General features: G+C 38.3%; 2 protein-coding genes across 2 annotated transcripts; one reads left to right on the top strand and one right to left on the bottom strand.

The window, feature by feature from the left end:
* Positions 1-21,436: 21,436 nt before the first annotated feature.
* EXOSC3 (exosome component 3) lies at positions 21,437-27,948 on the bottom strand. Its single transcript, XM_053700638.1, has 4 exons — positions 27,606-27,948; positions 25,835-25,984; positions 23,519-23,670; positions 21,437-21,849 (listed from the first exon to the last, which is right to left on the bottom strand). Exons 1-4 carry the CDS (start codon positions 27,906-27,908, stop codon positions 21,648-21,650), a joined length of 807 nt encoding a protein of 268 aa, XP_053556613.1. The 5' UTR covers positions 27,909-27,948; the 3' UTR covers positions 21,437-21,647.
* Positions 27,949-28,168: 220 nt separating this feature from the next.
* Positions 28,169-63,769, top strand: TRMT10B (tRNA methyltransferase 10B). Its single transcript, XM_053700637.1, has 9 exons — positions 28,169-28,280; positions 36,351-36,553; positions 39,590-39,698; positions 39,963-40,087; positions 48,163-48,315; positions 48,396-48,474; positions 48,950-49,017; positions 50,260-50,383; positions 61,814-63,769. Exons 2-9 carry the CDS (start codon positions 36,362-36,364, stop codon positions 61,927-61,929), a joined length of 966 nt encoding a protein of 321 aa, XP_053556612.1. The 5' UTR covers positions 28,169-28,280; positions 36,351-36,361; the 3' UTR covers positions 61,930-63,769.
* The last annotated feature ends 8,320 nt before the right edge of the window (positions 63,770-72,089 follow it).

The following is a 72,089-nucleotide window of genomic DNA, read 5'->3' as shown; positions in this document are numbered from 1 at the left end:
ACCCCAGGTGCTTCCTATATTAGTTAAGTTATTTAATTCTTATTTTTCCGAGAATACGAGATGTTCCACATCCTTCACAGCTGCAAATATCTCACTGATCCTTAAAAAGGGGAAAGACCCTGAATTACCAAGTTCCTATAGACCTATTTCGGTTTTAAATACCGACTACAAGTTGCTTGCGTCTATCATAGCCCTACGATTGAAACCTTATATGGGCGATTTAATTCATGAGAATCAGTCTGGCTTTATGCATGGTCGTAAGTCGACAAGGAATATAAGGAAATTATTAATCCTGATTGAATCTTTTTGGAATATATATAAAACTAAGGAATCTTATGGAAGCATTGACAAGGCTATTTTGACAGTTGACGCAGAAAAGGCTTTCGACAGGGTCAGTTGGGATCATTTGTTTTCTACATTGGACGAATTTGGGTTTTCGGGTCCTTTTAACAATTATATACGTTTAATCTACAGTACCCCCTCCTCTGCGGTAATTATTAATAATACCTCTACTCAGCGATTCAATTTATTCAGAGGGACTAGACAGGGCTGCCCACTTTCCCCCTTCTTGTTTAATCTCAGTATAGAACCACTGGCTATTCTAATACGGCAAGAACTAGAGGGTATTTCATTAGCGCGCGAGAAGTTGATTCTTCTTCTCTACGCAGATGATCTCCTCCTATTCCTATCTAATCTTGCAGTGTCATTACCTATCCTACAGAGTATCACCCAAGAGTTCGGGGAAATCTCAGGGTTTAAGATTAATACATCTAAATCTGAGCTTATGTGGATAGATAAAAATCCCGCACTGCAGCTGAATCACCCTTTTAGGGAAGTCCCGCAGATTACATATTTGGGTTTACGACTATCTAGGAACCCGGAGGAATGGTATGGACTAAATTATAGGTCAGTATTGGACTCCTGTAAGAGTAAACTAGATGAATGGACTAGGCTTCCTATTTCACTAACAGCCCGGGTGACGCTGATTAAAACAATCATCTTTCCAAAGCTCCTCTATATTATGCAAAACATTCCATGGTTCCTACATAAGAGAGACATTACTATATATAATAAGGCCTGTTCCAAATTTTTATGGAATGGCAAAAGACCGCGGATTGCTGTAGGTAGGCTTATGAACTCTAAGACATCAGCAGGTTTGGCACTCCCCGATATTCAGACATATAACCTGGTCATAATAGCTAGATTCGCATTTGATTGGTTGACTGGGAAGGAGCAAATCACGTCATTTATGTGGGAATCACAGCTCGTGGCCCCATTTAAATTGAAAGCTCTGTTACACTGTCCACTCACCTCACTTCCTTCTAATATATTTTACTTAGACACCCTGAAAAACGTCATTATTGCCTGGCAAAGACTATGCGCAGAAATGGGCAACTCACCCTATGTTTCACAATATCTACCTATAGCGGGGAACCCAGAATTTAGTCCTGGCCTCTTGAACCGGATATTCATAGACTGGGAATCTAAAGGCCTCCAAACCTTATGTCAGATGCGGGACACGGGAGGGCATACATTATTATTCCAAGAAATTGTATCTCGGTTTGATATAGGGCCACGGGAGTTCTATGCCTACCTCCAAGTTAGACACTTTCTCCAAGAGATAATCACGAAATATGGGAATGATTGGTCCCTGGGTGAGCTGCAGTCTAGGATTTCAATGTACGCCGCAGGAATATATGCAATTTCCCCTTTATATTTACTATTAAAGCAGAAATCATCAAAAGCGCAAGTAGACGAGATGGTTGGTAGATGGGCTAACCTATTCTCGGATTTAGATGAGCAGAGTATTATAGAGAGCTTTAAAATAACGCAACAGCCCTGGGTCCCGACATCTTGGAGAGAGTCCCAGATAAAAATCGGGTTACAGAGATATCTTACGCCCGCGGTGTTAGCTAAATGGTATAAAATAAAAGCTCTTTGCCCTAGATGTTCAAATACTGGTGCTGATCTCTTCCATTGTTTATGGAGTTGCCCTAAGGTATTGCAATATTGGGGGAAAATCATATTTTGGATGACAGTTGTTTTGAAGGTGGATTATAAAATATCCCCAATCGAGATCTTTTTTCTGGTAAAATATCGGCATACAATTAAGAATCATAACTTGATAAATACTATCATACTAACTGCACGGAGTCTTATTTTTAAGACATGGAAAGCAGCTGCTTTACCTACAATGGCACAATTTAAAAGGGCTTTGACTGATCAGTTCATAATAGAACAAATTAACTTACCCTACCCACAAGAAAAACATCTAGTAGTATTCTTCAAGAAATGGGAGATATTTTTAAGATCACTACCCTTATTGCATCAAAAAAAATTAATTAAACCTTTTAGTAATTCGGAATATTTACAGGTGAACATCTTGGCAGGTCACTTCCCTGGCGAATGGGCAATGGACACTGAGTGAGTGCTTGGGGGTGGGGTGGGGATGGGGGTGGGGGGTAGAGAGGAGCGTCTCCCGTTTCCCCCTTTTTTTTTTTTTTTTTTTTTGTTTTTGTTTTTGTTTTTTGTTGTTTTGTGTGTTGGGTTGGGGGACTTGACTTTCTGGCTATATTGTATATTTGGTCACCGTGCATATAATGTGGGGATAGAAGACGAGATAATCACTGAGTCGAAGAAAGCATAACTAGTTTACCCAGGGCTAGTTGGTTATACTACACAATTTCAGCCAACTCTTAATGTTCACTTTAATAGAGGGTAATAAGAACTGTTTTTTAATTAGCCACGGACACTATTGGCTCTTTGGTTAGGTTTTTAGTTGTTGTTGATATCTAATGATGTATGGATTTGTGTATAATCACTGTTTTTTACTACTTTTAGGTTAAGAAAGAAGGTAATTTGTTTAGTGTAAATGTTTTCTCATATTTTAATACACGGACATATATGTTTCTATATAGTGGGGTTTTTTTACACAGCACTTTATTCATTTTTCCCCCGCTAAGGACTTATGATGAATATGTTTTTCTTTGGTTCACAAAATGTATAGCCTATGGTGTACGATATTAACTTGATTATTGTATGTATGTTTTTGTTTTTTGCTTTTTTCTTTTGTCACCGTATTTGGACAAAGTATTTGTTTGTAATTATGCGGAAACTCAATAAAAAGAGAATATAAAAAAAAAAAAAAAAAAAATAAGGATATCCTAAGAATTATTTAATTTTCATCTATTAAAGGGACATGAAGCTCTAAATGTGTAATTGTATACTTTTTGAAAATATGTACTACTGTTATCTGAACACATGATTTTAACTTTTGTAAAAATGCCAATTTATGCATAAAAAAACAGCCGGATAATACCAGTAATGCATTGTTTTACATAAACCAAAATCCATTTTTTTTTTAAGAACTAAAACAATAGACTGAACCAATGTAGCTCATAAAATGTTTAAACAAAACAATAAAATCACGTTTAAAAATCATTCTATGTAAAATTTAGTTGGCATGTCCCTTAAATGTCGTGATCAATTTAAAAAATGGAATCTCTATTTTTAAAATCTAAACATATGCAAAAGTGTGTGTATTTTTTAAAAATGTATACAAATAAGATTAAGCAATACACAAGGGAAGAATATAAATTGGACATTCAAAGAATCTTACATTAAAATTAAGACATCCAGAATAGATGGTATATCTTAAATTCCAAACAAAATCAGAGTAGTCTTACAATGTAATCCTATTTTTTTGTTTTATTTATTCTTATTTGCAAAAAGTTTTAAAATCCATTTTGCAGATACATATAAATATTGAACAATGTGGATTTAGTATGTAATGTTCTGTCCATGTTTCTAAGACAAATGTCAATTAAAATGAGACATACCATACTGTGACAAGCCCTGCCTTGAGGATCCAGCACCAATATCCAGATCTGTAATATATTAAATGAGGATTGGATATCATTAATACAAATCATGCCATGTTTAAAATCTTTACATTATTAGCAAATCAATTAAAAACTATTAATCCTTTGGTAGTCCCATGAGTTAATTGTTTCCTCAATTAAATTCATGATAAATATATCCTGTACTCTTATTTTCAATCAGTTGTGTTGTTTACTGTAGCTTAAATTATTTTTTTGTGTTATTTCATTCTCATCAATTGATGGTCATATGTTATAATTTTTTTGGATTCTGCTTTTTTATTTTTTTATTATGTATAATATTGAAAATAAGAATACTGTATTCTTCACATATATAAAAATTCACATTTCATTTTGACCAACATGTATAAAGCAATGCCACTTACAGCAAACCCATGTTAACATGTATGCGCAATTCCATTTTCGCGATCATTGCGCAATGATTCCAAGCGGAATTACGCATCCGTCATTTGACCAACATGTATAAAGCAATGCCACTTACAGCAAACCCATGTTAACGTGTATGCGCAATTCCATTTTCGCGATCATTGCACAATGATTTCAAGCGGAATTACGCATCCGTCATTTGACCAACATGTATAAAGCAATGCCACTTACAGCAAACCCATGTTAACGTGTATGCGCAATTCCATTTTCGCGATCATTGCGCAATGATTCCAAGCGGAATTACGCATCCGTCATTTGACCAACATGTATAAAGCAATGCCACTTACAGCAAACCCATGTTAACTTGTATGCGCAATTCCATTTTCGCTCTGTGACGCATATTCTGTAGAGCGCAAGAAACATCATTCCTATTTCATGTGTCACTAATCTAAAATCAGATATCTAAACATCATATGTAGTGTATGTTGTGAGATCTGTATAGGTTTAGTATCTGACTATATACACATTTTTTAAAAATAAATCAAATCTTAAGATATTATATGAAGTTGGATAGTTACCTGGTTCAGATTCTCCATCATCTCCTCCCAGGCCATCGGACGGAGAAGCAGCTGCCCTGGCCCCCGCGTCAGGACTTTCAGATCCCGCAGCTGGGAGGGAAGAAGAGGAGGCCGAGGATGGCGAGGATCTAAATCTTTTGGGGACCCGGAGATTGAGGAGCTCGCATAAAGTCACCTCATAAGGGAGTAGGTATAGTTTCCGCGGGGCCTTTCTTTGGCCCCCTCTTTTACGGGCTTGTACCCAGTCCCTTATGAGGTTGACTTTTTTTGTTAAGCGCAACCTCATATCTCTGAATCTCCTCATGATTTGATCCTGGCTCCTCTGGACGTCACACACCAATTTAACCGCATTGGTGATAGACTCCCAGAGGGCCTTCTTAACAGGCACATCTGTCAACCTCCTCTTGTTCCCAAACAGCTGGGGATAAAAGTCCTTGACCGTGTGGACCAGTGCAGCGCTCTCCTGCTTGGTGAACCTGGGAGGTTTCATGCCTGCTGGGTTGTATAATAATTATAATAATAATAATATATATTGGCTGCAGGCATTAGAGAACTGACAAAGATGGCAACGTGTAATGGACTTTTATATGGTGAAGTAAACATGAGATGCACCATGGGACAAGTTATCTGTACATCTGATTGGATAAAAGTTTGAAATATTGTTAGAATGTCTGTGAGACCATCCTGACTCAAGTTGTGTTTGTGTGATGAACTCTGATTGGCCGTTCCTTAATGTTTCATATCTTAGTAACTTCCGTTACTTAATTTTTCATGTAGACTTATTTGTAACTCATGGGCCTGTCATGCGGATATGTGTGACGCAGATTTAATATCCGTGATCCGTTAAATATTACTGATTAAATTCTCTTTAAAATCTAATACTGTCACATTTTTAAATGTTGTATAAATTTTTCGGTTTAATAACGGTCTGTTTCTTTAATAAAAATACACATTTAATATTGTATGTCTTTATTGTTGATAAAATCCATTTCTTGACTTATTGTGAAGTATTGATATTGCTCTATTAAATGTATTTCATAATGCACATTGATTGTGTGCTATTGCGTGACATTAGACTCTAATGTTTAAAGATGCTAATCTGGTGTTTCAAGATCCGTTTCCCACGCAATATTTCTGAATGTTAAAATTCAGGTTATAATGTCAGTAACTTGGATAATCTGTTTATAAATGTTAAACTACAGGTTTGTTTGTTATTAGTAAATAAACCTCGAGCTTGTATTTGTCTGAACTGCTCATATATGTTATTGTGCAATGGCGTCTTTATTTTTAAATAGACATTACAAACAAACAATTGTATCAAATGATCTGTAGAGATAGAAAATTGTTTAGACTTTAAAATGTAAATCAATTTATCTTTGTATTTAGATATCCTCAACAGAAGAAATTTAAATGCACATGGTTGAGCCAATCACATAAGGCATCTCTGTGCATCCACCAATCTTCATCTACTGAGCCTATCTCGATATGCTTTTCAAGCAAAGTATGTCAAGATAAGAAGAGAAGTAAATACACTCTTTAAATCTCTTAAAGGGACACTGTCCAAACAAATTTAGCGTTCGTGATTCAGATTGAGCATGAAATGTTAAGCAATTTTATAATTTAATCCGATTCTCAAATGTTAAGAATTATCTTGTTATCTTTCTTTGCAAATCAATAATGATATTTTAGATTACGGACAATTGTTGCAAAAAACCTGGGTTGTCCTTGATGATTGTTGGATAAATTAATCCAACCAAAAAAACCAAGTTCTGTCCAGAGTACTGAAGCAAATAAATTATCTATTTAATGCCTTATTTTTAAAGTAATGATAGCAACATCACGAGGAACATTCATAATATGATACAATTTTTAAAGTTGCTTAAAATAGAATACTCATTCAGAATGTATAAATCATTAATTTTTTAACTGTCTCCCTTTAAGTATATTTTGAGTTCATGTCCCTTTAAAGAGACATTTCACAATAATGCTTGAAAAATCAGAAACCTAGGCACCTTCCTTTTGCTAAATTAGTATAACATATGAGTAAAGCATATTTAGATTAACTTCTGGATTGTTTTACACACTGACTGAAATATATATTGTAAAGGATGTATTTCGGAGTCTTCAGCTTAGAGGGACATTAAGCTATATGTTATGTATGCATTTTGGATAAGATTATAATATTTGAACAACTTAATATGTTTTGGTATTCAATCATTAGATTGTAATTATATATATTCTTGGATTAAATACATATCTACATAGGCTATTTTGATGCTGATTGTTGGTTGCACATAGATGCCTTATGTAATTGACTAAGATATGTGCATTGATGTATCTTTTTCGAAGTATATTTAAAGACTGAATGTAATTCTATAGTACTTTCTAAATATGTTTAAATTCTTTTATGAAATTTTTAAAAATCAATACACAATATACTTTGTGAATGTCCCTTTAAGGACAAAAACATTTGGAATGTCAATTTAACATTGTCAAAATAAACTAAAGGGGAATGAAAATTATATATAGATATGTGATGTCTAACCCAAGAGGTAAGATTTTAAAAACTACATAATATTAATAACTATAGTTAAATGACTCCACTAGAAAATTAAATCTATTAACCTGGCATCCAATAACTAGCTTGTGAAAAATATGAAGTTAAATAACCTACCATTTATAAATGTAAAAATTTAAAGATTTTAGAAAATAATGTTTTGAGATACCTAAGGAAGATACAAGATCTTATAAAATTAATTTTACATTCAACAACACTGTCACTTTAATGTAATTGAACCACTTCCCCTTCTTAAAAGTGAAACAAAATAATTTATGTCAAATTTTGACTACATATCCGAAATTATTTTAACATCTAAGAATTTCAAAAGAAAAGCATCGATGGATCTCACTCCCCAATTAATTTAAAAAAGATAGTTTAATTTAATATTCTCTGAATCAGTGGATTTTCAAAAATTAATGCATTATTTGATCTTATGCATGTGCTTGTCAAATAGCCAACTACCAGTCATGGGAGTCAAATTGTTTTTTATTGACAGATTATATGGATATTTATTATAATCTGTTCCAAAGAGTGTATTTAATAATAAAATGTTTATTATTACCATTTAAAAAATTAAAAGTTTCTGAAACAAAAACCAAAAAATATTCCTGGAAGTCATCAGATGACAATCTGAAATTAAAAAACAAAATTTTAACAAAGTTAATACACACGTTGTCAAATATTCATAAAATACATTTACAATCATCTTGTGTCTATGCTCTAACTTTGTTCAACATTTTATCAAGATATTTATTAATTAAATTTAAAAATAAATAAAATAAACATACACCATTATATTGTGTAAAAAATATTAAAATATCTGAATATCTAATTATACATAATAATGTATATCACATTTCAATAATATATATGTATGCTGAACATAAATGTAATATTTCATGTCCATTCAAATACCTCTATATCAACTATAATATGTATTCCTTTTTCTGATTGTGATCCCTAAATATCTAATTATGAAATAAGTATGACTAATGTATGTAAGCTACTAATATTCAACATTCTTCCTGTGATTCTTAACTAGCATGCATTGGTACACCAACCTGGATAATGCATGGTCTTTGAAAGTCAATTCAGGGGTAAACAGTTGATCTTCAATAGGTGTCTTATTCATCAGTTCATAAAATAGAGGACTGAAATACCATCTAAAAAAGTAAAATCATCTAAGTGTCTGATTGTGATCCCTAAATATCTAATTCTGAACTAAATATGACTAATGTATGTAAGCTACTAATATTCAACATTCTTCCTGTGATTCTTAACTAGCATGCATTGGTACACCAACCTGGATAATGCATGGTCTTTGAAAGTCAATTCAGGGGTAAACAGTTGATCTTCAATAGGTGTCTTATTCATCAGTTCATAAAATAGAGGACTGAAATACCATCTAAAAAAGTAAAATCATCTAAGTGTCTGATTGTGATCCCTAAATATCTAATTATGAACTAAATATGACTAATGTATGTAAGCTACTAATATTCAACATTCTTCCTGTGATTCTTAACTAGCATGCATTGGTACACCAACCTGGATAATGCATGGTCTTTGAAAGTCAATTCAGGGGTAAACAGTTGATCTTCAATAGGTGTCTTATTCATCATTTCAAAAATAGAGGACTGTGAAATACCATCTAAAAATTAGAAAATAATCTAAGTGTCTCCAATAGGATGCCTCCACAGCCTTATTCTATCAAATAGTTTGCACTTACCATGTGAACATGTCTTTGTATGTTTTTCAAGGTCAGCAGATTGGAAAGATAATGGCAGACATGATCCCATTGGTATACTTCAATTTCAATCTTGGCTTTTTCCACTGTCAGTCTGGGCAATCTTCACTGTCAGGCTTCTAATTCTTCCCTTTCAGTCTTTAGATTAAGTCAGCTCCCTAATGGCAGAAAAAGTTTAATAAAAATTACTACAAGTGTGTGAATCAGTTCTGTACCCCTCTACCGCCCCCCATTTCAGAATAAATTTCTGTCACTAGCTTACTAAGCGTGTGTAGCATCTTGTGTTATGTTCTATCAAGTGTGAAGATGAGTCATATTGAGCACAACGAACCTCTAATGTGTGACATTGAACCATAGTCATGCTAGAGGATCCCTTTCTGAGTATGTACATTTTAAGTAATGTGTAAACTAAATACTAGTTTAGAAAATGTATGCCATATGATGTATTTGTGTACAATTCATGCCAGCAACAGCCACATTTATACTTACCAGCTGATGTCCTCTTTAAAAACCAGGTGGCAAAGATTCGCTACAGGACCCAATGCCCAGAGCATCACCTATATTAATAAATGAAACACATTTTTAGCATTTGATGAACAATCCTAACCTGTTTGCACAATTCTCTACTTGTCATTTCCCTAGAGTTCACATCTATTGACAATACTCCAGTCTAACTTCTATTATTTACCGTCTAAAGTGGCGGTTGATGATGTCTGCTCTGACATTGAGCCCCTCGTCCCGGAATGGCCCCTCTAGAACAGGATCATCCTCCTCATCTCTGAGGAGGTTTCGTTGCGCCTGGACGCCCTGCAGCATCCCAGCCCGCTGTGCAATATTATGCAGGACACTACAGGCTACAACGATCTTAGCCACCTTCTTTGGGTTGTACTGGAGGGCTCCTCCTGACCGGTCAAGGCACCTGAACCTCATCTTCAGGAGCCCGAACATTCGTTCAACCACCGCCCTGGTTCTCTTATGAGCCCTATTGTAGCGCTCCTCAGACACATCAGTCGGGCTACGCAAGGGGGGTAATAAGCCAAGGCCGGCTCATGTACCCAGAATCACCTATAAATTATGAACAGAACATAATTCAAACTGAATCCTCAAAATATAATTTTGATTCCAATAAAAGTTTTTGTACACGATAATCCACTAACAAATGTTTATTTTTGAAAAGAATAATCTAGTTCAATCTTATTCTCTATCTTCCCATTTCAGCTAAGACATGCTACATATGCGTATTTCTCCTAAACCAAACCTTGTGTAAAATGCAAACTAAATGGTTACATTGCATTCTCTATCTGAGCATTTAAGGTAAGACATGCTACATTATCTACATTGAACTAAAAGTAGACATTAGCGGAAAGAGACAATGACATGGTTAAATTGCATTTGCTAATATCTTCCCATTTCAGCGAAGACATGCTACATATGCGTATTTCTCCTAAACCAAACCTTGTGTAAAATGCAAACTAAATGGTTACATTGCATTCTCTATCTGAGCATTTAAGGTAAGACATGCTACATATCTGCATTGAACTAAAAGTAGACATTAGCGGAAAGAGACAATGACATGGTTAAATTGCATTTGCTAATATCTTCCCATTTCAGCGAAGACATGCCACATATGTGTATTTCTCCTAAACCAAACCTTGTGTAAAATGCAAACTAAATGGTTACATTGCATTCTCTATCTGAGCATTTAAGGTAAGACATGCTACATATCTGCATTGAACTAAAAGTAGACATTAGCGGAAAGAGACAATGACATGGTTAAATTGCATTTGCTAATATCTTCCCATTTCAGCAAAGACATGCTACATATGCGTATTTCTGCTAAACCAAACCTTGTGTAAAATGCAAACTAAATGGTTACATTGCATTCTCTATCTGAGCATTTAAGGTAAGACATGCTACATATCTGCATTGAACTAAAAGTAGACATTAGCGGAAAGAGACAATGACATGGTTAAATTGCATTTGCTAATATCTTCCCATTTCAGCTAAGACATGCTACATATGCGTATTTCTCCTAAACCAAACCTTGTGTAAAATGCAAACTAAATGGTTACATTGCATTCTCTATCTGAGCATTTAAGGTAAGACATGCTACATATCTGCATTGAACTAAAAGTAGACATTATCGGAAAGAGACAATGACATGGTTAAATTGCATTTGCTAATATCTTCCCATTTCAGCTAAGACATGCTACATATGCGTATTTCTCCTAAACCAAACCTTGTGTAAAATGCAAACTAAATGGTTACATTGCATTCTCTATCTGAGCATTTAAGTTAAGACATGCTACATATCTGCATTGAACTAAAAGTAGACATTAGCGGGAAAATAAAATTAATGGTTAAATTGCATCCTATAGCTGAACATTACGCTAACATTTTAAAACTACAGTGGCAATTGTCAAACTAATTAACCATGTTGTGCACAAATACTCACCAACGAGATAACCAGGGGGCATTTGTCTTTCCTCAAACGGTCTCCACAGGGACGACAGAGAGAGGATGCGGGCATCATGACTAGCCCCTCCAAAATTCGCACACACATGCATAATCCTCATCCGTGCGTCACAAACATACTGCACGTTGAGGCTATGAAAATGTTTGCGATTTCTGAAGGGCAAGTCATCAATTGGAGCACGCAGCGCAATGTGGGTACAATCTATGGCTCCCAAGACATTGGGCAATTGAGCAATAGCAAAGAATTCCCGCTTCAGGCGCCTCCAATCACCATCATTCTGTGGGAATCCTATGTATTGCTTACTGATACGTACCATGGCGTCCAGAAAGTTATCAAACACCACAGAGAATGTACCTTGAGCCAGGCCATGCATGTACAGTTCTCCGGATTGAAAACTCCCGGAGGCCAGGACGTATAGACAGCTTAGCATCTTACTCATGGTGGGAACAGCAGTCCTTATTCTTATACGTGGCTCCAAATGAGGTTTAAGAAGATCGTAAAGGCCAATGAGCTGTTCGCGATTGAGCCGATACTTATCATAAACCTCAAAGTCGCTCATGTTTTCCAAGGTGGGTCTCACCTGTAGACAGGAGGACCTCGAACCAGACGACCCCTTCGTCTCAGTCTGAGCCGCCGAGGCTGCCTGATTCGATTAACCTCTAGTTCGCCAATAGCAGCACCAGCAGTGTCTACCATGTCATCGTCATCCATCTTTCAAAACAGCGTAACAAGGTATACACTTGATCTGATGTGGATCACAAGTGATGCTTTGGCCATGTTGTTTGGGGGATTTATAGTACAATTAGTCCAATGATAGTGAGTTTGTAATGATTGCTAATTGTATTCACTTGTTTGTATGTGAGCGGCGCGAATGCTTTCACAGTGGGCGTTTTTTTGTTGTTTGCTGAAATGTTGTTTTCCAACAATGAATCTCAATGTGAAAGTGTCAAATATCACACATACAGTGCATGTTTGTAATGTTTGATCATATGCGTAATCAATATTTATTAAACGCGATCTTATAGTAACAAGCACACGTCCAGGCTAACATGAATGAAAGTGCATAGTTGTGTATAATGTGCATCGAATGTGATCGATCAATGTTGCTGCAACATTGTTTGTAAACGATAAAGTAACATCTGCCATCTGTAGTATTGTATATATAAGTGATTGCCGAGCTGTCAATATTGTATGCGTACCTTTAAAATCGCAATAAAAATTCAGAACTTCCCGTCTGCCATCTGTAGTATTGTATATATAAGTGATTGCCGAGCTGTCAATATTGTATGCGTCCCTTTCAAATCGCAATAATAATTCAGAACTTCCCGTCTGCCATCTGTAGTATTGTATATATAAGTGATTGCCGAGCTGTCAATATTGTATGCGTCCCATTCAAATCTCAATAATACTGAATAACTTCCGGCTGTCATCTGTAGTATTGTGTATATAAGTGATTTCCGAGCTGTCAATATTGTATGCGTCCCTTTAAAATCTCAATAATACTGAATAACTTCCGGCTGCCATCTATAGTATTGTGTATATAAGTGATTGCCGAGCTGTCAATATTGTATGCGTCCCTTTCAAATCGCAATAATAATTCAGAACTTCCCGTCTGCCATCTGTAGTATTATATATATAAGTGATTGCCGAGCTGTCAATATTGTATGCGTCCCTTTCAAATCGCAATAATAATTCAGAACTTCCCGTCTGCCATCTGTAGTATTATATATATAAGTGATTGCCGAGCTGTCAATATTGTACTCGTCCATTTAAAATGGCACTAATACTGAAGAACTTCCGTCTGTCATCTGTAGTATTGTATATATAAGTGATTGCCGAGCTGTCAATATTGTATGCGTCCCATTCAAATCTCAATAATACTGAATAACTTCCGGCTGTCATCTGTAGTATTGTATATATAAGTGATTGCCAAGCTGTCAATATTGTATGCGTCCCATTCAAATCTCAATAATACTGAATAACTTCCGGCTGTCATCTGTAGTATTGTATATATAAGTGATTGCCGAGCTGTCAATATAGTACGCGTCCCATTCAAATGGCACTAATACTGAATAACTATATATATTAGACCATGCATGTTCTATAATTTATAATTAAATTTGCTTGTAGCTGATATATAGTTAAAGGTGGCACTTTACTTACCCAACCTCACACTTAGATGATTTATATAGAATGCCATACATGTGGTACTATAGTACTTTTTCAACCATAGACACACATGCTTTCATTTATGCGCAAGGTAACTTTTATAACAAAATTAGACAGTCCAGAGCGTTTCTTATTTTCTTAAGGGACATGATTTAGAAAGAACACACACTTTTAAACAACTTTCCAATTTTCTTCTATTATCAAATTTGCTTCATTCTCTTGATATCCTTTGTTTAAAAGCATATCTAAATGTGCTGCTGCCGATTGGTGGCTGCCCATAGATGTCTCGTATTATTGGCTCACTCATGTGCATTGCTATTTCTTCAACAGAGGATACCTGAATAATTAAGCAAATTAGATAATAGAAGAATAATACAATTAAAAATGCCGTTTAAAATGTTTTGGGTTGCATGTCCCTATAATTATTTACTATACTATGGTCATTTTTGAAAGTTACATATTTATTTCATGAGATCCATGAGCTGTCTCCTTTTTTCTAGTGTCCCCGCTGATGAGACAACTTTCGATTGATCAGGAGATTCAAGTGGCCTCAAACAGATTTCATAGCGCTGTCAAGTATACATTTTATATTACAAAAATGTGGCTTCATTCCTAAATGTTCATATTTATTTTTATTGCAGAAATATTTGTTTTCTAATATCATTGATATTTGCCTTATATTGTGTATTTTGCACTAAGATTGCCTATAGGTTGCTATAATCATTGCCTGTAATAAGCACTTTTCTGCTCACTAAGGTAGAGCTTGTCATATTCATATGTATTATTCAATAGCAGGTTATTAGTATAGGAAAGTCAAAATTAAACGTGCATGATTCAGATAGAGCATGTTATTTAGACACTTTTGAATTCACCTCTATTTTCAAATTTACTTCATTCTCTTGGTAACCCTTGTTGGAAAAAAAATACACACATCCTACACTAGTGGGAGCTAGCTGCTGATTGGTGCCTGCACACATTTGTCTCTTGTGATTGGTTAACTAGATGTGTTCAAATAGCTGCCAGTAGTGCAATGCTGTTCCTTCAGCTAAGGATAACAAGAGAATAAAGAAACTTTGATAATAGAAGTAAACTGGAACGTTGTTTAAAATTGTATGTTCTATCTAATTCATGAAGGAACATTTTGGGGTTTCCTCTCCCTTTTTATTGGAGGACTCATTGTTTTCTCACCATCTTGTAGTTAGCAACCTTGTGTTTTACCACACTGGCTTGTAAACATTCTGTAAGTCAGCTGTTACGGAGATTTGTCATGTGTTACCTTTTGTAACTTCTAAAAACTTCAATAAAAATAATTAATGTTTAAGTCAGGGAAATCCTTTTTCAAAAAATGTAAAATCTGTAATATACTTTCCAATGATTTAAAATAGATGCAACAAATAGTATATGATGTTAAAGGGACACTGAACCCAAATTTTTTTCTTTCGTGATTCAGATAGAGCATGCAATTTTAAACAACTTTCTAATTTACTCCTATTATCAATTTTTCTTCGTTCTCTTGCTATCTTTATTTGAAAAATAAGGCATCTAAGCTTTTTTTCTTGGTTCAGTACTCTGGAGAGCACTTTTTTATTGGTGGATGAATTTATCCACCAATCAGCAAGGACAACCCAGGTTGTTCACCAAAAATGGGCCGGCATCTAAACTTACATTCTTGCATTTCAAATAAAGATACCAAAAGAATAAAGAAAATTTGATAATATGAGTAAATTAGAAAGTTGCTTTAAATCTCATGCTCTATCTGAATCGTGAAAGAAAAAATTTGGGTTCAGTGTCCCTTTAATGTTTCAAGAAATTGCTGCTATTTTAATCAGAGTTCCAACAAGTCTGCAGGTACTGTGTCTAGGAGACCTACCAGAAAACACAGAAATAAATTGAGAATATTGGTTCTACTTGCAGTCAGGTGTGCATTTATTCCCACATTTAATTATATCACCAGTGGAAATGTTACAGGTATCGCCTTAAACAAAAAAAAAAAATGAAAAAAAAGGTAAGGTCTATAAAAATGTGTGAAATTACTTAAGAACATGTTCATATTTTTAATATTTTAACATTCCCAATATACCTTCCATCTCAAATATACTGTTTGGACTTAAATGCAAGAACTGTGTGTTTGCAGAATTTAACTTTTTCAGAGTTCCACACTTCAACTGTGACCTCTATTATGTTAAATTATAAAACTATAATATTTCTACTGAAATTAGATCTGGAGCCAGTATAATTAAAAGTAAATTTAAGGCTGATTCAATATCCTTACTAGGTACACAACAGCCTTTTAATTTTAAAATTATATTCAATTAACCCCAAATTAAATATCAATATTTTATTTAACAGAGAGGATTTTCCTACTGTTTTAATAGTTCAGCAATCACTATGCCCCCCCCCCCCACCATTAGTAAGGCTCTAGGTCTTTCTATAACTATAATTATTTTATTATTATCGGTTATTTGTAGAGCGCCAACAGATTCTGCAGCGCTATAAACAAAGGTGGAGTACAACAAAACAATTATAGGGATCAAATGGGTAGAGGGCCCTACCAAGAGTTGCACTGTTGTAGTCAGCTCTTAAGAAGGTGATCTACAAACAGCTGGACTCTTAGGCTTACATGCTAAGGGGGTTCAGGGGATAGCAATGGAGGAGAGGAACTGGTATAAAGAAAGGTTAGTGTAGGTTGTAGTTGCTGCTTTTAACATATTTAACAAGGCCATAAAAGTTGGACAATTACATGTTCTAATTCTTTCTACCCTACACTTTTGTGTGTTTAACCACGACAATTAGGTTAAACACACAGTAGAAGTGCACTACTAGTCCCAACCAGAGAACAAACAGATACCTATCCATCATGCAAAGCCATCAGGGAGGCATCTGATTGGCCCCACATTTATTATGCAGCACGACAAAGACCCAAAACATACAGCCAATGTCATTAATAACTATCTTCAGCATATAGAAGAAGAAAGAGTCCTGGAAATGATGATGAGGCCCCCACAAAGCCCTGATCTCAACATCATAGAGTCTGTCTGGGATTACATGAAGAGACAGAAGCAAATGAGGCTGCCTAAATCCACAGAAGAACTATCGTTACTTCTCCTAGATGTTTGGAACAACCTACCTGCAGAGTTCCTTAAAAACCTGTGGTGTTTTAAAGCCACTTGATAGTAACACCAAATATTAACATTTCTATTTGTGAATGCATTCATACATTTTTCAAACCTGCCTATAACTTTTGAACAGTAGTATAATTGATAAATATATATATATCATTGTTCACTCTGGTACACAAAATAGGTGATAATCAACAATTGCTCACAGAGCTATAGGAATAAAAGTAACACATATACTCTTCTATGTACCACAAAAGAAAGTGACAATAATTATAGGATGTCGTTTTTCAATATTGCATACAGAAAAGACACTGATTATGTAGGCTCTTATCTTAATTCGCAGGAAAAGCATTTGCAATATTAAGTAATTCAAAAGACTGTATAAAATAGACAATGATCTGTAAATGAAAGTATGACAATAAAACTTAAAAAAGTCATCTTTAATATCTTCTAATAATTTAAGAGACCCAAGTCTATTTTAATTGAACCCCCAAACCAGTAAATCGGCCCCTAAACCAGTAAACTGCCCAGAGAACAAGTATAAAAACAGAGATTGCCATGTGTCCCTTAAGCAGAAACTGAAGCTCTGTATCCCAGTAAGGACTTAAATTATATGCATCAGGGAGTCCCAACTCAATATACTCGTCGTTGGAATGAGGAATCAATGATATATGTAATTCTCCTGGGTGAAGTTATGTATAGTTAGATTCCTTCATGACCTCCAACAGGCTATGCAATATCTGAGGGGAGTCAAGGAAGATAGTATAAAAGGTCCCATCAGACTGGGTTCATTGGCAGATATATGAGAGATTAAAGGGACATGAAACCCAAATTTTCTTTCATGATTCAGATAGAGAACACAATTTGTGGTTAATTGAAATAAAATTTAAAACAAAAGGATGTTGTACCTAGTAAGAATGTTGAAGCAGTCTTAAAAAAAAAGGACATGAAACATTCAGTGAGCCAATAACATGAGGCATATATTTGCAGCCACCAAACAGCAGCTCCTCATTCAACCTAGGTATCCCTTTCAACAAAGGATATCAAGAGAAATAAACAGATTAGACAATAGAAGTAGCTTGGAAAGTTGTTTAAAACCACATGCTCTGTCTGAATCATGAAGAAAAAAAAATATTGGGGTTTATGTCCCTATAAGCAGTCGCTTCAATTATCTGTTCCTGCAACAAGGGCTCATCTGCACTCATGGTGCAAGCATTCCATTCCCCATAGTGACAGCTTTACTTTTGTCTGTAAGAGAGCTATAAGTTGTTTTGTTTCTCTTGAGTGCTGCCAGGAATCAGAGTATCTACTTTCGAGGCCGACTCTCCACAGCTTTCTACAAAATGCCACTCCCCTTGCATTGGCTCAAGAGGATTGTCATCTGATTGGGAGAATGTGTCAGGAACCTGGAAACAATCTTATCAAGGACATGTTCAAACCTCTACTCTGGCTGTTTCAGATGCTGCTGTATGTATATAATCTGTTGGAGTCTCCATGTTCAAAGTTGTTTCCCAGTACAATAGGTCCAGAAAGACTATGCAACTGGGGTCCTGTAGCAACTTCGTTTAACAACTATGCATGGCAGCCAAAGATTATAGCACACACAGTGCTTCAATATGACAAGAAGACAGAAGTGCCTGCCAGATGGTTGGTTTGGAGGCCACAGCAAGATGTGCTCCAGAATATTAGAGCTTTAGAACTGTGAAATACAGAAATCAATCTAGCCTTTGATTCAAGCAAATGTGGCTGTACTTTCTGGAGTTATTTACACAAACCTGTTAAGAGTACTGACTGAATTAAATATTTCCAAAACTTTTTAAAGAATTCAGGGACCACAAGTAAATAGCAGCCTTTTTAGATGAGTCTATTGTAAATAATACAACCTAAAATGAGATTCATAACCAACTCACTAAACAAGACGTTAATGCATTTGTTTACATTTAACTATCAGATAGAGAAACATTCAAAACAGATCTATGATACTGCTAGGATTCTCAGGCAGAAATCCATCTTGGGTTGATTTCTGACATGCTCACATATTGGAATGCATAATGCTTGCTGTAAAATTGGTTGAGGAGGAACAATGGTTTGGAGCTTTTTTTGGTCAGGGTTTGGACTAGGCCCCTTAGTTCCAATGAAGCTAACATTCAAGGCCCTCAATAACACTGCTTCCCCCTTAAATATCTGACCTGTCTCCAGATGCACTCCCTCCCAGCTCTGCCCTCCTCTTGTTACCTCCTCACATTCCCATCTACAAGTCTTCACCTCTTGTCATCCCCTTGAACCCCCTTAGCAGGTAAGTCTACAAGCCCAGTTTTTCTGTAGATCACCTTCATGTAAGGTAATCTATAACAGTGCAACTCTTGGCAGGTTCCTCTACCCATTTGCTTCTTATAAATAGTAACAAACAAACCCCACACACAAGATTACTACTCAAAGACAGATGATTTTATTCATATTCAAAGCAATGTCATATGACGGTCCACCTGCACACCACTAGTTTGATGTCTTATGCCTGGTTTGTTTGCTAGTATTATTAAAAAAAATAAGTTATAGATAAGCTATATTTTAATTGAACCTCTCAAAAAATTAGGGAAAGGGATATAGTTATATATGGGAAGAGGAGGCACCCAGAAAACACCTGGGAGTTTCCACCTACTACAACAGAGAACTAGTACTAATATAAACTTCTATTCACATTTTGACACGTTAAAGGGTCATAAAACAGTATGAACATACATAGGTTTCTAAATATGCATCCAAAGCTTACGTGCAAAACTGTTTCATTTTTTTTTTACAAAAATATATTGTCCTTTTTTTCCGTAGGTAACATAGATATTGACGGCAGATAAGAGCCATAGGCCCAGCAAGTCTGCCCGATATTACCTAACAGTATAAACTTATCTAGTTTGTAGGATAGCCTTATGCTTGTCCCATGCATTTTTAAAGTCCCCACAGTGTTTGTCGCTACTACCTCTTGAGGAAGTTTATTCCATAAATCAATCACTCTTTCTGTAAATAAGTGCTTCCTCAAATTACTCCTGAATCTACTACCCTTTAGCTTGAGCTCACAGAAACAGATATTGACGGCAATAGGTAGTAGATTTCATAAGTAAATTGCATAAGTAATTATCCTCACATGCACACTTTTGTTACATGACACCACAAGGTATGGAGTAGGACACTGATAAAGGGGTGGGGGGGTAGAGCAGGCTACACTAAAGTAAGTAATTTTGCAGATTTTTGGAAATTGTATTAAAGGAATAGTCTAGTCAAAATTAAACTTTCATGATTAAGCCAGAGCATGCAATTTTAAGACAAAAGAAGGATTCCAGGCACTCCAGGGGTAAATTCTTAAATATAACTTTTATTGAGGAGGTAAAAGTGCAAACATCTCAATGCAGGTTAGCCAGGCAGTAACCCCTGATGAGTTTCGCGCTGGTGTAGCGCTTAATCATAAGTGATTACAGTGCAAAACCACCTGGTACTTAAGGCTGACCCCTCCAATCACAACAGTTGGTATGGACCACCTCTTTCCCTTCATTAAGGTAGACTAAAATGGTTTAAAAAACAAAACAAAGTAATAAAAGTAGAAATATGCCTTAAAGTGTTCAAGAATGACTAACTATATATAGTAAACATTAGCAAAATATGTCATTCAGCTAGGATAAATGTATATTATTTGAGCTTTCATTATATGCCTTTATTTAAGGATCATAAACACTCACTAGTTTAATGTTGAAAATTAATGACAAATGCTGTGAAGTTTAAAACAGCAGATAAAACTAATATTTATTAAATATTATGTGTTAGGGATGGAGGAAGAGAACGACAAGAAAGAAATAATCAAATCAGAACAAAATATAAATAAAAAATAAAAAGTAATAATAATAATAATAATATCCAACACATAAATATGAATATGAGTGTAAATTTTGGTTATTAAAGTGTTAGATTTAAGTTGTTTAATTTAATAGAATTAATTAAATAAGATATATGAAATAAGATATGTCCCATTCGAAATTCATTCCCGAGGGGAATATTGTTAATTATAAGTAACTTTCTAATTTACTCCTATTATTTTTTTTCGTTCTCTTGGTATCTTTATTTGAAAAAGCAGAACTGTAAGCATAGGAGCCAGTCCATTTTCGGATCAGCACCTGGATAGAGCTTTCTGATTGGTGTCTAAACGTAGACACCAATAAGCAAGCGCTACCTAGGTGCTGAACTAAAATGGGCTGGCTCCTAAGCTTACATTCAAGATATCAAAAGAACAGGAAAAAGTATATAATAGGAGTCAATTAGAAAGTTGCTTAAAATAGCATGCTATATCTGAATCCTGGAAGTTTAATTTTGACTAGACTATCCCTTTAAGATACTTATAAGCTCTTTAACATTTTTTTCCCCACACTGTTTTACATTGACTGACCCTTCTATAACATGCACATAATTCAAAATGTTTTATGGCACTTTAAGACTTCCAAAATGTTAGTACTAAGAAAATAATATTCAAGCAATACAATGGTAAAAGAATATGGTTTTATTAAAAGACATGGGAATGGTAAACCATTTTTTTTTAAAGAAATAACTATATACAGCAAATTTAAACAAAAAAGACATATGTACAAAATAAAGTTTAGCTGGTTTTAATGTCTCATTTGTAGAAATACATTTATTCAAACAGCTTGCAGGCATCCAAAATATTTCCATGCACTTCCTCATGGATGGAAAATTATTTATAAGTCTGCAAACTTTGCAAAGACTGGTTTTCGCTGTTGAGCGGTTAAGTGTTCACAGGCTTCTAAAAGATTTGCTATAATTAAAGTTTGTTGAATAGTTTTTGCTTTCACCCATATCCGCCCATTCATACCAATAACAATCTCCATTGGATAAATATTCATCAGCTCCTGAATAATGTCATTCTGTGGTGTAAGTAACCTGCAATATTAAAAAGAAGAGTATATTACACATTACAACAGTGGTTTCAAACTTTTTTTTTTTTATTATTCATATGAAACTGCTAATTTTCTCTGTCTGTTACCTCCAAAGGTAATGTAATATAATGATAAGTATTTATAAGAAACAGAATATAAAGTATCACAAAAACAACTTTACAGATAAAAGGTATCGTAAACACCTTTGCAATTGAAATAAATTTCTGTTGTCTTGCTATAAAATATCATATCAACTAAGTATTTTTAAAACAAATTAACACCTGGTTGACTGCAACTGCTTTAAATAGCCAAACTCCACCAAGCAGTTGGAGTAGCCAGCCTGAATTTGAGTCTGCAAACAACTGGGCTAACCACAGCTATAAATTTAGTATAAAGTACATTGTTTTACAGTATGTTATATGTGAAAGCCAGTTAAGGAGAGATATTTTGCTTCTTTAGAAGTCAGCAGGGTGCATTTGAAGTTCTGAGAACTAGTCTATCTACAATTTTCAAAGCTTAGTTACATGAAAAGGGGACAAAATAAAGTACAGGTAACAATCATCTCTGTCTGTGCCTTTGGCTTGCTTATTCTGTGTTCTGAGATACAAATAATAGTCTATATTTATTTAAAAATATTATCTTTCTGATTACAGTACTAAACTATCTTTCTGAGGGTACTATGTATACAAAAATATTGCATGTATAAGCTGTATTATGAAATGTAAATATTGCCTAAATGGTATGAGATGTTGTTTACACTTGGTACCATATCCCCTCTCCAGACTATCACATTTTAAAGATGCAAATATTCCAACACCCAAACCTTTTCCGGTCCAAAGCTGTTTGGACAAAGGGTTTTCTACCTGTATATTGCAAAGTTGTTATTCTCTGCATAACAAACATTCCATATAAAAAATAGCAAGGTGTTTACTGTCCCTATAAAAATGTATGCATGCACAAAACATTTTAATATATGTATGTTGGAGCTATTTCAAAGTATTACTAAAAATATATATGGCTGCTCTTGTGTTTAATAAACCTGGGTTTTCTATTTAGACTCGTCTTCTAATTGCTGTGAGAGGTATCCCTATTGGTCAGTGCCAAAAGGTACACAACATGCATTTTCTGTTAGTTTCAATTTAAAGAGAAATAGAAGTCAAACTATATTTCAATAGAGGTTTATATTTTGCCAAATTATCCTTTGCCTGTGTGCTTAATCCTTCAGCAGGAGTTAAAACGCAGAGGCCAACATGTACCCTTGCAACACTCAACTATTACCAGAAAAGGATACAAATGGATCAGTCATAGTCATAAAATACAATTTTAAATAACATTTCAATTTCCTTCTATTATTTAAATTTTCTTCATTCTTTATATATCCTGTGTTGAAGAAATAGCAATGCACATGGGTGAGCCAATCACACGAGGCATCTATGTGCATCTACCAATCAGCAGCTACTGAGCATATCTAGATATGCTTTTTTTAGCAAAGAATATCAAGAGAATGAAACAAATTAGAAAGTTGTTTAAAATTGCATGCTCTTTCCAAATCATGAAAGAAAAAAAAATTGGGTTTCATGTCCCTTTAATTTAAAACATTTTCTTCTCATTTACTGAAAAAGCAGCATGTGTGGTAAGCATTGGAAAATATAGCAAATGTTTAGTTTTCTTACTTTCTTACTAGCCCCAAAGAAACTTTAAACATAAATCCATCTTGTCCGATAACTCCCTTGCCATTTGCTCTCCCAGAGCTATCAATGCATGCCAGTTCTGGCTCCATGTCCTTATTTGCAACAATGAACTGACCATAAATAAGGTCACCAACCTAAAAACAAACAAATACATTGTTACTACAACAACTATGTGCGTATGCAGTAATAACTTTTACTAGAAGCATTTTTGGAAATGTAAGTATAATGCAAAAATGCTTCTACTTAAAATTGAAATGCACATTTAAATTTTGACATTTCTATCCCAATAACTTAAAAAATGCAAAAAGTAGCGTATATATAACATTAATATGTAGAGCCTTGTAGTCTTTTGAAAACAAACATTAAAAGGGACAGCAAAGTCAAAATAAAAGTTTAATGATTCAGACCGAGCATACAATTTTAAATAAACTTCACAATATACTTTTATTTCCTCATTTGCTTTGTTCTCTTGGTATCCTTTGTTAAAAAGAATACCTAGATAGAATCAAAAGCAGCAATGCATTACTGGGAATTAGCTGCCGATTGGCAACTGCATATATATGCCTCTTGTTATTGGCTCACCCAATGTATTTAGCTATCTCCCAGTAATGTACTTCCGCTTCTTCAACAACAACAAAAAATGAAAGTGAATGAAGCAAATTTTGTAAAGTTGTTTAAAATTGTATGCTCTAAAGCACTGGTTTTTAAACCTCTCCTCAGACCTCCCTAACAGGACAGATTTTGAGGCTATCTGAACTGGAGCACAGGTGAAATAATCAGCTGATTAGTAAACTTTGTTACTTTACCTGCTCGTTGGGGAGGCCTGAGGACAGGTTTGAAAACCAGTCTTCTAAATGAATCATGAAAGAAACAATTTGGGTTTCATGTCTATTTAATTTAGTTGTTTTGTCTCTAACTCTAATCACTTTTTTTTTTTTGCTAAAAGATTTTATTTTAGGAAAATATCAACGAAATTGATTATAAAAAAGGTTCCCTCAAGCACTAAAATGTTCACTGAATGAATTACTTGCACATTGCCCTACAGAAATATAGGTTTGCACACACGGTCCCTTCTATAAATGGATAATACTACTGCTTTACAGTCTGTGTAATAACATGCTGTTAAACGGATGAGAAACAGGAAAGCCATACTTTTGCTTTGCATACAAAAAAAGAAACACTCTACCAGAAACGAACAGCTCAGTGGCTTGCTCTATGGTTAGCTACCACCTAGAAGCAGCCTCTTTTAGCCCAGTTGAGTTTTTCACAAAGGAAAACTTTCCTGAAGTATATCAATCTGATCCTGAAGTGTAAGGTCAGCCCAGCCCCAAAATACCAGGCAATTCTCATTGAACAAGAAACTTGATAACCCCAGACGATCGTTTTGGCCTTCTGTGGGCCTCGTCAGTAAGGTGCAGCCATATTCTTCTAGGCACACTGGGCAAGGAGTCCACGTCGGGTTTCCTCCCCATCACCCTTAGGGAGACTTCCCCAGGGTCATAACACAAAAGCATACAAAGAGAGAAGCACTCTACCAGGAACCCAAGGGAAAAAGGGGAAACCAGACGTGGATTCCTTGCTCAGTGTGCTTAAGGGAATATGGCTACACCTCACTGATGAGGCCCTATGTAGGCCGAAACGATCGTCTGGGGTTGCTGTGTTCCTTGTTAAGAGAGGAATTCCCTGTTATTTCGCACTGGACTGACAGTAATAGGCGGGATCAGACTGATATACTACAGGAATGTTCTACTCTGTGAAAAGATTTACTGGGCAAAAAAAGAAGCTTCACCCAATCGCCAAAGAACAGGCTAACAATGTTATTGAGCTGGTTGTTCATTCCTGTAAGTGCACTTTTCTCTGTGTGTATACTTCTGCTTTGTCGTAAACCAGTGTGTTATTTGTCTGGGATTTATTAGCTTATTTTGAAACATTTGCACTGAGTGTATTTTAAACTAAAAAAAAAAAAAGTGTGCTGTCACACTTCTAAATACTTCAGAAAACTGTGAATTTTATGTCTGAAATACTTTACGTATGTACAGTGATTCCGCTAATTCTAGTACATTGCTCAGTGTGTTTAGGCATCATTCTATTTAGCATTTAACACTTGTTTCTTTGATGACGAACTGAAAATGATTTTGTGCATTGCCCTAGGTAATCCCACTGTAGTATGTACCTGTAGTGTGAAAATGATCTTTCTAGGAATAACCTTTAATTAAAAAAATTATAAATAAAAACAGCATCAAGAAATAGAAGTGTAAATATTACTGTAAGAGACTCAAAGGTCACTAGAAATCTTACCTTTACATTTGGTCTGTTTTTTTTAGTTGCACCTTCAAACGCCAGGAAAGACAATAATGCTTGGTCACTGCCCCCAACATCCACTTTAAAAATATCACCAGATTTTGTTGTCACAATTCCAATGACATGGTCCGCTTTCACTGGTACATACTATTCAAGAGAAATGCATGACATTATAGAAATCTATTGATATGTGATGGTTTAACAAAAACACACTAATTGTAACATTCTTACTTTATAATTATTTGATAAATGTAGAGCTACTACAAAAAGTGCAGTACAATGTTATGCACTCAAATAGAAAATGCATCTCTACACTTGAAAACCAAGGAAAATTTGTTTATTTTCACAAAACCCAAAAGCTTAGATCTTTGCTTGTAAAAACAATGGAAGTTTGTATTTTTTCATTTAATGAGATTTGTTGTAAAAAAAAAAAGAAATGTGTGAAACTATTTGCTTTTATGCCCTTTATATGCAATTGTTGTTGTACAGTGTAGAATCAGTGCATGAAACACTAAATACTTTTTCTGTGTGTGCCTCTGTCTTGACACTTTTTGCCCTCACTGCTTACGGTACAGTTTGCATGCAAGCAGACGGAGAATTCTTTATCCTCATTAGGTTCAGATCTGTGAGGCAGAGACAAGTTTATCTTTTAAAAAGATATGAAAGAGTGCCCCTTTAGAAAAAGTTAAATCAATGTAAAAATAAAAAACAGTATACAACTTACTTGTTTTCTTGCACAATGTGCACTTCTCAGTGTAGCCACTGCCTTTAGTGAAGTAAGAGAGCTACCATTATAGGATACTAACCACTAAATACATTTCAAGCACCTCCCTCTAATCACAGGTGCTGCCAGGTATCTGAAGAAGAGTTGCTCTGGAATTTAGTGAAAGATGGATTTCAATATGGCAGCACCTATGACTACAGAGAGGTGAACAATAACTTCCCTAGGTTTATAAAATGCATTTAGTGTTTAATGTCCCTTTAAAGGGGCAGTAAACCTACACAATAATCTTATATAATTCTGCAGAATTATATATTATCTTAGCGGCAACTTTATATAACAAAGTATTTCAGAGATATTTTATCACAAAGTAGAATTTTGCAGAATGCCGCTTCTGGCTCTACTAAGCGGGTCTGTTTTTTTCCTAAGCACATCCCGGCACGAAGTCTAGTCACAGCCGGCCCGATCGAGCCATTAAACTGAATGTAGCTCACTCCTGCTACCAGACCAGGCTACATTCAGTTTAATGGCCAGCTGTGACTAGACAGCGTGCCGCGATGCGCTTAGGAAAAAAACAGGCCCGCTTAGTAGAGCCTGGAGCGGCGTTCTGCAAAATTCTACTTTGTGATAAAATATCTCAGAAATACTTTGTTATATAATTCTGCACTATGCAGAATTATATAACATAATTGTGAAGGTTTAATGCCCCTTTAAGTTCAACTGTCACATTTTGCAGCAAACGTCCTCTATTGAGCATGGGCAACAAAATAACTGGAGCTAGTGCAGGTGTCTCCTATCAACCACTTCAATGGAAAAGCTATTCTTTAGCCTTTTAGTAGAGACCACAGGCCCCTTGTAGGGCTGTGGCAGCAAGTAATGGATCCTACACAAACTAAGTTTAAAGGGCTATAATAGTAGACAAATTATATGCTCTAATTCGTTAGAGCTTGTAATTGTAAGACTATTGATCCTTAGTAGATTATTTACACTTACTCTAACGTAGTGCTAAAAATCATATACACGTTGATTATAAGAAAAAAAACTTGCCCTCTTTTGCTGAGAGTCCACCCAGTACACAGAGGGTTCCCGATGCCTGAGCAGTCCACACTTGCTGACCAGCAGATCATCCCCCTGCCTCATAAGTCCGGGCCCGCACACTACCCGCACCTTGCCGGTAATTCCAGAGGACGTTGAGAGGGAAAGAAGGGCATCTTGTGATTGTGCTGGGAGCAGCAACACATCTCCGGGTAACACTACCCGACCCACCGCCTCCAGCACTACTACACCGGCCATGTTGCTAGCAAAAGCATGTACAAGAAATAAGGGGCGGTGCAAACATTTTTTGGTCATTCCTAATCCTAAATCTCACACGTTTAACTATCTAGTTGCAAAAGAGCCATGACTAAAGCGCATAGTGTAGGAAAACGTCGCAACCCCTTGTGTCAACTAAAAGGTTAAATGCAAGAAAGAAGATGCGGCATGTTGTTTTCTGATTACTATGCCAGTAAATGCAATGTACTGGCATCGTAACCAGAAAACAACATGGATGCCGCATCTTCTTTCTCTTCTGCCCTATAACGTCATCAAAAGTGGTCCTAAATGTGAGCCCATGCGACTATCAGCTTCTGAGAGTTTTGATATGTAGAAATACATAGCTGATCAACGAAGACCAAGACGAATGACAGAACAGAGGACACACCTGAAACAAATTTATACACAGAGGTGATTTTTTTTAACACATAAGTTTAATTAGGGACACAAAACCCATTTTTTTCCTTTCATGATTCAGATAGATCATGTAATTTTAAGCAACTTTTTAATTTACTCCTATTATGAAATGTTCTTCATTCTCTTTCTATCTTTATTTGAAAAAGCAAGAATGTTACCTTAGGAGCCGGTGTTCTAAAATAAGTCGGGACCGCATAAGAATGTGGGACCTACGTCACTTCCGGTGATGTGAAACAGCTGCTGGAGGTGTGTCTCACTGCGCATGCGCAAGAGGCCCAACCTCCTCAAAACAGCTATTTAAGCCTACGCAACGGGTTGCCCACAATGCTGTGCTTGCGCACACGGCCCTACTCCTCACTCATCAGAGACAAGGCGCAGGTGGCACACTGGCAACACGACCCTATTGGTTGTACAGTCACTGACACATGGACCAATCAGATAATGCAGTAACGCTTTTTTCCTATGTATTATCTGATCGGTCCTTAGTCCGTTTGTTTTGCCCACCTACATTCAATTTCCAAATTGGTCCATCGTGTACCGCCGACTGCTTATGGGGGTTACAGGGGGTGCTGATGAGGCTTATGTAGTTTACAGAGGGGGTGCTTATGGGGGTTACAGGGGGTGCTGATGTGGCTTATGTAGGTTGCAGAGTGGGTGCTTATGGGGGTTACAGGGGGAGCAGATGGGGCTTATGTAGGTTACAGAGTGGGTGCTTATAGGGTTACATGGGGTGCTGATGTAGGTTACACGGTCGGTGCTTATGGGGTTACATGGGGTGCTGATGAGGCTTATGTAGGTTACACGGTCGGTGCTTATGGGGTTACAGGGGGTGCTGATGGGGCTTATGTAGGTTACACGGTCGGTGCTTATGGGGTTACATGGGGTGCTGATGAGGCTTATGTAGGTTACACGGTCGGTGCTTATGGGGTTACAGGGGGTGCTGATGGGGCTTATGTAGCTTACACAGGGGGTGCTTATGGGGGTTACAGGGGGTGCTGATGAGGCTTATGTAGGTTACACAGGGGGTGCTTATGGGGTTACAGGGGGTGCTGATGAGGCTTATGTAGGTTACACAGGGGGTGCTTATAGGGTTACAGGGGGTGCTGATGAGGCTTATGTAGGTTACACAGGGGGTGCTTATGGGGTTACAGGGGGTGCTGATGAGGCTTATGTAGGTTACACAGGGGGTGCTTATGGGGTTACAGGGGGTGCTGATGAGGCTTATGTAGGTTACACAGGGGGTGCTTATGGGGGTTACAGGGGGTGCTGATGGGGCTTATGTAGGTTACACAGGGGGTGCTTATGGGGGTTACAGGGGGTGCTGATGAGGCTTATGTAGGTTACACAGGGGGTGCTTATGGGGTTACAAGGGGTGCTGATGAGGCTTATGTAGGTTACACAGGGGGGTGCTTATGAGGCTTATGTAGGTTACACAGGGGGTGCTTATGGGGTTACATGGGGTGCTGATGAGGCTTATGTAGGTTACAGAGGGGGTGCTTATGGGGGTTACAGGGGGTGCTGATGAGGCTTATGTAGGTTACAGAGTGGGTGCTTATGGGGGTTACAGGGGGTGCTGATGGGGCTTATGTAGTTTACAGAGGGGGTGCTTATGGGGTTACATGGGGTGCTGATGAGGCTTATGTAGGTTACACGGTCGGTGCTTATGGGGTTACATGGGGTGCTGATGAGGCTTATGTAGGTTACACGGTCGGTGCTTATGGGGTTACAGGGGGTGCTGATGAGGCTTATGTAGCTTACACAGGGGGTGCTTATGGGGGTTACAGGGGGTGCTGATGAGGCTTATGTAGGTTACACAGGGGGTGCTTATGGGGTTACAGGGGGTGCTGATGAGGCTTATGTAGGTTACACAGGGGGTGCTTATAGGGTTACAGGGGGTGCTGATGAGGCTTATGTAGGTTACACAGGGGGTGCTTATGGGGTTACAGGGGGTGCTGATGAGGCTTATGTAGGTTACACAGGGGGTGCTTATGGGGTTACATGGGGTGCTGATGAGGCTTATGTAGGTTACACAGGGGGTGCTGATGGGGCTTATGTAGCTTACACAGGGGGTGCTTATGGGGTTACAGGGGGTGCTGATGAGGCTTATGTAGGTTACACAGGGGGTGCTTATGGGGTTACAGGGGGTGCTGATGAGGCTTATGTAGGTTACACGGTCAGTGCTTATGGGGTTACAGGGGGTGCTGATGAGGCTTATGTAGCTTACACAGGGGGTGCTTATGGGGTTACAGGGGGTGCTGATGGGGCTTATGTAGGTTACACAGGGGGTGCTTATGGGGTTACATGGGGTGCTGATGAGGCTTATGTAGGTTACACAGGGGGTGCTTATGGGGGTTACAGGGGGAGCGGATGGGGCTTATGTAGGTTACAGAGTGGGTGCTTATAGGGTTACATGGGGTGCTGATGAGGCTTATGTAGGTTACACGGTCGGTGCTTATGGGGTTACAGGGGGTGCTGATGAGGCTTATGTAGGTTACACGGTCGGTGCTTATGGGGTTACAGGGGGTGCTGATGGGGCTTATGTAGCTTTCACAGGGGGTGCTTATGGGGTTACAGGGGGTGCTGATGGGGCTTATGTAGGTTACACAGGGGGTGCTTATGGGGGTTACATGGGGTGCTGATGAGGCTTATGTAGGTTACACAGGGGGTGCTTATGGGGGTTACATGGGGTGCTGATGAGGCTTATGTAGGTTACACAGGGGGTGCTTATGGGGTTACATGGGGTGCTGATGAGGCTTATGTAGCTTACACAGGGGGTGCTTATGGGGGTTACAGGGGGTGCTGATGAGGCTTATGTAGGTTACACAGGGGGTGCTTATGGGGTTACATGGGGTGCTGATGAGGCTTATGTAGGTTACACAGGGGGTGCTTATGGGGTTACATGGGGTGCTGATGAGGCTTATGTAGCTTACACAGGGGGTGCTTATGGGGGTTACAGGGGGTGCTGATGAGGCTTATGTAGGTTACACGGTCGGTGCTTATGGGGTTACATGGGGTGCTGATGAGGCTTATGTAGGTTACACAGGGGGTGCTGATGGGGCATATGTAGCGTACACAGGGGGTGCTTATGGGGTTACAGGGGGTGCTGATGAGGCTTATGTAGGTTACACAGGGGGTGCTTATGGGGTTACATGGGGTGCTGATGGGGCTTATGTAGGTTACACAGGGGGTGCTTATGGGGGGTTACAGGGGGTGCTGATGAGGCTTATGTAGCTTACACAGGGGGTGCTTATGGGGGTTACAGGGGGTGCTGATGAGGCTTATGTAGGTTACACAGGGGGTGCTTATGGGGTTACATGGGGTGCTGATGAGGCTTATGTAGGTTACACAGGGGGTGCTTATGGGGTTACAGGGGGTGCTGATGAGGCTTATGTAGCTTACACAGGGGGTGCTTATGGGGGTTACAGGGGGTGCTGATGAGGCTTATGTAGGTTACACAGGGGGTGCTTATGGGGTTACATGGGGTGCTGATGAGGCTTATGTAGCTTACACAGGGGGTGCTTATGGGGGTTACAGGGGGTGCTGATGAGGCTTATGTAGGTTACACAGGGGGTGCTTATGGGGTTACATGGGGTGCTGATGAGGCTTATGTAGGTTACACAGGGGGTGCTTATGGGGGTTACAGGGGGTGCTGATGAGGCTTATGTAGGTTACACGGTCGGTGCTTATGGGGTTACATGGGGTGCTGATGAGGCTTATGTAGGTTACACAGGGGGTGCTGATGGGGCTTATGTAGCTTACACAGGGGGTGCTTATGGGGTTACAGGGGGTGCTGATGAGGCTTATGTAGGTTACACAGGGGGTGCTGATGGGGCTTATGTAGCTTACACAGGGGGTGCTTATGGGGTTACAGGGGGTGCTGATGGGGCTTATGTAGGTTACACAGGGGGTGCTTATAGGGTTACAGGGGGTGCTGATGAGGCTTATGTAGCTTACACAGGGGGTGCTTATGGGGTTACAGGGGGTGCTGATGAGGCTTATGTAGGTTACACAGGGGGTGCTTATGGGGTTACATGGGGTGCTGATGAGGCTTATGTAGGTTACACAGGGGGTGCTTATGGGGTTACATGGGGTGCTGATGAGGCTTATGTAGGTTACACAGGGGGTGCTTATGGGGTTACAGGGGGTGCTGATGAGGCTTATGTAGGTTACACGGTCGGTGCTTATGAGGTTACATGGGGTGCTGATGAGGCTTATGTAGGTTACACAGGGGGTGCTGATGGGGCTTATGTAGCTTACACAGGGGGTGCTTATGGGGTTACAGGGGGTGCTGATGAGGCTTATGTAGGTTACACAGGGGGTGCTGATGGGGCTTATGTAGCTTACACAGGGGGTGCTTATGGGGTTACAGGGGGTGCTGATGGGGCTTATGTAGGTTACACAGGGGGTGCTTATAGGGTTATAGGGGGTGCTGATGAGGCTTATGTAGCTTACACAGGGGGTGCTTATGGGGTTACATGGGGTGCTGATGAGGCTTATGTAGGTTACACAGGGGGTGCTTATGGGGTTACAGGGGGTGCTGATGAGGCTTATGTATGTTACACAGGGGGTGGTTATGTGGGTTACAGGGGGAGCTGATGGGGCTTATGTAGGTTACACAGGGGGTGCTTATGGGGTTACAGGGGGTGCTGATGGGGCTTATGTAGGTTACACAGGGGGTGCTTATGGGGTTACAGGGGGTGCTGATGAGGCTTATGTAGGTTACACAGGGGGTGCTTATGGGGTTACAGGGGGTGCTGATGAGGCTTATGTAGCTTACACAGGGGGTGCTTATGGGGTTACAGAGGGTGCTGATGAGGCTTATGTAGGTTACACAGGGGGTGCTTATGGGGTTACAGGGGGTGCTGATGAGGCTTATGTAGCTTACACAGGAGGTGCTTATGGGGTTACAGGGGGTGCTGATGAGGCTTATGTAGGTTACACAGGGGGTGCTTATGGGGTTACAGGGGGTGCTGATGAGGCTTATGTAGCTTACACAGGAGGTGCTTATGGGGTTACATGGGGTGCTGATGGGGCTTATGTAGCTTACACAGGGGGTGCTTATCGGGTTACAGGGGGTGCTGATGAGGCCTATGTAGCTTACACAGGGGGTGCTTATGGGGTTACAGGGGGTGCTGATGAGGCTTATGTAGGTTACACAGGGGGTGCTTATGGGGTTACATGGGGTGCTGATGAGGCTTATGTAGGTTACACAGGGGGTGCTTATGGGGTTACAGGGGGTGCTGATGAGGCTTATGTAGGTTACACAGGGGGTGCTTATGGGGTTACATGGGGTGCTGATGAGGCTTATGTAGGTTACACAGGGGGTGCTTATGGGGTTACATGGGGTGCTGATGAGGCTTATGTAGCTTACACAGGGGGTGCTTATGGGGGTTACATGGGGTGCTGATGAGGCTTATGTAGGTTACACAGGGGGTGCTTATAGGGTTACATGGGGTGCTGATGAGGCTTATGTAGGTTACACGGTCGGTGCTTATGGGGTTACATGGGGTGCTGATGAGTCTTATGTAGCTTACACAGGGGGTGCTTATGGGGTTACATGGGGTGCTGATGAGGCTTATGTAGGTTACACGGTCGGTGCTTATGGGGTTACAGGGGGTGCTGATGAGGCTTATGTAGCTTACACAGGGGGTGCTTATGGGGTTACAGGGGGTGCTGATGAGGCTTATGTAGGTTACACAGGGGGTGCTTATGGGGTTACAGGGGGTGCTGATGAGGCTTATGTAGGTTACACAGGGGGTGCTTATGGGGGTTACAGGGGGTGCTTATGGGGGTTACAGGGGGTGCTTATGGGGGTTACAGGGGGTGCTGATGAGGCTTATGTAGGTTACACGGTCGGTGCTTATGGGGTTACAGGGGGTGCTGATGAGGCTTATGTAGCTTACAGAGGGGGTGCTTATGGGGTTACAGGGGGTGCTGATGAGGCTTATGTAGGTTACACAGGGGGTGCTTATGGGGGCTACAGGGGGTGCTGATGGGGCTTATGTAGGTTACACAGGGGGTGCTTATGGGGGGTTACAGGGGGAGCGGATAGTCTTATTTAGGTTATAGAGGGGGTGCTTATAGGGGTTAAAGGGGATGCTGATTGGACTTATGTAGGTTTTAGAGGGGGTGCTTATGGGGGTTAGAGGGGTGCTTATGGGGGTTACAGTGGAAGCTGATGTGGCTTATGTAGGTTACCCCCTGTGTAACCTACATAAGCCCCATCAGCACCCTCTGTAACCTCCATAAGCACCGCCTGTGTAGCCTACATAAGCCCCATCAGCACCCCCTGTGTAGCCTACATAAGCCCCATCAGCACCCCCTGTAACCTCCATAAGCCGTGTGCGTAAGCGCGGTATTGTGTGCGCCTGTGCAATAAAGATTACGGGCCATAGAATTCCTCAACCCATTGCGTAGGCTTAAAGGGACATGAAACCTAACATTTTTCTTTCATGATTCAGATAGAGGATACAATTTTAAACAACTTTTTAATTTACTTCTATTATCTAATTTGTTTCATTCTCTTGGTATAATTTGTTGAAGGAGCAGCAGTGCACTACTGGTTTCTAGCTGAACATATGGGTGAGCCAATGACAATCTGTAAATATATGCAGCCACCAATCAGCAGCTAGAGCCTAGGTTCTTTGCTGCTCCTCAGCTTACCTAGATAAACCTTTCAGCAAAGGATAACAAGAGAAGGAAGCAAATTAAATAATAGAAGTAAATTAGAAAGTTGTTTAAAATTGTATTCTCTATCTGAATCATGAAAGAACATTTTTGGGTTTCATGTCCCTTTAAACAGCTGTTTTGACAAGGTTGGGCCTCTTGCACATGCGCAGTGAGCGCCACACACCTCCAGCAGCTGATTCATGTCACCGGAAGTGACGTAGGTCCCGCATTCTTATGCGGTCCCGACTTATTTAAGAATTTTTATTGCAGGACCATTTTATACCTGTTTGTTAAAGTCTGTAGTTGTTTTCACTCGTGAAAGTTTACATGTCTGTCTAGGTTTGTTTTTTTTCTGCTAGGCACCCAGACTAAGTATTTTTAGACAATATTTTACAGCAATACCCTAATATGAGAAAAATCCTCCACATGGAGCATAAAACAGTTCAGTTTTTGTATCATATTTTCCATATAATACATGGCAAGCAACAACATGATAGTCACTATTTCATAAATATTTCCTATTGTATATAGGTAACCTTGTAGCATCAGTTCTCCTTCCCAAACCATCAAAATGTAACATTGTATACCTGTGTTATTCAGTAACCTAGCTGAACACACCTGGGTGAGCCAATGTCAAGAGACAAATGTGTGTAGCCACCAATCACCAGCTCGCTCCAATTAGTGCATTGCTGCTGAGGCTATTGCTATGTACATGTGCCTTTCAACAAATGAAATATAATAATATATGTGAATTTAAAAGTGTTTAAAAATGACATGCTCTATCTGAGACATTAAAGTAAGAGATAATAATAAGCTTTGTTGTGTATTACAGTTTTCTTTTTAAACACAGATGATTATTTTCTCAAAAAGATTCCTTTTTGTTTAAACATTGAGTCTGATGACAGATAAGAACTAAAAGGCCCACCACCTCTATCCATATTTATTTCTGAGGTTTAAAGTGATGGTAAACACAGATTATTTTGCAATCGTTGTGCAAAAAAAAGTGTATTGGTACCATTATTGGTCCGTAGTGTACAAGACACCCCCCCCCCTGCTCTCCCACTTTAAAGAATGTTTTTTCCAAGTGGTGACGTATTCACTGTTTATCCAATATTTGTGGGAGCCATACGGCAAGAATCCGTTTCTTTCAACTGCAGACATGTAGTGCTCAAGACGTGTGCATGCTCCTTAGGTCCCTGTGTTTCAACAAAAGATACCAAGAGAAGGAAGAAAAATTTATAATAGAAGTAAATTAAAAAGTTATTAAAAATTGCATGCTCTATCTTAATCGTGAAAAAAAAATTGTGTCCCTTTAAGTCTTTTTTTTGTTTGTTTTGTGTGTGTGTTTAAACCTATTTTTAACCATAATATGTTCATAAACAAATTGTTCTGCAGCAAATACAGCAATGTTTTCTGAAACTAATACTGTCGATGAGAAGATAAGTTATCTAGACAAAAAAGAGCTTCAAAAGAAATCTGAACATGAAGATGATGCAGAAGAAAATGAATCCTCTCTGGAATTCCTTAATCTACTTCAGATTGATTCAGATTCTGACCGTTCTCAATCATTCCAACAAGAATGTGAGAGATGGTGTTCGGTAAGTGTTTTTTTGCAAAGCAGGGGGTGTTAAATTCCTCATTGATCCTCATTCCATGTTTGCTATTTTTGTTTAACTTTATTAATTTTATTACTTTTCCAGCAAGTTACAAGAAAGAAAGAAAAACATACAGAGACAATAATTTAGTCAGCTAAGGAACACAGACATACAATAGTATGACCATGACTAGTAATGATTAGAGTTCTTACAGTTGCTGGATTCCAGGTCTCACAGTCGTATCCGTAAAAAGTAAAAAAAGTTATTTTTTTAATAATCCCCATCCAGCGAGGTTTTGGCTATCTTGACTACAATCTAGATTAGTAACTTGAACGAGTTACAGAACATCAAGCAGAAACAATACAATAAGTACACATTAAAGGGACATAAAACCTAAGAAATGGAATTAAAAGATTTAAAATAACTGCACAAAAACATTATAGTTCATCATTTATTGTTATTAACTATTTTTTAATATAATGCCCAAAATTTAATTACAAATTATCTTTATTTGCACTCCCTCCTTTTAGCTAATTATGCAAAGCCGTTCGGGAGTGCACAACGCCATACAGGGAGTGCAGAATTATTAGGCAAGTTGTATTTTTGAGGATTAATTTTATTATTGAACAACAACCATGTTCTCAATGAACCCAAAAAACTCATTAATATCAAAGCTGAATATTTTTGGAAGTAGTTTTTAGTTTGTTTTTAGTTATAGCTATTTTAGGGGGATATCTGTGTGTGCAGGTGACTATTACTGTGCATAATTATTAGGCAACTTAACAAAAAACAAATATATACCCATTTCAATTATTTATTTTTACCAGTGAAACCAATATAACATCTCAACATTCACAAATAAACATTTCTGACATTCAAAAACAAAACAAAAACAAATCAGTGACCAATATAGCCACCTTTTTTTGCAAGGACACTCAAAAGCCTGCCATCCATGGATTCTGTCAGTGTTTTGATCTGTTCACCATCAACATTGCGTGCAGCAGCAACCACAGCCTCCCAGACACTGTTCAGAGAGGTGTACTGTTTTCCCTCCTTGTAAATCTCACATTTGATGATGGACCACAGGTTCTCAATGGGGTTCAGATCAGGTGAACAAGGAGGCCATGTCATTAGATTTTCTTCTTTTATACCCTTTCTTGCCAGCCACGCTGTGGAGTACTTGGACGCGTGTGATGGAGCATTGTCCTGCATGAAAATCATGTTTTTCTTGAAGGATGCAGACTTCTTCCTGTACCACTGCTTGAAGAAGGTGTCTTCCAGAAACTGTCAGTAGGACTGGGAGTTGAGCTTGACTCCATCCTCAACCCGAAAAGGCCCCACAAGCTCATCTTTGATGATACCAGCCCAAACCAGTACTCCACCTCCACCTTGCTGGCGTCTGAGTCGGACTGGAGCTCTCTGCCCTTTACCAATCCAGCCACGGGCCCATCCATCTGGCCCATCAAGACTCACTCTCATTTCATCAGTCCATAAAACCTTAGAAAAATCAGTCTTGAGATATTTCTTGGCCCAGTCTTGACGTTTCAGCTTGTGTGTCTTGTTCAGTGTTGGTCGTCTTTCAGCCTTTCTTACCTTGGCCATGTCTCTGAGTATTGCACACCTTGTGCTTTTGGGCACTCCAGTGATGTTGCAGCTCTGAAATATGGCCAAACTGGTGGCAAGTGGCATCTTGGCAGCTGCACACTTGACTTTTCTCAGTTCATGGGCAGTTATTTTGCGCCTTGGTTTTTCCACACGCTTCTTGCGACCCTGTTGACTATTTTGAATGAAACGCTTGATTGTTCGATGATCACGCTTCAGAAGCTTTGCAATTTTAAGAGTGCTGCATCCCTCTGCAAGATATCTCACTATTTTTTACTTTTCTGAGCCTGTCAAGTCCTTCTTTTGACCCATTTTGCCAAAGGAAAGGAAGTTGCCTAATAATTATGCACACCTGATATAGGGTGTTGATGTCATTAGACCACACCCCTTCTCATTACAGAGATGCACATCACCTAATATGCTTAATTGGTAGTAGGCTTTCGAGCCTATACAGCTTGGAGTAAGACAACATGCATAAAGAGGATGATGTGGTCAAAATACTAATTTGCCTAATAATTCTGCACTCCCTGTATATTCCCAAGATTCTTTTCTCATGTCCTGCTTTTTGTAGTAAGAGTACTACACTGTTCTGTCAGCAGTAGTTATGTGATATTGTTCTGTGGCACGGGAGATAATGCAGTGTAGCACTGGAGATCTAGGATTAAACTGAATGTTGTGAATACGCTTAGTAAATCCCCCTTGACATACGAGCGTTAAATTGCTGACCTAGATTTAGCTTTCAACTAAGAATACCAAGCGAACAAAGCAAAATTGGTGATAAAAGTAAATTGGAAAGTTGTTTAAAATGACATATCCTATCTGAATCATTAAAGTTTATTTTGGATTAGACTGTCCCTTTAAATTGCATATTCTGTTAATTCCTATATCTGTATGGCTGTCAGTCTGTCTAGTCTTAGTGGTATTGCTAAAGTGCTGCACAGGTCATGGTATTTATTCATACAACTGATAAAGATTGGTTGCCAATGAATTCTGCAATGCTTTGCAAAGGTGAGTTTAGTCCTGTGTCACCATTTTTGTTTGTGACTTTATGAATGCCAACTTCTGTGTGCAATTACTGCTTAAAGGCACGTGAAAGTCAACATTTATTGCTTTAGATAGATTGTGCAATTTTGAGAGACTTTGCAGTTTACTTCTGTTATCTTCCTTTGTGTTATTCTTTGTTGAAAAGTAAATTTAGAAAAGCTAAGGAGCAGCAATGTACTGGTGGGAGCTAGCTGATGATTAGTGGCCACACACATCTGCCTCTTTTCATTGGCTCATCATATGTTTAGCTAGGTTCCTAGTAATGCATTGCTGCTGTGGAACTGACTTTGTAGGGTTTAAACACATATTTATTTACAAGGAATAGAACACTGCACTTTTATGTTCCTTATAATATAAATCAAACTGTGTCTTCTGCCATATTGTTTTCTTCAGAGAAATGTGTTAAGAAAACAGAAGCACTGGGAAAAAATTGTCACAGCAAAGAAAAGTAAGAGAAAGCAGGAAAAAGAAAGAAGAAAAGCAAAGAATTCTGAAAATACAGGTACTCAGAATAGTTCAATGTAGTCCATTTTTTGTGTGTGATGGATTGTGTTTTGCATATTGACAAAAGCTTTTAGATATCATACAGACCTTTATAACTCGCACTGTAATTTGTTTCCAAGAATATGTTTTGGTACTTTTTGGAAAAAAAAAAACAACTAAAAATATTGTATTTTTATGCCATTCTCCAAATGTTACATTTACCCCAACACATTTGAAATGATGTATGGAATAAAATAGCTACTTCTTTTCTTTGGCATCTCAGACAGTGATCAGCAACACAGTAAGCGGTTTTTGAAAGTTTTGACCAGGGAACGCCTACTGAGAGCCAAGGACTCTGGCCCACAACTTTGCATTGATTTGAGCATGACTGAACACATGACTAAGAAGGTAATTTTTCCCCCTTAGCAAAATGTTATATTTTTACATTAGGATCTAAAATCTTTGTATAAATTGTGAGTTCATTCAAATTGGGTTAATAACAAGTGCTTCCTATTGATATAGATTGGATAAACCTTCGCACAGCTTTCTTTGCAGGAGAGTGAGCTGGTGCCGCTGTCCCTTGGACAAGTAATTTATTTTTGTAAAATTTCCAATATCTGCCCTTACTCATTAAATAATTAACACAAATCTGACCTCTGCTCCTGCAGTCCCGGTGTCAGCCTCAGTACTCAGTGTGTGGTCTATAATGATAAAATTAAATGCTGTAATTCTTTAGATCATGTCATTTTATCACTAGCAAAATGGCAAAGCTATGTGTTTAAACCCCTGATTGGAACAGCCTTAGTTTCAACTCTGGACCATCATCGCTCTGTGGGTCCCCATTAATGCTTTAATTATGTGTTTAACCCATTTGCAGTGGGGTTACACAGATAGCTAGGCTGCATCACTTGTGATAAAATTGAATACTTTAACGAATTAGAGCATTTCATTTTATCACTATTGTTAGGCTTCTTGTACCAGACAGCAGGTTGGAATACCAGAGTGCCATGTTCAATACTAGATACCTGGGGGCCCTACACCTGAGCACAAGAGCCCAATTTACTTGTCCCATTGCTAAAAGAAGTTCTGCCACTTCCACACACCCCAGGCATTGTACTATGGGAAATCACACACCCCAGGCATTGTACTATGGGAAATCACACACCCCAGGCATTGTGCTATGGGAAATCACACACCCCAGGCATTGTGCTATGGGAAATCACACACCCCAGGCATTGTGCTATGGGAAATCACACACCCCAGGCATTGTGCTATGGGAAATCGCACACCCCAGGCATTGTACTATGGGAAATCGCACACCCCAGGCATTGTACTATGGGAAATCGCACACCCCAGGGATTGTACTATGGGAAATCGCACACCCCAGGGATTGTACTATTGGAAATTGCACACCCCAGGGATTGTACTATGGGAAATCACCCCCCCCCAGGGATTGTACTATGGGAAATCACCCCCCCCAGGGATTGTACTATGGGAAATCACACACCCCAGGCATTGTACTATGGGAAATCACACACCACACATTTGTTTTACTGCTTCCAGTAGTCTGTATCACTGGTCATTGAGTATTGTAATTTAAAGGGACATGAAACTGCTGGGTGCAACTACAATAAAATGGTTACTACTTGCCAGGTTGTTGTTTTGCTGCTGTACCTGCCGCTCTCTTTAAAGCAGTTCTCTTTTTTTTAACCCCTTAAATGTAGGGTAGATTCATAAGGCTATATGCACAGCTTTTTAGGCTATGCAGAGCAGGCTTGCATGAGTGAGCTTGCAGCCACATATTCTTCCTCTACACAACCTCAGAGGTGGAGAGATCAATCACTGCCCGGGAACAGGGGGCGGCATTGCACAAGAAGCCTCTTGTGCAGTGTTAACTTTCGCCATGCAATGCAACTACACTAGTGGCGATTGCAGGTGGACAGGTTCACTACTTGCAAACCTGTCCACCTGCAATAATGGTAAATTTTGCCATAAATGTGCTCCAAGTTTGTGGCCCCCAGTATGATGAGGTAGTAAAGTAAGTTAGTTACCTGCCATATTAGTCTTCAATATAATATATTATTTCAGAAGCAAGCTCTTTTATTAAGGCAGTTACATTAATACACTTAAAGGGACAAAATTAAACTTTCGTGATTCATAGAGCGTAGAATTTTAAGCAACTTTCTAATTTATTCCTATTATCATTTTTTTTCTTCGTTCTCTTGCTATCTTTATTTGAATGTAAGCTTTGGAGCCAAGCCATTTTTGGTTCAGAACCTGGGTAGCACTTGCTGATAGGTGGCTACATTTTAGACACCAATCGGCAAGCACTACCCAGGTTCTGAACCAAAAATGGGCCAGCTCCTAAGCTTAAATTCTTGCTTTTTCAAATAAAGATACCAAGAGACGGAAGAAAAATTGATAATAGTAGTACATGTGAACGTTGCTTAAAATTGCATGCTCTATCTGAATCAAGAAAGTTTATTTTTGATTAGACTATCCCTTTAAATTTCATTATAAATCATGATTCATTGTGTAATTCTAACACTAGATAGAGGTTTTCTCCAACATAGGTGTGTCCGGTCCACGGCGTCATCCTTACTTGTGGGATATTCTCTTCCCCAACAGGAAATGGCAAAGAGCCCAGCAAAGCTGGTCACATGATCCCTCCTAGGCTCCGCCTTCACCAGTCATTCTCTTTGCCGTTGTACAGGCAACATCTCCACGGAGATGGCTTAGAGTTTTTTAGTGTTTAACTGTAGTTTTTATTATTCAATCAAGAGTTTGTTATTTTAAAATAGTGCTGGTATGTACTATTTACTCTGAAACAGAAAAGAGATGAAGATTTCTGTTTGTAAGAGGAAAATGATTTTAGCAACCGTTACTAAAATCGATGGCTGTTCCACACAGGACTGTTGAGAGGAATTAACTTCAGTTGGGGGAACAGTGAGCAGACTTTTGCTGCTTGAGGTATGACACATTCTAACAAGACGATGTAATGCTGGAAGCTGTCATTTTCCCTATGGGATCCGGTAAGCCATTTTTATTACAGAAAGAAAAAAAAAAAGGGCTTCACAAGGGCTTTCTAAGACTGTAGACATTTTCTGGGCTAAATCGATTTATATTTTATACTCCATAGCCTTGAGGAATTATTTTAATCTTGGGAATTATGTAAAATAACCGGCAGGCACTGTATTGGACACCTTATTCTCTAGGGGCTTTCCCTAATCATAGGCAGAGTCTCATTTTCGCGCCTGTATTGCGCACTTGTTTTTGAGAAGCATGACATGCAGATGCATGTGTGAGGAGCTCTGATACATAGAAAAGACTTTCTGAAGGCGTCATTTGGTATCGTATTCCCCTTTGGGCTTGGTTGGGTCTCAGCAAAGCAGATACCAGGGACTGTAAAGGGGTTAAATATAAAAACGGCTCCGGTTCCGTTATTTTAAGGGTTAAAGCTTCCAAATTTGGTGTGCAATACTTTTAAGGATTTAAGACACTGTGGTGAAATTTTGGTGAATTTTGAACAATTCCTTCATACTTTTTCGCAATTGCAGTAATAAAGTGTGTTCAGTTTAAAATTTAAAGTGACAGTAACGGTTTATTTTAAAACGTTTTTTGTACTTTGTTATCAAGTTTTTGCCTGTTTAACATGTCTGAACTACCAGATAGACTGTGTTCTGAATGTGGGGAAGCCAAGGTTCCTTCTCATTTAAATAGATGTGATTTATGTGACACAAAATTTAGAGAAAATGATGCCCAAGATGATTCCTCAAGTGAGGGGAGTAAGCATGGTACTGCATCATCCCCTCCTTCGTCTACACCAGTCTTGCCCACACAGGAGGCCCCTAGTACATCTAGCGCGCCAATACTCCTTACTATGCAACAATTAACGGCTGTAATGGATAATTCTATCAAAAACATTTTAGCCAAAATGCCCACTTATCAGCGAAAGCGCGACTGCTCTGTTTTAGAAAATACTGAAGAGCATGAGGACGCTGATGATATTGGTTCTGAAGGGCCCCTACACCAGTCTGAGGGGGCCAGGGAGGTTTTGTCTGAGGGAGAAATTTCAGATTCAGGGAAAATTTCTCAACAAGCTGAACCTGATGTGATTACATTTAAATTTAAATTGGAACATCTCCGCGCTCTGCTTAAGGAGGTGTTATCCACTCTGGATGATTGTGAGAATTTGGTCATTCCAGAGAAACCTATGTAAAATGGACAAGTTCCTAGAGGTCCCGGGGCCCCCCGAAGCTTTTCCTATACCCAAGCGGGTGGCGGACATTGTTAATAAAGAATGGGAAAGGCCCGGTATACCTTTCGTCCCTCCCCCCATATTTAAAAAATTGTTTCCTATGGTCGACCCCAGAAAGGACTTATGGCAGACAGTCCCCAAGGTCGAGGGGGCGGTTTCTACTCTAAACAAACGCACCACTATACCCATAGAAGATAGTTGTGCTTTCAAAGATCCTATGGATAAAAAATTAGAAGGTTTGCTTAAAAAGATGTTTGTTCAGCAAGGTTACCTTCTACAACCAATTTCATGCATTGTTCCTGTCACTACAGCCGCGTGTTTCTGGTTCGATGAGCTAGAAAAGGCGATCAATAATAATTCTTCTTCTTATGAGGAGATTATGGACAGAATTCGTGCTCTCAAATTGGCTAATTCTTTCACCCTAGACGCCACTTTGCAATTGGCTAGGTTAGCGGCGAAAAATTCTGGTTTTGCTATTGTGGCGCGCAGAGCGCTTTGGTTAAAATCTTGGTCAGCGGATGCGTCTTCCAAGAACAAATTGCTTAACATTCCTTTCAAGGGGAAAACGCTGTTTGGCCCTGACTTGAAAGAGATTATCTCTGATATCACTGGGGGCAAGGGCCACGCCCTTCCTCAGGATAGGTCTTTCAAGGCCAAAAATAAACCTAATTTTCGTCCCTTTCGCAGAAACGGACCAGCCCCAAGTGCTACGTCCTCTAAGCAAGAGGGTAATACTTCTCAAGCCAAGCCAGCCTGGAGACCAATGCAAGGCTGGAACAAAGGAAAGCAGGCCAAGAAACCTGCCACTGCTACCAAGACAGCATGAGATGTTGGCCCCCGATCCGGGACCGGATCTGGTGGGGGGCAGACTCTCTCTCTTCGCTCAGGCTTGGGCAAGAGATGTTCTGGATCCTTGGGCGCTAGAAATAGTCTCCCAAGGTTATCTTCTGGAATTCAAGGGGCTTCCCCCAAGGGGGAGGTTCCACAGGTCTCAATTGTCTTCAGACCACATAAAAAAACAGGCATTCTTACATTGTGTAGAAGACCTGTTAAAAATGGGAGTGATTCATCCTGTTCCATTAGGAGAACAAGGGATGGGGTTCTACTCCAATCTGTTCGTAGTTCCCAAAAAAGAGGGAACATTCAGACCAATCTTAGATCTCAAGATCCTAAACAAGTTTCTCAAGGTTCCATCGTTCAAAATGGAAACCATTCGAACTATTCTTCCTTCCATCCAGGAAGGTCAATTCATGACCACGGTGGATTTAAAGGATGCGTATCTACATATTCCTATCCACAAGGAACATCATCGGTTCCTAAGGTTCGCATTCCTGGACAAGCATTACCAGTTTGTGGCACTTCCGTTCGGATTAGCCACTGCTCCAAGGATTTTCACAAAGGTACTAGGGTCCCTTCTAGCGGTGCTAAGACCAAGGGGCATTGCAGTAGTACCTTACTTGGACGACATTCTGATTCAAGCGTCGTCCCTTCCTCAAGCAAAGGCTCACACGGACATTGTCCTGACCTTTCTCAGATCTCACGGGTGGAAAGTGAACGTAGAAAAAAGTTCTCTGTCTCCGTCAACAAGGGTTCCCTTCTTGGGAACAATAATAGACTCCTTAGAAATGAGGATTTTTCTGACAGAGGCCAGAAAATCAAAACTTCTGAACTCTTGTCAAATACTTCATTCTGTTCCTCTTCCTTCCATAGCGCAGTGCATGGAAGTAATAGGTTTGATGGTAGCGGCAATGGACATAGTTCCTTTTGCGCGCATTCATCTAAGACCATTACAACTGTGCATGCTCAGTCAGTGGAATGGGGACTATACAGACTTGTCTCCGACGATACAAGTAAATCAGAGGACCAGAGATTCACTCCGTTGGTGGCTGTCCCTGGACAACCTGTCACAGGGGATGAGCTTCCGCAGACCAGAGTGGGTCATTGTCATGACCGACGCCAGTCTGGTGGGCTGGGGCGCGGTCTGGGGACCCCTGAAAGCTCAGGGTCTTTGGTCTCGGGAAGAATCTCTTCTACCGATAAATATTCTGGAACTGAGAGCGATACTCAATGCTCTCAAGGCTTGGCCTCAGCTAGCAAAGGCCAAGTTCATACGGTTTCAATCAGACAACATGACGACTGTTGTGTACATCAACCATCAGGGGGGAACAAGGAGTTCCCTGGCGATGGAAGAAGTGACCAAAATCATTCAATGGGCGGAGACTCACTCCTGCCACTTGTCTGCAATCCACATCCCAGGAGTGGAAAATTGGGAAGCGGATTTTCTGAGTCGTCAGACATTTCATCCGGGGGAGTGGGAACTCCATCCGGAAATCTTTGCCCAAATCACTCAATTGTGGGGCATTCCAGACATGGATCTGATGGCCTCTCGTCAGAACTTCAAGGTTCCTTGCTACGGGTCCAGATCCAGGGATCCCAAGGCGACTCTAGTAGATGCACTAGTAGCACCTTGGACCTTCAAACTAGCTTATGTATTCCCGCCGTTTCCTCTCATCCCCAGGCTGGTAGCCAGGATCAATCAGGAGAGAGCATCGGTGATCTTGATAGCTCCTGCGTGGCCACGCAGGACTTGGTATGCGGACCTGGTGAATATGTCATCGGCTCCACCATGGAAGCTACCTTTGAGACGAGACCTTCTTGTTCAAGGTCCGTTCGAACATCCGAATCTGGTCTCACTCCAACTGACTGCTTGGAGATTGAACGCTTGATCTTATCAAAGCGAGGGTTCTCAGATTCTGTCATTGATACTCTTGTTCAGGCCAGAAAGCCTGTAACTAGAAAAATTTACCACAAAATATGGAAAAAATATATCTGTTGGTGTGAATCTAAAGGATTCCCTTGGGACAAGGTAAAAATTCCTAAGATTCTATCCTTCCTTCAAGAAGGTTTGGAGAAAGGATTATCTGCTAGTTCCTTGAAGGGACAGATTTCTGCCTTGTCTGTGTTACTTCACAAAAAACTGGCAGCTGTGCCAGATGTTCAAGCCTTTGTTCAGGCTCTGGTTAGAATCAAGCCTGTTTACAAACCTTTGACTCCTCCTTGGAGTCTCAATTTAGTTCTTTCAGTTCTTCAGGGGGTTCCGTTTGAACCCTTACATTCCGTTGATATTAAGTTATTATCTTGGAAAGTTTTGTTTTTGGTTGCAATTTCTTCTGCTAGAAGAGTTTCAGAATTATCTGCTCTGCAGTGTTCTCCTCCTTATCTGGTGTTCCATGCAGATAAGGTGGTTTTACGTACTAAACCTGGTTTTCTTCCGAAAGTTGTTTCTAACAAAAACATTAACCAGGAGATAGTCGTGCCTTCTTTGTGTCCGAATCCAGTTTCAAAGAAGGAACGTTTGTTGCACAATTTGGATGTTGTTCGTGCTCTAAAATTCTATTTAGATGCTACAAAGGATTTTAGACAAACATCTTCCTTGTTTGTTGTTTATTCTGGTAAAAGGAGAGGTCAAAAAGCAACTTCTACCTCTCTCTCTTTTTGGATTAAAAGCATCATCAGATTGGCTTACGAGACTGCCGGACGGCAGCCTCCTGAAAGAATCACAGCTCATTCCACTAGGGCTGTGGCTTCCACATGGGCCTTCAAGAACGAGGCTTCTGTTGATCAGATATGTAAGGCAGCGACTTGGTCTTCACTGCACACTTTTACTAAATTTTACAAGTTTGATACTTTTGCTTCTTCTGAGGCTATTTTTGGGAGAAAGGTTTTGCAAACCGTGGTGCCTTCCATCTAGGTGACCTGATTTGCTCCCTCCCTTCATCCGTGTCCTAAAGCTTTGGTATTGGTTCCCACAAGTAAGGATGACGCCGTGGACCGGACACACCAATGTTGGAGAAAACAGAATTTATGTTTACCTGATAAATTACTTTCTCCAACGGTGTGTCCGGTCCACGGCCCGCCCTGGTTTTTTAATCAGGTCTGATAATTTATTTTCTTTAACTACAGTCACCACGGTATCATATGGTTTCTCCTATGCAAATATTCCTCCTTTACGTCGGTCGAATGACTGGGGAAGGCGGAGCCTAGGAGGGATCATGTGACCAGCTTTGCTGGGCTCTTTGCCATTTCCTGTTGGGGAAGAGAATATCCCACAAGTAAGGATGACGCCGTGGACCGGACACACCGTTGGAGAAAGTAATTTATCAGGTAAACATAAATTCTGTTTTTGTTTACAGGTGTTCATTTCATCTTTTTTGTTTTTTTTTAGGAATTAGGTCGTCTTGCAGCTCAAATAAGAAGACTCTATGGATCGAACAAAAAAGCTGCAAAACCGTTTTGGCTTTACCTGACAGGTTTTAAAGAAAGCAGCTTATTATATGCGGAATGTGTGCGAATGAATGACGGATTTGTCAATTATCTTGTAAGTTCACTTTTGTTTTTGTTTTTTTCAAGTTTATCATTGATTTTATTTATATGTAATATTTATGTTTCCCATTTTAGGTTGACAGAACAGAAAACAGCTTCCTTGATTTATTTCCCACAAATGCAATAGTCTATCTCACCCCTGACTCTGAGAATCGTGAGTGTTTTATCTATTAGTTTGCAACCTATTTTATATTAAAATTGTTTAAAGCAACTATTAGTGCCTTTATTAAATGAGTTCCTTTGTTAAAAAAAGTGCACTTGCGTACATGCATTATCCAGAGATCTAATCTTCAAAGCAATATTACCTCATAATGTGAAATATTTGTGTTGTGTTTAGTAGCTGCTTTGCCCATAAATAGCACCTAATAACCTACATGTTAATGTATTAAGTGCTAATAATTCTGTTTAAGTAAATGTAATCTTTGAATAATTATATTTATTTCTTTATTTGTCTGTTTTTGCATATTGTTGCCCTTTATATCCTGGGTGTATTTCTATTAATAGCTTATTTAAAGAAATATTTGTTTTCTCTCAAATGGTCAGTTGCATAGCAATTTTCATATTAATAATAATAATTAAAAGAAAGATCCTGATTGTTCACTGATTTTATTCTTTGCGTCTCTTAAAAGCTCTGGAAGATGTTGACCCTCACAAGGTTTATGTACTTGGAGGATTAGTGGATGAAAGTATTCAGAAGGTAGGAAATTTTATTTTTAAAAACCTAATATCATTTAAATCAAGATTGTATGGCCGAACATATTTTTAGTAATCGTACACAAAACTAGAGACCCTTATTGCATAGATCACGGTATAAGCAATATGGTAAAATCTAAATATTTTGCTGTTATGTAATTCTTGCTTTGCTGGGGCAAATATAGCAATCCCATCAATACAGTATTTAAACCTCTGTAAAAAAACAGTGCTCAAAGCAGCCTATGAATATGCGTAACTGGCTAAATTGATTTAAACATGACTCTCCCTCCACCTTTAGAAAGTGTCTTTTGCACAAAATGTACTCCTGAAATGATCTAACATCTATGAAAATAGTTTATAAACATTGGGGAAATGTTGTTTCCATTCTAACAGTTCTCATGTAGAATATATTGAAAGGTATTACAGTTTTTAAGTTTCAAGGTCTTAGAGATCTGAAATTATTTTGGGCTAAATCCAGTTCTTGCCAACAAGCTGAAGCTCATTGTGAATTTTTGCTGTGTATCTACAGAGACTACATCTCTTAGAGTTGGGTAATTTGACTTTTTAGTACAGTAAAGTAGATTTGAGATGTCAGCCTCGGTTTGGTATATTGTATTTATTGCTTAAAGCGATATGAAACCTACATTTTTTCTTTCATTATTCAGATAGAGCATGTTACTTTCTAATTTACTCCTTTTATCACTTTTTTTCTTTATTCTCTTGGTATCTTTATTTGAAAAGCAGCAATGTAAGCTTAGTAACTGGCCCATTTTTTATTCAGCACCTGGGTAGCGCTTGCTGATTGGTGGCTTAATGTAGCATGCTCTATCTGAATCATGAAATAAAAAATGTAGGTTTCATACACACGGTTCCATTTAATACTAGTAGGAAATATATATTTTTGAGTACTCCTTTATGTTTGGGAAAAAAATTAAACATAGTAAAGCAACTTTGCAATATTCTTTCATTCTTTATTTTGCCCTCTTTCCCCCCCCCCCCCCCTTGTAATTTAGTCTGAAAATTGAAGGAGCACATGACAATCTTTAGAAACCTAACCTTGCCTTATATTTCTCACTAATTTGCTTAGTTTATTATCTTATCTTTCTTCTGAAGCCAAACTGCACATATTTTGTCAACAGATTGACAGTGGCAAGCCCTGTCCTCTCCAGGCTCAAGTCCAGCTTGGGTTGTATTGTCCCTTTAAATTCATATGATGATCTGATAATTTTTTGTGCTGTTTCTGTAGAAATTAACATACCATAAAGCCAGAGAAAATGACTTACAGACTGCCCGACTGCCAATACAAGAATATATGATTAAGAACATTAATTTAAAGAACTTTCATTCGGAGATACTAGCAATTAATCAAGGTAACTATATTCTATGGTATATTTTCATATCCTCATACATTGTTGTGGTATAAGTAGCTTGTTATATAATAAACATTTTGTCATTAGTCATATAAATAAAGTAATTTGAGAACATCCTACTCACCTCAGAAACGTTTGCAACCTTTAATTAATAATTTAAAATGCAACCATCTAAAAAAAACAAAAAAAAACTATGAAGTTCTGATTTAAGTAGAATTCTGAATTTGGTTGTCTTGGAGAGGAGCGTGAATGTTAAATGTAGATTTCCACATTTTTACTTATATGCTCCTGTAAAAATACTTTATTTTCACTGGTTTATTTTGTCCTTTATTATTATTTTATTATATTGTATTGTATGTGTGTGTGTATATATATATATATATATATATATATATATATATCTATCACACACACTTACATATCACATATATACACACACACACTATCTGCTAGCACCCTGGCAGACGAGTTGGAGTTGAGAGTGCTCTTCTTTGCTATATATATATATATATATTAACAACAATAATAGAGAAGAGAAATGGCATAAAATAATGACATTTGTAAAGACTGGGAATACAGCACTCTTTTAAAAAACAACAAAACACTTGTAGAAATTTACTAATGAAAAGGTGGTTTATTGTGCAGCCAGCAGATCCAGACCAGGCTAGATCCAACTATACAAAAAGCATAAAGATAAAAACCAAAACAAAGTATTGTGGCAACTTAAAACTAAATCAAAATAATAGATATGAAAAGGGCCGGCCCATGTAAACCCATGCAGTATGGAGCAAAAATTATTATGGCTAAATCAAGTGCTGCAGAGGGGAAGGTTATTCACTAATGTACATCAGACCTGATGAGGTTTTAGTGAAAACTGAGACATTTAAAAGGTGAATACCTAACATTCCCAAATGCAATCCTTGTCCTGCATAATACAAACATGTAAGCATCAAACTTTAGACAAGGAAACAGTATGTTGTACAGATTTGGCCATCACATATAATTAGTAATCAAGCACATAGGACAAGAGTGTGTTCCTTTAAGAGACTTATAGTGTTATTAATTCCCCAAATTGATGCAGGTAGAACTAATACAAAGTCCCAAGGTAGAGAGCAAAATGATTCAAGGTAAGCAGTTGCCTTGGATGTGCAGATGTAAACACATAATGTTATAAGGCAGTTAGTTATGAATGAATTAACACAGCCAGTATGTTAGCATGCATATAGCAGACAAGCGTGTTAGTGCAGCAACAGGTATCGGATGATACAAAGCAAACAAGCCAAGTTGAAAAGGGAGTAGTGGGGATGCAGGAGGATACAGACTTATCAAACAGTACCCCTCTGTCGACTGCACCCTTCCACTAAAGTCGTCGTAAGAACTTATAAACTTTTAAAATCTTCCGATCACTTTCGGCACCAATCTTGAAGCGAAAACCATTCATCCGCTGTGTTCAAAGTAACATTAATTTTACCTTTGTGGCATGCTCATCTACCTTCCATTTCAGGCTCCAGAACACATAGGTGATAGCCAATGGTAAGCAGGACTTGAAACCTTTGTCGCGCTGCAAGGTTAAGCAGCAAGCTCCGACAGCCAGCATGGATGCTACGTGGGTCGGCTATGCAAAGACGCCAACACGTGTTTCACCCCACGTCATTAGGAAAACGGGGCTTCCTCAGGGCATGTGACTTAGCACGTCATAGGTGCTAATTTATAGCAAAATGAAAGTAACGCCCATATTTGGATGTGAAAGGACCAACGATACATATACAAAATATAATAAGTGAAAGAAAAATTCAATATATACACATATATACAGTAGAACATACAATATGCCACAAAACCAGATATGCTGGAAGCTTGGTTTGTAACAATCAAATACTGAACCTTCGGATGAAAGGGAAATTAAATATTTTGAATTTATAAAGGGGCCAATACGAACAAGAGAAGCTTTAGAGAAAGCTTCCCATATCCAATTTCTCGTTTAGACCACTTTGCCCAATGGTTGAGAGGTTATAGATCCACCTGCATTCTTTCTGCAGGAGGATTTTATCATTATTTCCCCCTCTCCCATTGGTAATGCCCTTGTCGATGCCTGTCACCCTCATACCATCAGGTATGCTATTATGGTGACTTTCAAAGTGTCTAGCAACACTGCTAGTTTGTATCCTGTTCTTGATGTCGTCCCTGTGTTCCAGGATTCTATCCTTCAGAATCCGTCTCGTTTTGCCAACATAAAAACAGGGACACAAGCAAGAAAGAAGGTAAACGACACCTTCTGTATTACAATTAAAAAAGTATTTTATCTTCATTCACTGAGAAGACTTTGGTCTGCAGCATAAACCTGCATGCCACACATCTTTTGCAAGGGTAGTTGCCCACCTGTTTTTGTCTTGAAACCAATTCTTTTGAGGGGAGACAAATTTACTATTCACTAATTTATCTTTTAAATTAGGAACTCGTCTTGCTGTAATCATTGGTGTCTCTCCTATCTCTTGGGCAATGTTTTCATCATTTAAGAGGACACTCCAATTCTTTTTGAGTATACCTCTTAAATGATCCCAATGACAGTTAAATTCCGGGATGATTCTAATTTTGTTGTCTTTCTCCCTTATCTTGGGGAGTAATAACTCCCTTCTTTCTGACTTCTGTGCAAAACTTCTAGCATTGGACACAACCCTTTTTGAGTAGCCTCTCGCTCTAAAGCGTTTTTCCATTAAGGATGCATGTTCATAAAATTTTGTGGTGGAAGAACAATTCCTGCGTAAACGCAGGAACTGTCCTTTCGAAATGCCTCTCTTAAGGTGCTCAGGGTGATGGCTGTGTGCCTCGAGAAGGCTATTGGTAGCAGTTTCTTTTCTGAAATTCTCAGTTATAATTGTATCTCTTTCAATTTTTATTTGGACATCAAGAAAAGATAATTCTGTCCTACTAAAATTGAGGGTCAGAACAATATTCCTATTATTTACATTGAGTTCTGAAACAAAACTCCGTAATTCATTTTCTGAACCATCCCAAATTAGTAGGACATCGTCCACATAGCGCAACCAAAGTTGTGCATGTTCATTGAAGGCTTGTTTTTGGAATACTTCTTCCATTTCCCACAGTCCCAAGTGTAGACATGCATAAGTAGGAGCACAGGTTGCCCCCACCGCTGTCCCTCTGTTCTGTTTATACAGTTTATTGTCAATTGAAAAAAAATATTGTTCTCAAGAACAAAGGTTAACAATTTGACAACAAACTCTGTGTGTTGAGAGTAAGATGGTCCTCTAGTGTCCAGGAAGTGTTTTGCTGCTTTTATTCCTACTATATGTGGAATAGAGGAGTAAAGACCTTCCACATCCAAGGATACTAAGATGGCTCCACTTGGTATTGTTATACCATCTATCTTCCTTAGGAGGTCAAGAGTATCAATTACATAGGAGGGCATAGTTTCCAAGAAAGGTTTGAGAAAACAATCCACGTAATTTCCCAGATTCTCAGTAAGGCTACCTATCCCTGAGATGATAGGGCGGCCCGGAGGGTTTGTGAGATTCTTGTGAATTTTAGGTAGACAATAAAACACCGGCATAACTGGAAAATCATTAAACAGGTATTTAAATTCAGATAGAGTGATGGTGCAAGAGGGGATGGGGTTCTCCGTGAGGCGCAAATATTGATTTTTATCCAAAAGTTGTCTTTTCACCTCTAAGACATAACATTTGGCATCCCAGAGAACCACATTACCGCCCTTATCGCCAGATTTAATCACCATATCTTCTGCAAACATTAATTCATTAAGCGCCTTCCTTTCTGCTTTAGACAGATTGTCCTTAGCAATCCCTGTAGTTATCAAGTTATTAATATCCTTTTCGACTAATTTCACAAATAGGTTAACAGAAGGAATAGAGGCAAGCTGGGGCATATATTTAGATTTGGCTCTAAGGCCTGATTGCACTCTTATTTGAGTACTTACAGGAGTAGGATCAAAAGCAGGGGTTTCCACTTGTTCCAAAAGTAACTCCTCAAGATCCGCAAGTGCTAGTCTGTCCTCTTTTCCAAGAGCCAAATCGACTATGTGTCTATTGCCTTTGCCCTTAAACATTTGGGAAAGGACAAGGCGTCTTGCAAAATAATGCAAATCTTTGATAAATACAAATTTATTAAGCCCATTTGTAGGGCAAAAGGATAGACCTTTTTTAAGGACACTCATGTGTGCTTGATTCAACTGGAATGAGGACAGATTCACCACCTGTAGATCTTTGTCAGGGGGCATCAATAGCCCCTTCTGCTGCGAAACCTCCGTGGACGACCCCTGCGTCCCCTCTCCTGGCTGTAATCCCCTTGTCTGTTCTGTCTGGAAGGATATCTCCTCCCTTCTGAAAGAGTATTCCCTCCTCCTGTGTCTCTTCCTGCCCCCTCTCCTTCTTCTATCCCAGTTCTGGCTGACTGTAAATCGTTTTTTGACAACTGTTTATCAGTTTCAACGTCAGAGCTGTCGGTTCCTGAATCATACGAACCTCTGACTGTTTGATAATTATAAATCCTATTCTTTAAATAGTCGTCGTTGTCTCTAGCTAATTTCCTGCTCTTCCTGGATTTGATGTCTGACTGAAGTCTAGCTAGTTGCTCTTGTATTTCTCTGTTTAGCTTCTCAAAGTTAGTGTTCTGTTCGAAAGTGTTCACCACTTTGAGTGCCTCCTCTACCGGTTGCTTTGTTTTCTCAAACCTCTCTTTATTTCTTTTTATCATTTTCTTCATAAGAATAATTGAGCAATCTGTAAGGCTGGAATTCCAGTCTTCCAAAAAGACATCACCTCCTTCATCTTCCCTCAAGTTGGTACCTGGGTCAAGTCTCAATCTTAGCCCTCTCGGGATAATACCATTCTTTACATAATTTTCTAAGCTTGCTGTCTCTGCTCTTAATTTAATCTGTTTAACAAGCAATTTCTTATATTCTTTGAAAGCAGTGAAAATATTTAACGGATTTATTTCACCGTTTTTATTATCAAGGGTGCCAGGCACCGACAAGGTTGCAATTAAATCTGCCTCCCAAGTTTCATCCGAAAGTTCATATGCCATTGTATACTTAGAAAAACTAAACCTGGTTTAATGGATCGACCAAATGCACAGCAACCACACTAATCAAAAGTAGTTTAAGACTTTATAAGTTAATGCTGTACCTCATCCACCAGAGTACCAGGTATAGGGACCTGGGTCGAAGTAACTGGTAATTAGTAGTAAGAAACTTAAAAATAAAAGTGAGTGGATGGAAAAAATTGCAATAAGCCAAGTGTTGAAGTGATGAGTGTACTCAAGCACTTCTCAAAATAGGAAAATATTTTCCTTATTAGTAACGATATTGGTGCAGACCCATTTAATACTATTAACAACAATAATAGAGAAGAGAAATGGCATAAAATAATGACATTTGTAAAGACTGGGAATACAGCACTCTTTTAAAAAATAACAAAACACTTGTAGAAATTTACTTATGAAAAGGTGGTTTATTGTGCAGCCAGCAGATCCAGACCAGGCTAGATCCAACTATACAAAAAGCATAAAGATAAAAACCAAAACAAAGTATTGTGGCAACTTAAAACTAAATCAAATCAAAATAATAGATATGAAAAGGGCCAGCCCATGCAAACCCATGCAGTATGGAGCAAAAATTATTATGGCTAAATCAAGTGCTGCAGAGGGGAAGGTTATTCACTAATGTACATCAGACCTGAAAAGGTTTTAGTGAAAACTGAGACATTTAAAAGGTTAATACCTAACATTCCCAAATGCAATCCTTGTCCTGCATAATACAAACATGTAAGCATCAAACTTTAGACAAGGAAACAGTATGTTGTACAGATTTGGCCATCACATATAATTAGTAATCAAGCACATAGGACAAGAGTGTGTTCCTTTAAGAGACTTATAGTGTTATTAATTCCCCAAATTGATGCAGGTAGAACTAATACAAAGTCCCAAGGTAGAGAGCAAAATGATTCAAGGTAAGCAGTTGCCTTGGATGTGCAGATGTTAATAGTATTAAATGGGTCTGCACCAATATCGTTACTAATAAGGAAAATATTTTCCTATTTTGAGAAGTGCTTGAGTACACTCATCACTTCAACACTTGGCTTTTTGCAATTTTTTCCATCCACTCACATTTATTTTTAAGTTTCTTACTACTAATTACCAGTTACTTGGACTCAGGTCCCTAGACCTGGTACTCTGGTGGATGAGGTACAGCATTAACTTATAAAGTCTTAAACTACTTTTGATTAGTGTGGTTGCTGTGCATTTGGTCGATCCATTAAACCAGGTTTAGTTTTTCTAACTATACAATGGCATATGAACTTTCGGATGAAACTTGGGAGGCAGATTTAATTGCAACCTTGTCGGTGCCTGGCACCCTTGATAATAAAAACGGTTGAATAAATCCGTTAAATATTTTCACTGCTTTCAAAGAATATAAGAAATTGCTTGTTAAACAGATTAAATTAAGAGCAGAGACAGCAAGCTTAGAAAATTATGTAAAGAATGGTATTATCCCTAGAGGGCTAAGATTGAGACTTGACCCAGGTACCAACTTGAGGGAAGATGAAGGAGGTGATGTCTTTTTGGAAGACTGGAATTCCAGCCTTACAGATTGCTCAATTATTCTTATGAAGAAAATGATAAAAAGAAATAAAAAGAGGTTTGAGAAAACAAAGCAACCGGTAGAGGAGGCACTCAAAGTGGTGAACACTTTCGAACAGAACACTAACTTTGAGAAGCTAAACAGAGAAATACAAGAGCAACTAGCTAGACTTCAGTCAGACATCAAATCCAGGAAGAGCAGGAAATTAGCTAGAGACAACGACGACTATTTAAAGAATAGGATTTATAATTATCAAACAGTCAGAGGTTTGTATGATTCAGGAACCGACAGCTCTGACGTTGAAACTGATAAACAGTTGTCAAAAAACGATTTACAGTCAGCCAGAACTGGGATAGAAGAAGGAGAGGGGGCAGGAAGAGACACAGGAGGAGGGAATACTCTTTCAGAAGGGAGGAGATATCCTTCCAGACAGAACAGACAAGGGGATTACAGCCAGGAGAGGGGACGCAGGGGTCGTCCACGGAGGTTTCGCAGCAGAAGGGGCTATTGATGCCCCCTGACAAAGATCTACAGGTGGTGAATCTGTCCTCATTCCAGTTGAATCAAGCACACATGAGTGTCCTTAAAAAAGGTCTATCCTTTTGCCCTACAAATGGGCTTAATAAATTTGTATTTATCAAAGATTTGCATTATTTTGCAAGACGCCTTGTCCTTTCCCAAATGTTTAAGGGCAAAGGCAATAGACACATAGTTGATTTGGCTCTTGGAAAAGAGGACAGACTAGCACTTGCAGATCTTAAGGAGTTACTTTTGGAACAAGTGGAAACCCCTGCTTTTGATCCTACTCCTGTAGGTACTCAAATAAGAGTGCAATCAGGCCTTAGAGCCAAATCTAAATATATACCCCAGCTTGCCTCTATTCCTTCTGTTAACCTATTTGTGAAATTAGTCGAAAAGTATATTAATAACTTGATAACTACAGGGATTGCTAAGGACAATCTGTCTAAAGCAGAAAGGAAGGCGCTTAATGAATTAATGTTTGCAGAAGATATGGTGATTAAATCTGCCGATAAGGGCGGTAATGTGGTTCTCTGGGATGCCAAATGTTATGTCTTAGAGGTGAAAAGACAACTTTTGGATAAAAATCAATATTTGAGCCTCACGGAGAACCCCATCCCCTCTTTGAAAATTGAATTGTTTAAATTTTTGAACGATGCTAAATCTAATGGCACCATCACTCTATCTGAATTTAAATACCTGTTTAATGATTTTCCAGTTATGCCGGTGTTTTATTGTCTACCTAAAATTCACAAGAATCTCACAAACCCTCCGGGCCACCCTATCATCTCAGGGATAGGTAGCCTTACTGAGAATCTGGGAAATTACGTGGATTGTTTTCTCAAACCTTTCTTGGAAACTATGCCCTCCTATGTAATTGATAATCCTGACCTCCTAAGGAAGATAGATGGTATAACAATACCAAGTGGAGCCATCTTAGTATCCTTGGATGTGGAAGGTCTTTACTCCTCTATTCCACATATAGTAGGAATAAGGGCAGCAAAACACTTCCTGGACACTAGAGGACCATCTTACTCTCAACACACAGAGTTTGTTGTCAAACTGTTAACCTTTGTTCTTGAGAACAATATTTTTTCGTTTGACAATAAACTGTATAAACAGAACAGAGGGACAGCGATGGGGGCAACCTGTGCCCCTACTTATGCATGTCTACACTTGGGACTGTGGGAAATGGAAGAAGTATTCCAAAAACAAGCCTTCAGTGAACATGCACAACTTTGGTTGCGCTATGTGGACAATGTCCTACTAATTTGGGATGGTTCAGAAAATGAATTACGGAGTTTTGTTTCAGAACTCAATGTAAATAATAGGAATATTGTTCTGACCCTCAATTTTAGTAGGACAGAATGATCTTTTCTTGATGTCCAAATAAAAATTGAAAGAGATACAATTATAACTGAGAATTTCAGAAAAGAAACTGCTACCAATAGCCTTCTCGAGGCACACAGCCATCACCCTGAGCACCTTAAGAGAGGCATTCCGAAAGGACAGTTCCTGCGTTTACGCAGGAATTGTTCTTCCACCACAAAATTTTATGAACATGCATCCTTAATGGAAAAACGCTTTAGAGCGAGAGGCTACTCGAAAAGGGTTGTGTCCAATGCTAGAAGTTTTGCACAGAAGTCAGAAAGAAGTTAGTTATTACTCCCCAAGATAAGGGAGAAAGACAACAAAATTAGAATCATCACGGAATTTAACTGTCATTGGGATCATTTAAGAGGTATACTCAAAAAGAATTGGAGTGTCCTCTTAAATGATGAAAACATTGCCCAAGAGATAGGAGAGACACCAATGATTACAGCAAGACGAGTTCCTAATTTAAAAGATAAATTAGTGAATAGTAAGTTTGTCTCCCCTCAAAAGAATTGGTTGTCAAGACAAAAACAGGTGGGCAACTACCCTTGCAAAAGATGTGTGGCATGCAGGTTTATGCTGCAGACCAAAGTCTTCTCAGTGAATGAAGATAAAATTTACAAGTTGAAATACTTCTTTAATTGTAATACAGAAGGTGTCGTTTACCTTCTTTCTTGCTCGTGTCCCTGTTTTTATGTTGGCAAAACGAGACGGATTCTGAAGGATAGAATCCTGGAACACAGGGACGACATCAAGAACAGGATACAAACTAGCAGTGTTGCTAGACACTTTGAAAGTCACCATAATAGCATACCTGATGGTATGAGGGTGACAGGCATCGACAAGGGCATTACCAATGGGAGAGGGGGAAATAATGATAAAATCCTCCTGCAGAAAGAATGCAGGTGGATCTATAACCTCTCAACCATTGGGCAAAGTGGTCTAAACGAGAAATTGGATATGGGAAGCTTTCTCTAAAGCTTCTCTTGTTCGTATTGGCCCCTTTATAAATTCAAAATATTTAATTTCCCTTTCATCCGAAGGTTCAGTATTTGATTGTTACAAACCAAGCTTCCAGCATATCTGGTTTTGTGGCATATTGTATGTTCTACTGTATATATGTGTATATATTGAATTTTTCTTTTACTTATTATATTTTGTATATGTATCGTTGGTCCTTTCACATCCAAATATGGGCGTTACTTTCATTTTGCTATAAATTAGCACCTATGACGTGCTAAGTCACATGCCCTGAGGAAGCCCCGTTTTCCTAATGACGTGGGGTGAAACACGTTTTGGCGTCTTTGCGTAGCTGACCCACGTAGCATCCATGCTGGCTATCGGAGCTGTCGAAGCTTGCTGCTGAACCTTGCAGCGCGACAAAGGTTTCAAGTCCTGCTTACCATTGGCTATCACCTATGTGTTCTGGAGCCTGAAATGGAAGGTAGATGAGCATGCCACAAAGGTAAAATTGATGTTACTTTGAACACAGCGGATGAATAGTTTTCGCTTCAAGATTGGTGCCGAAAGTGATCGGAAGATTTTAAAAGTTTATAAGTTCTTACGACGACTTTAGTGGAAGGGTGCAGTCGACAGAGGGGTACTGTTTGATAAGTCTGTATCCTCCTGCATCCCCACTACTCCCTTTTCAACTTGGCTTGTTTGCTTTGTATCATCCGATACCTGTTGCTGCACTAACACGCTTGTCTGCTATATGCATGCTAACATACTGGCTGTGTTAATTAATTCATAACTAACTGCCTTATAACATTGTGTTTACATCTGCACATCCAAGGCAACTGCTTACCTTGAATCATTTTGCTCTCTACCTTGGGACTTTGTATTAGTTCTACCTGCATCAATTTGGGGAATTAATAACACTATAAGTCTCTTAAAGGAACACACTCTTGTCCTATGTGCTTGATTACTAATTATATGTGATGGCCAAATCTGTACAACATACTGTTTCCTTGTCTAAAGTTTGATGCTTACATGTTTGTATTATGCAGGACAAGGATTGCATTTGGGAATGTTAGGTATTCACCTTTTAAATGTCTCAGTTTTCACTAAAACCTTTTCAGGTCTGATGTACATTAGTGAATAACCTTCCCCTCTGCAGCACTTGATTTAGCCATAATAATTTTTGCTCCATACTGCATGGGTTTACATGGGCCGGCCCTTTTCATATCTATTATTTTGATTTGATTTAGTTTTAAGTTGCCACAATACTTTGTTTTGGTTTTTATCTTTATGCTTTTTGTATAGTTGGATCTAGCCTGGTCTGGATCTGCTGGCTGCACAATAAACCACCTTTTCATAAGTAAATTTCTACAAGTGTTTTGTTGTTTTTTAAAAGAGTGCTGTATTCCCAGTCTTTACAAATGTCATTATTTTATGCCATTTCTCTTCTCTATTATTGTTGTTAATAGTATTAAATGGGTCTGCACCAATATCGTTACTAATAAGGAAAATATTTTCCTATTTTGAGAAGTGCTTGAGTACACTCATCACTTCAACACTTGGCTTATTGCAATTTTTTCCATCCACTCACATTTATTTTTAAATATATATATATATATAATGTATTATTATTTTATTTTTAATATCACCCCCCCTCAAATATAAATAAAGTTATTTTCTAAAAGTTTATTTTCTGCTGAAAAATAAATATGCAAATGCTTATATTTTTGTTGTGCTTTTTGTCTACATTATTATTATAATTAAATATTAAAAACCTGGAGTTTTTGTTTGTAATCTTAACTCATTAAGTTATGCAGATATTGGGATATTATTGAAGATGAAAAAAATCATCTTGTGTACATTATTTAAATGTGATATTTGTTTGATATTTGTACACATAGAGTTGATAGTATTTATGAATTTTTGCAAATCTAAATATTTTTTATTTTTTTAATCTTTTGCAGTATTTGATATATTATCCACATACCTTGAAAAGCGGAGCTGGCCTGAAGCGTTGAAAGCTGGTGTTTCACCAGGGAAAGGCTTTATTCTCTGTGATGAAGCTTATAAAGTAATATAACGTATAACACATTTCCACTTCATAACCACTGTCCTATATGAGAGTGAGTGAAAAGAAGAGACTGCTTTTACTTAATTATTGTTATTTAAAAATATTTATATAAAACCTCTATTTATAAATATTTGTCTGTCTAGAGTTTGTAATTTTATGAAAGCAGTTTGCTGCTAAATAATTGTAATACGTTTTACCTGTAATCCAATCTCTGGTGTTTTATACATTTATTTATTTGTAAATAAAATTCTGCAACAATTAATTTGTAACAATAGAATTACAATTTCTCAACAAAATTTGTACACAAATTCTGTTCACTAGTTTTTCAAAATTATTTATTACTTTGTGAAATTATATTTTAAATAAACCAACATACCAATTTAAAAAGCATAAAATATATCATTTTAATGTACAGTATATTTAACTCTAAAACTAAACAGCAATGTTTCACAACAAAAACACCAACAACTAAATAAATGATTTCATGATAAACATAATCTAATAGTATGTATTTCACGTTGTTGTGCATTTCCTTGGTAGCAATTACTTTAATACTAACTTAAAGGGAAACAAAACCCAAAATGTCAGATAAAACGTAACTATTTTTTTTACTCCTATTCCGTGCTATAAGATCTCACATACACTTATACAAGACTGAGAGTGCTGACATTTCAATATTTCTGTACTAAGTGACAGTTTCGATTCCTGTGTACAACAAATAAAAATAAAAAAACATGATAATTTATGAAACCAGTTTGCTACTAAATAATTGTAATACCTTTTACCTGTAATCTATTCTCTGGTGCTTTATATAGATATAGATATATATATATTTATAAAATGCTATTGTTACAATTAAATTGTTGTAGAAGTATAATTTCTCAACAAAATGTATACACTGTAATGCAGCTCCTATGTCTAATAAGGACTGGAATGTGAAATAGTTAAATCCTTAAGGCATAGAGTCCCCTTGCCAGTCTCACGTGGTGCATGTCTGATAGTAATAGGGGGCAATTGGCAGTTTTTTAAAAGGCCACACAAGCATAATTTGCATAGTTACCTTTGATGCATCTATGTGCTTTGCACTAGCCAACGGCAATAATAAATCATTCTTCCAATTACAGCTGTGATGGATACCTCCTCTCTATAAAGAATGCATCATTTTTCTGTTTTGATATAAAAATGTTTCCAAAAATGTAATTATTGTACAAAATTAATGATATCTTACATGAATAATTAACTGCACTGCACTGTGAGCTTAACTCATCATGCAGACATCTTTAGATGTATTCAGACAATACACTTTTTTTGGTAACAGTTGGAGAAGCGGCAAGGAGAATTTAAATGATGCTGCTCAGACCACAAGTATGTATTATACAGGTTTTAATCCTAAAATCCTAAATTCCAAAATTCCAAAAGCCAGAATTATTTTAAAAGCCAGATGTTTTCATTATTATTTTTTCAAAATGTTAAATTAAAAAAATTAAAAAAAAATTCCTGCCAGTAAGTCACAAGCTTTTCTCTCTTTGTAAAAAATTTTTGTGTGTGTGTTCTAAAATACAAATGCTAGCTTTACAGATGCAACATATACAACTATTCTGTCATCCAAATTATTCAGATATCCAAACCCTGCCAGTAAGTCACAAGCTTCTCTCTCTGTGTATTTTATTTTTGTGTGTGTTCTAAAATACAAATGCTAGCTTTACAGATGCAAAATATACAACGATTCTGTAATCCAAACCCTGCCAGTAAGTCACAATCTTCTCTGTCTGTGTATTTTATTTGTGTGTTCTAAAATACAAATGCTAGCTTTACAGATGCAAAATATACAACGATTCTGTAATCCAAACCCTGCCAGTAAGTCACAATCTTCTCTGTCTGTGTATTTTATTTGTGTGTTCTAAAATACAAATGCTAGCTTTACAGATGCAAAATATACAACTATTCTGTAATCCAAATTATTCAGATAACCAAACCCTGTCTCACCCCAAGCAGTTTGGATTAAGGATTTTGAATCTGTTTGTTATTTTCAGATTCATTAAGATATCCTTTTTTTCATTTTCAAAGGAACAGTTAACCCCTCGGCTTTGCATGACAAAATGTGGTCGTCATCTGCATAATGCTTTTAATTCAGATTATAACCACATGTCCTATTGGGGGGGGGGTGCACTTTCAGAGCTCATTGTGGTCTTTCCAGAAGCCCCTTTTTAAAAACATACCCCTATATAGCTTTTAATAACCATGTGGTTATAGTTTATCACCTTGCTTAATAATTGTGCATTTATTTGAGTGGAGGTACATGGGATACCCAATGGGCAGATCAAAGTTATTTACATATACAAAGGACCTTTTTATGTGTACAATCCCTTTTTTATTTTTACAACAGAGTTTAGAAAACACACACACACACACACTATTTTCTATAACCTTGTTTAATTAATTTTTTAATACAAATATACATTTTCTCTTATTTTTATTTTTTTTATTGACCAGTTACAACAGGTAAAGAACAAAGATAATGTTACAAACATTGAATCATTGAAAATTCTGGTAGATTTTTAAACTATCAAAACAGTGTTAATTAACTAAACAACAAAAAGGTCAAGAGAGGGGAGTATATTAACCTTACAATATAAATGTTGATAGTAAGTTTATAAATGATGTATTTAGGATACAGTACTTATTTTTGAAGAGATGTCAGTGCCCATAATTGCGTAAGCTTGGAACAAGTAAAATTTAGCAAACATTGTAATAAAAGTGAAAGTCAATCCTAGCGTTTGTGAAAAGCTAGGGTTGATCATTTAAGCAAATAACGGTGACTTTCATTCATGAAGTATAAAATACTAAATGTAGCCACCAATCGGCAATAATTGACAATAGGAGTAAATTAGAAAGTTGCTAATTTGCATGCTCTATCTAAATCATGAAAGAAAAAAAATGGTTTTCATATCCCTTTAATTCTGATCTACCACTTAATCTACTATCTTGGGGATAAATTATATATTACAGTCCTGGCCAAAAGTTTTGAGAATGACACAAATATTAATTTTCACAAAGTCTGCTGCTTCAGTATTTTTAGATATTTTTTGTCAGATGTTACAATGGTATACTTAAGTATAATTACAAGCATTTCATAAGTGTCAAAGGCTTTTATTGACAATTACATTAAAGGGACAGTCAAGTCCAAAAAAAACTTTCATGATTTAAATAGGGAATGTAATTTTAAACAACTTTCCAATTTACTTTTATCACCAATTTTGCTTTGTTCTTTTGGTATTCTTAGTTGAAAGCTAATTCTAGGAGGTTCATATGCTAATTTCTTAGACCTTGAAGGCTGCCTCTAATCTGAATGCATTTTTACCACTAGAGGACATTAGTTAATGTGTTTCATATCGATAACATTGAGCTCATGCACGTGAAGTTACCCTGGAATGAGCACTGATTGGTTAAAAAGCAAGTCTGTCAAAAGATCTGAAATAAGGGGGCAGTCTGCAGAGGCTTAGATACAAGGTAATCACAGAGGTAAAAAGTGTATTTATATAACAGTGTTGGTTATGCAAAACTGGGGAATGGGTAATAAAGGGATTATCTTTCTTTTTAAACAACAACAATTCTAGTGTTGACTGTCCCTTTAAGTTTATGCAAAGAGTCAATATTTGCAGTGTTGGCCCTTCTGTTTCAAGATCTCTGCAATTCGCCCTGGCATGCTGTCAATCAACTTCTGGGTCACATCCTGATTGATGGCATCCCTTTCTTGAATAATCAATGCTTGGAGTTTTTTTTTGTTCTCAAAAGGATTAAGGTCTGGGGAGTTTCCTGGCCATGGACCCAAAATTTTGAAGTTTTGTTCCCCAAGCCACTTAGTTATCACTTTTCCCTTATGGCAAGGTGCTCCATCATGCTGAAAAAGGCATTGTTTATCACCAAATTGTTCTTGGACGGTTGGGAGAAGTTGCTCTTGGAGGATGTTTTTTGTACCATTCTTTATTCATGGCTGTGTTCTTAGGCAAAAATGTGAGTGAGCCCACTCCCTTATCTGAGAAGCAACCCCACACATGAATGGTCTCAGAATGCTTTATTGTTGGCATGACACAGGACTGATGTAGCGATCACCTTTTCTTCTCCAGAAAAGGTTTTTTCTGAATGCTCCAAACAATCAGAAAGGGGATTCATCTGAGAAAATTACTTTACCCCAGTCCTCAGCAGTTCAAACCCTATACCTTTTGCAGAATATCAGTCTGTCCCTGATGTTTTTTTCTGGAGAAAAGTGGCTTCTTTAATGCCCTTCTTGACACCAGGCCATCCTTCAAAACTCTTCGTCTCACTGTGCGTGCAGATGCACTCACACCTGCCTGCTGCCATTCCTGAGGAAGCTCTGCACTGGTGGTACCCCAATCCTGCAGCTGAATCAACTTCAGGAGATGGTCCTGGCGCTTGCTAGACTTTCTTTTGCGCCCTGAAGCCTTCTTCACAAGAATTGAACCTCTCTCCTTGAAGTTCTTGATGATCCGATAAATGGTTGATTTAGGTGCAATCTTAGTAGAAGCAATATCCTTGCCTGTGAATCCTTTTTTGTGCAAAGCAATGATGACTGCATGTGTTTCCTTGCAGGTAACCATGGTTAACAGAGGAAGAACAATGATTGCAAGCACATCCCTCCTTTTAAAGATTCCAGTCTGTTATTCTAACTCAGTCAGCATGACAGAGTGGTCACAAGCCTTGTCCTCTTCAACACTGACACCTGTGGCAGGGCTGAAATGCAGTGAAAATTGTTTTTTTTTTTTGGATTAAGTTCATCTTCATTTCAAAAAGGGACTTTGCACTAATTGCTAGTGAAAAACTGGTGACATCTAACATTAAATAATCAATTCTAGAATACCTGGCGTGTGGAAAGGAATAAAAAGTTTCTTTAAGCTCTTTATGTAAAATATGGATAATTCTGTGTGAAACAGAGAATTTACTGTTATCTAATACCAAATCTAAGGTGAGGATAAAATCACCTACGAGAAATAACGTTCCTCTAGTAAAGTTTTGAAAAAAATCCTTAAGCATATTGCTTAAAGGGATATGAAATCAAAATTTTTCTTTCATAATTCAGATAGAGCATGCAATTTTAAACAACTTTCTAATTTACTTCTATTATCATTTTTTTGTTCTCTTGGTATCTTTTGTTGAAAAAGCAGCAACTTATGCTTAGTAAAGATCACGTGTTTTAAGGGGGTGCTGTAAACCACAAAAGTATGCAACTGAAAAGCATACAAACTTTTGTTTTTACCCCATATACATTTTTCATTAATCCTTTGAGTGCCAAAGGCTGGTGCATAGCACTGCAGATACATAGGGATTACTTTTAACCCCTTCAACTAAAAGGAACCCAGACTGTCTGCCAAACACAATAGGCCAGCCAGCTCTGCATTGAGAGGGATCCTGATTACCTGTAAAGCCCAGGTGGCCAGTCAGATGGAGGCTGTTGAGATCCAGCTTGCTCAATTAGCACTTATCCATAGTGCTTTATTCATTGTGAGTACCCTTTTGGGGATTTTTATTCTGATCAATATTTGTCTTGAAACTTTCTGCACCATGAGGCGCCCTTCTTCTTTCCATTCCACTTATGCTTAGTAGCTGACCCATTTCTGGTGCACTATATGGCAGAAGTTCTGCAAGAATGTTATCCATTTGCAAGAGCACTAGACGACAGCACTATTACTTATCTCTTCAACACAGAATATCATGGGAACAAAACAAAAAGAAGTACATTGAAACTTTTTAAAAAGTATATGCTCTGTCTGAATCACAAAATAATTTTTTTGAGTTTCATATACCTTTAATGTTCGGGGCATAAACATTTGCAATAGTCACTGGCCTATTATATAGCAGCCCTGTAAGAATGATAAATCTGCCTTCTTTATTGTTTATAAAATTGTGAAGGGTGAAAGAGATATTCCTCTTGATTAATATACCCACCCCATTAGTTTTTTTAGTATTAGATGCAAAAGTGCAATATAGGTAGATCTGTTACTTGTGATCTTAAGAGGAGACGTGGTGATTGTCTGGCTTTCAACCATATTGCGTCTTTATCTTTGAAATTTAAAAAACGAAGCATAACATCTCTTGGAGGAGCATTAGGAGAAGGTGGGGCCTCAAAGCCCTGTTCAGGAACTAAGGGTTCCGTCATTGTATCCACTTGAAGGTGCAGAAAAAATCCTTGGACATATTCTTCTAATTGCAACACTGCGTGATATTCAGACACTTGAAAGAGAAATGGATATGACTGAGCAGGTTGTTCATGGTTCTAGCAGTGGGAATGGAGAGGATTCAGATGGGGAGACAGTTAGAAGGGGAAGTAAAGGTAAGCGGAAGAGGCAGGCCAGTTCTGAGCTGGTACACCCCAACAGATTTGCCAAATTGAGTGAAGATGTTGGGGATATCAGTTCAGGGGTAGCAATGTCAGAGAGGGCTGTTCTGCCTAATATAGTGAACAGTAATGGAAGAAGAGCATATGATAGTGAACAATTATAGCAATTATTAAAAGAAACAGGACAGGTCATAATCCCTATTAAGGCCCCTAGGTTTTAATGTTTCTAATCTGTGGATTAACCACATTTCTCTTTGTTCTCTCAGGGATCACCTTATAAGAACAGATATAGGTTCTAATAAAGAATTAAAACTGTCTGTTTTAGGCAGTAGAAGGATGGGGACTTTTCCCTGTTTAAATTGTATGAGCTGCAATTCCATTATCAAGGGTGCCAATTTTCATCATCCACACAGTGGAAAAAAGTATAGCATAAAAGGTTTTTTCACTTGCGAGACTACTCGTGGTCTACCTTATTAAGTGTCCCTGTTCTATGGTCTATATCGGGGAAACAACCCGTAAGGCCAGGGATCGCATGAGCCAACATCGATCCAATATTAGATGTAAGAACTTAGAGGTTCCCCTCTCTGGTCACTTCCTGGAAAAAGAGCATAGTATCAGCCAGCTTAGGTGGCAGATTATAGATCATATTGAACCCAACAGGAGTGGTATAGACAGGGAGAGCCTCTTAAAACAAAGAGAAATGTGGTGGATCCACAGATTAGAAACATTAAAACCTAGGGGCCTTAATAGGGATTATGACCTGTCCTGTTTCTTTTAATAATTGCTACAGTGGTTATGCATTTCTTTCTGACACAATGGTTTTCCTAAACAGCATCATATAACAGTTTTTAAGTAATTTTTCAATCTATTTTTTAAATATGGAGTAATTTCTAGTATATAGTGATCGAGTTAAATTAATAAATATAATAAAGTAGTTATTATAAAGGCATTTATACATAACTACGGATAAAATATCCATTAGTTGCCACTAGAGGGAGCTAGGTCTCCATTCCAGGCGCAATGACGCCAAATTGAAAACAGTTAAAAGCCACTCTGTTAATGTAATAGTGTTAAGCATGAATAAGGGGCTGTGACCCTGAAACGTTGCTCATTTCCATGTGAATAAATTGCCTGAAATCACCTATTGAGTGCTGGAGACTATCTTTTATCTACTTTGACTGTTGGGGGACTTGGCAGTGTCCTCAGGTCTTGCGTGCACTCCTCATACATTGTGCTGTTCTCTTCTACTTTCATTTTCATTTGCAGAGGAGGTAGGACTTACTTAGTAAATGCTTTATATTTCTTTGTGCAATTTTGGATTGTAACTTCAGTGTGGTAGTAGTTGTAAGGTGGGGCCAAGGGTCCATAAAAACATATATTTTTGTAATATGCAGCAGTGTATTAATGATTTTTTGACAATGCTGTAGAAATTCTATATTTAAAACAATGCAGAAATGTTTCCTCCTCAATACACAAATGGTAGGTGGTCTTTTGGCAGATATGAGTTTTTTTTATTTATATACATATTTTAATTACATTTCAGTTTACTGCCCCTTTATGCAAAGACTTTCCAGATGCCAGGAAGTATTTTATCTAAGATTTTTACATCTGCATAAAATGTTATACTCTCAGGCTAAGATTGCTCAGTGTTTGAAATGAGACAGGTTAACTTAACACTGTTCAGTTTACACTACAGCTGACTTAATTTTGAAATACATACAAACAAGCCTAAATCCTGCATTTAACCAGATCTAATGGTATGAGACTAAGTACCACAGCCTATGGTTCCACCAAGACTATATAGAGTACAGCATTTTCAAAATTCATAAGTGCAGCTGACAGAGTGGAACATTTGTACACCAGATTTGAAGTGGTTGGGGAAAACGGGGGGGGGGGAGGGAAGAAACCCCAAAGATATGTCAACTTTTCAAAAGTACTTTTCTTCCTCTACCCATTCTGACAGCTCATTAATGTACAATTTTGAATTCACAGAAGTATTTTTCTTTGCACATTTACAAATATGATTCTTTAAAAAGTGATCTCTTAATTTATGCTATTTTTTTTTATCATGCATGTTACACACTGTTGATTTAGGAGATGGCAATGTGCAGAAATGTTTATCTCCTGTGAGTGTTTCTGTGGGTGCCATTGTTTGTCTTTGTGCTTTTGTTAGTGTCTCTATGAGTGTGTATGTATTTTTTATTTCTGTGGGTCTCTCTGTGAGGGTGTGTGTATGCATGCCTTTGTGTATTTTCTCTGGATGCCTCGGTGAGGGTGGGTGTGTAAATCTTTGTGTGTTTTTTGTGGATGCCTCTGTGAGGGTGTGTGTGTCTTTGTGCATTTTCTGTGGGTGTCTCTGTGAGGGTGTGTGTATGTATGTCTTTGTGTATTCTCTCTGGATGCCTCTGTGAGGTTGGGTGTGTATATCTTTGTGTGTTTTCTGTGGATGCCTCTGTGAGGGTGTGTGTGTATGTATGTCTGTGTTTTCTGTGGATGTCTCTGTGAGGGTGTGTGGGTATGTCTTTGTGCATTTTCTGTGGGCGTCTCTGTGAGGGTGGGTGTGTATGTCTTTGTGCATTTTCTGTGGGTGTCTCTGAGGGTGTGTGTATATGTCTTTGTGTATTTTCTCTGGATGCCTCTGTGAGGTTGGGTGTGTATATCTTTGTGTGTTTTTTGTGGATGTCTCTGTGAGGGTGTGTGGGTATGTCTTTGTGCATTTTCTGTGGGTTTCTCTGTGAGGTGTGTGTGTATATCTGTGCATTTTCTGTGGATGTCTCTGTGAGTTTGTGTGCGTATTTCTTTGTGCATTTTCTGTGGGTGTCTTTGTGAAGGTGGGTGTTTTATGTCTTTGTGTGTTTTCTGTAGATGATTTGTGAGGGTGTGTGTGTGTGTATGTATGTCTGTGTTTTTTGTGGATGTCTCTGTGATGGTGTGTGCATATCTTTGGGCAAGAAACCCCAAAGATATGTCAACTTTTCAAAAGTACTTTTCTTCCTCTACCCATTCTGACAGCTCATTAATGTACAATTTTGAATTCACAGAAGTATTTTTCTTTGCACATTTACAAATATGATTCTTTAAAAAGTGATCTCTTAATTTATGCTATTTTTTTTATCATGCATGTTACACACTGTTGATTTAGGAGATGGCAATGTGCAGAAATGTTTATCTCCTGTGAGTGTTTCTGTGGGTGCCATTGTTTGTCTTTGTGCTTTTGTTAGTGTCTCTATGAGTGTGTATGTATTTTTTTTTTCTGTGGGTCTCTCTGTGAGGGTGTGTGTATGTATGCCTTTGTGTATTTTCTCTGGATGCCTCGGTGAGGGTGGGTGTGTAAATCTTTGTGTGTTTTTTGTGGATGCCTCTGTGAGGGTGTGTGTGTCTTTGTGCATTTTCTGTGGGTGTCTCTGTGAGGGTGGGTGTGTATGTCTTTGTGCATTTTCTGTGGGTGTCTCTGTGAGGGTGTGTGTATGTATGTCTTTGTGCATTCTCTCTGGATGCCTCTGTGAGGTTGGGTGTGTATATCTTTGTGTGTTTTCTGTGGATGCCTCTGTGAGGGTGTGTGTGTATGTATGTCTGTGTTTTCTGTGGATGTCTCTGTGAGGGTGTGTGGGTATGTCTTTGTGCATTTTCTGTGGGCGTCTCTGTGAGGGTGGGTGTGTATGTCTTTGTGCATTTTCTGTGGGTGTCTCTGAGGGTGTGTGTATATGTCTTTGTGTATTTTCTCTGGATGCCTCTGTGAGGTTGGGTGTGTATATCTTTGTGTGTTTTCTGTGGATGTCTCTGTGAGGGTGTGTGGGTATGTCTTTGTGCATTT

The sequence above is a fragment of the Bombina bombina genome, chromosome 2 (assembly GCF_027579735.1).
Source record: "Bombina bombina isolate aBomBom1 chromosome 2, aBomBom1.pri, whole genome shotgun sequence".
Classification (NCBI taxonomy): domain Eukaryota; kingdom Metazoa; phylum Chordata; class Amphibia; order Anura; family Bombinatoridae; genus Bombina; species Bombina bombina.
Note: the sequence above shows the minus strand (reverse complement) of the source record. Positions and strands in the feature narration are given on the sequence as shown.

Bases quoted from the DNA above. Each gene is read 5' to 3' on its own strand.
- EXOSC3 (XM_053700638.1), bottom strand. From the start codon at position 27,908: ATGACCAAAAAATGTTTGCACCGCCCCTTATTTCTTGTACATGCTTTT. The intron at 25,985-27,605 runs GCAAGTTTTTTT...TCTCTTGAATAG, and splicing joins TGGACTCTCAGCAAAAGAGG to TATGTACCAGTGAAAGCGGA. The intron at 21,850-23,518 runs GTAAGAAAACTA...TTAATATTGCAG, and splicing joins TCTTTGGGGCTAGTAAGAAA to GTTACTTACACCACAGAATG.
- TRMT10B (XM_053700637.1), top strand. From the start codon at position 36,362: ATGTTTTCTGAAACTAATACTGTCGATGAGAAGATAAGTTATCTAGAC. The intron at 36,554-39,589 runs GTAAGTGTTTTT...TGTTTTCTTCAG, and splicing joins AATGTGAGAGATGGTGTTCG to AGAAATGTGTTAAGAAAACA. The intron at 49,018-50,259 runs GTAGGAAATTTT...CTGTTTCTGTAG, and splicing joins TGGATGAAAGTATTCAGAAG to AAATTAACATACCATAAAGC.